This window comes from Malania oleifera, chromosome 8, assembly GCF_029873635.1.
Source record: "Malania oleifera isolate guangnan ecotype guangnan chromosome 8, ASM2987363v1, whole genome shotgun sequence".
NCBI classification, from domain to species: Eukaryota; Viridiplantae; Streptophyta; class Magnoliopsida; order Santalales; family Ximeniaceae; genus Malania; species Malania oleifera.
The window spans coordinates 41,807,559-41,879,647 of record NC_080424.1 but is presented as its reverse complement, the minus strand read 5'-3'; the positions used below and the strand labels follow the sequence as shown (position 1 = coordinate 41,879,647).

At 37.2% G+C, this 72,089-nt stretch overlaps 1 protein-coding gene across 1 annotated transcript; it reads right to left on the bottom strand.

Annotated features, from left to right (window-relative positions):
* Positions 1 to 36,483: 36,483 nt before the first annotated feature.
* On the bottom strand, positions 36,484 to 37,298 carry LOC131162534 (uncharacterized). Its single transcript, XM_058119131.1, has 2 exons — positions 37,018 to 37,298; positions 36,484 to 36,918 (listed from the first exon to the last, which is right to left on the bottom strand). Exons 1-2 carry the CDS (start codon positions 37,159 to 37,161, stop codon positions 36,757 to 36,759), a joined length of 306 nt encoding a protein of 101 aa, XP_057975114.1. The 5' UTR covers positions 37,162 to 37,298; the 3' UTR covers positions 36,484 to 36,756.
* Between the last annotated feature and the right edge of the window lie 34,791 nt (positions 37,299 to 72,089).

Here is a 72,089-nt window from a genome sequence, read left to right as displayed (position 1 = left end):
TTCGTGTTCTAAAAATGAATCATATAATGCTTTGACAAAAAGGGTGGATGAACTTACAAATGCATTAGCCAAGTTCAACCCAAGGAAAAAAAATTTTAGATAAACTTTTGGCAACACAAAGTTATTGTTTTGATAAAACCGGAATAGGCTATAAGCATGGCCAAGGTCAAAAGTTTTATAAAAACTATTTTGCTAAAGGTTCATATGAGCATAGCCCTCTTATAACATATTATAATTATTAAGCCAAAGGACACTATGCAAATGATTGCTCTTTGAATAAAAATTTGCTTATAGGACCATATGTTGCCTAAAAATTATAAATTCAATGGAAAGTGCAATATTGCTACCATTTGGGTTCCAAAAGGAACATATGCTAACATTATAGGACCCAAGAAAGTGTGGGTACCAAAGAACAGAATGCAAGTACATTGTCTTAAGAGCACCAAGAAGAGAGTAACAAGTGGTTTTTGGATAGTGGATGCTCAAGACACATTGCAGGCGACTACAAAATATTTTACTAAATCAACAAGATAAATGGAGGGCATGTAACCTTCGAAGACAATACCAATGGAAACATTATAGGCATTAGAGAAGTTGGTATTTCTAACACTCTCTTTATATATAATATCTTATATGTTGATGGTTCGAAGAAAAATTTACTTAGCATCAGTCAATTTTGTTATAAAGGTTATAAAGTCAATTTTCAAAACAATGCTTGTAAAGTTTTTGATCAAAACAATAATTTAGTTTTTGTTTCTCTTAGATATGATAATGTTTATAGCGTTGATTTTGATGACTTAATTGGTCAAAATGTTAAGTGCTTGAGGACCTTGCATGAGGTGTTGACTTTATGAGTACCTGTTTTGATTATGACAAATCCATAGTATCCCACTTGTGCATCTAGTGCGTGAACAAATCTCTTATTAGAAGGCACGTAGAGATGAGGTACGATCAGAGTCATGAGGAGCTAGAAGTTCACTTCAACTAGCATATGGCATGGCAATTAGGAGAGCAAAAAGAGGATGAAGGCATTTTCTATGTTGTATTGTAATTGCATTTAATTTTGGGTATGTAATACAATGCATCACATGCATGATGGAATGAATGCTCAAACAAAGACCATATATTGACTTTAGGATCCAAAAACTTTAATGTTAAAGCACCCCGGTCGACCGACCCATGCATGTTCAAAATGCCTCAGTCGATCGGCCTCATTATTTGGCAATTTTATATTGCCCGGTTGACTGGCCCTTTTAAACACGTGAACACCTCAGCCAACCGTTCTTGTTTCTTAGCATGATTTCTTAAAGCTCACTCGACCGGCCTTTGTGCTTTAAAATTGGCTAGTTGACTGGCACTGTTCACTCGGCAGACCAGCCGTAAGCCCGGCCAACTGAACTTACGTAAGTTTGGAAATTGCATTGGCCAGCCAACCAACATCTTTCTCAGCCAACCTAACACTCAAATAAAATTCAAAAATTAACAAAGGACAGCTGATCGGTGCTCGTGCCAGCTGACTGAACCTCTCGGGTTTTTAAAATTTTTCAACACTAATCCGGTTTAATTTTTAATTAAACAAATTTCAAAATTCCTTCTATGTCCCTAATGGTAAAAAATCCTAGAAAATCTATAAATAGCCCATTTTTAAGCATAATTAGCAATCTTGATTAACAAAAATTCTCTCTAAATTTTTTGTGCTTTTATTGCTTATACTTTTTCATATTCAAAGCATATTATACTCTCTCTTTCATTTTTCTTGCAGAAATAATTCTTAGAAGAGAGCATTATTTTCATCCTCTTCTTTTGTAAACTCATTGCAATTGGAAGAGTGATTGATATTCATTCTTGTGGATTATTCATTACATCTCTCTAAAGCTTATACTCTCTCATTCATTTGGTTTTACATATATATTTTGAGAGTAAGCTTTGAGTTCTTCCCATAATATGTTGTTGATAAATATTTGATTGGGAAAACTCTTTATTGCTTATGAGTCTTTGTGCATTTTCATTTGAAGACTCAAAGGTTCATTTTGCGCTTATTGCTAAAAATCTTTTGTGAGCTAGTATCCAACATCTCCTACACTTCATTTTAAAATTATTTTTGGAGATATTATTTTGGACTGTAGATCTTTGAAGAGTTCGTAATATAAACTTCTTTTAAATCAAAGATCATTATCTCTCACATTTTTTTTTTTCATAAATATTCCTTTGAGAGATATTTCACATAGACTCTATTGAGCATAAATTCTTATCATACAAAAGTGCATTGAGGTACATTGTTGTACATATCTGCTTAGTATAAAAGCACTTTAATTGTACACAAAATTTATTTACTGTTGTAATCCAGGTGTGGCCTAAGGAGGTGTTGATCCAGCCTATAAGGATCGGTTGTATTGGTTGTGGCTCCGCCCTACAATTGAGTTGGGGAGTTTCCGCCCTATAAAGAGAGTATATACGACGTTGCTCCACCTGTTTAAGTAAGCATTAGTGGAGTCCTCAGGTTGGTTAGCTTGAGGCGGGGATGTAGGCACAGTTGCCGAACCTCGATAACACATCCTGTGTTGCTCTTACTTTATTCTCTTTTAATTCTTGTGCTTGCTTGCTTATATTTATCTGCTAGATTTATTGCATTAATATTTAGATACATATTTGTTATTTTTTAGGAAATACTATAACTGTTTTATCTGCTTAGCTTATCTGAACTTGGAATTGTTTATAAAAGATCCTAGGTTGAGTTATATTGATAGTGGATAGAAATATAGAACACACTTGACCTAAAATTTTTTATATCTCCAATTCACCCCCCTCTTGGAATTACACCAACTCCATCAATTGGTATCAAGGCAAGTTTGCACAGACTTAAACTTTTTTGTAAAAGATCGCAATGACTCATACTGGTGTAGCTCCTTTTGGTGAGGGACAGTCTTCCACACATCCTCCAATCTTCATTGGTGTTAACTACACCTTCTGGAAACAAAGGATGTATATTTTTCTTCAAAATATTGATTGGAAGGTGTGGAGGGTTGTTTCCAAGGGAGATTTTGTCCCAATGAAAATCGTAGAGGGTAAGAAAGAACCTAAAACAGAAGATGAATATACTGATGATGATATAAAGGGAGTTAATGTAAATGCTACTGCAATGAATGCCCTATAATGTGTTCTAGATATCAATGGATTTAATAGGGTTATGACATGTACATCTTTGAAAGAAATATGAGATAAACTAGAGGTTATGTATGAAGGCATTAGAGATGTTAGGGATAGTCACATCGACGTGTTAACTAGTGAATATAAGGCATTTAAAATGAATTCTAGTGAATCCATACAAAGCATGTACACTCGATTCACACATATCACCAACTCTTTGCATGCACTTGGTAAGACTTACCCAACATATGAAATGATTAGGAAAATACTTAGGGGTCTACTGCCAATCTGGGAGGAAAAAGCCATTGCCATAGTTAAGGGGAGAAACCTAAAGGCAATGATGCTAGATGAGCTTATTGGATTGCTTATCACATATGAAATGACAGTAAATGAGTGGTTGAGCGAGCACAACTAAGCAAAGAAGGTGATTGCTCTAAAAGTATCTATTAGTAGCTCTTGTGAAGATAGTGATGAGGAGTTAGAAGAGGATATGGCACTGCTGAACAAGAAGTTCAGCAAGTTCTTTAAGGAAAATGGGAAACCATCCAGAAAGTTCAGGAACTCAAAATATGAAAAGGGAGAGTTGAGCAGGAAAAAAGAAAAATCAAATCCTCTCAAATGCTACAATTGTAACAAAGTTGGCCATATTAGACCATAATGCCCACTGCCAAAAAAGAATTTGAAAAAGAAGAAAAGAGCAATGAAAGCTGGCACGTCTTGGGATAAGAAGTGTACCAGCAGCTCAAAGACTGAAACCAGCAACACTGAGGTTGCAAACTTATGTTTAATGGCACACAGTGACCATGAGGTACATTCTTCATGCTCTTTATCGTCTTATTAATCTAGTGATAATTTTGATGTTGATGGTATGCCTACACATAAAGAACTGCAACTTGAATATATTCATGTTCATAAATTGCTTGATAAAATGACTAAGAAAAATGATGATTTGAAAATCAAATGTAAAGATTTGTCAAATGCCTTTGAAAAGGCAAAGAAATCTTGTTCCTTTTTATTGAAAAAAAAAAAGATTTGAAAATTGCCAGTCTAGAGAAGAAATTGGAGGATAACTCCAAAATAATTTATAAATTCACAGAGGGCCAAAACAACTTTGAAAAACTCCTTAGGGTCCAAAGAAATTCTTTAGAAAAAGAAGGCCTTGGATTTAATCGAAAGGAAAATAGGAGACAGAAAAATCTTTATATGAGATATTTTGTAAAAGAATCAAGATCATTTATTCCATCTAAAAACTCCTATAGGCCTACTGTAACTACCCCAAAAATAGTTATACTTGATTAGGGTACTGATCGTAAAAAAAAAATTAAATTAAATTAAATTAAATAATTAAATAATATATATATATATAAAGGTAGACTTCCTCAGGAAGTCTTCCATTTCAATTTCATTCACACCCCATACCCCAGAATGAAATTTACTCTCTTTCTCTTCAACTCACTTTCTCTCTCTTCGATTTTTCGGAAAAACGTGCGCCAATTGAAGAACGGAAAATATCATTGACTTCCAAATTTAGCCACCAATATTTTAACCGGAGTGGATTCATCATTTGGGCATTGTAGACACCACTCCTGGGATAAGGTAAGAAGAATAAATTTTATCAAGCATATTTTAAAATATTCCTGATTAAATCTGAATATATGAATTTAATAATATTTATGTAATTTAAATATATGCCTGGGTTTGGGGATATTTTGGAATTAGATTAAACTACGGGGATTTGATCGTATTGATGTTTTTAAATATGTTAGAAATTAAACTTAAATTTGGGAAGTGGATCATACCCGCGTTTTTAGAATTTAACTGGTTAACGGGAGCGTGTGAGCATAAGGATGTTAAGATAGTAATTATTTAGGAATTTAACTGATTAAGTTAAAATATATGGTTACAGGGTTTTGTGTGAACGCCGCAGGCATTGTTTTAGGATCTCTGCAGGCATTTCTTCAGGAAACAGGTGTGGGAAATAGGTTATGTTAGGAATTTTTAGAAATATTATATAAATATTTTTCTGATTATATATGCATGTGGAAAATGATATTTTAGCAAAATCAATATTTTTTTGTAGAGATAAAATGTTATAATTTATTAGATAAAATTTGTGTGGCATGAGGATAATTTTTATGGCTTGGTTGTATATGATGATTTTACTAGTGATGATATGATGACTATAATGCCGAGTATGCTATATTGATTTATATTGGAATTGTAAATGACAGTGTTATACCAAGATGTGTTTTAACTGGTTGTGGATTTATACTGAACCTGAGAATAATGGTTTTATACGAGATGTGATTTAACTAGCTGTTTACAGATTTATGAAAATATATCGTTGGTGGGATATAAGGAGTTCGTTATATTGTTGGATATGAAAATGACAATATAACATTGGCAGGATATGAAGAGTTTATTATATCATCTAATTTTATGAATTTTATGGAAATCGTAATATAATGTTGGCAAGATATGAAGAGTTCGTTATACTGTTGGTTATGAATTTGCAATATAACGTTGGTAGGTAATGAGGAGTTCGTTATATTGTTTGTTATATATATACCAATATAATGTTGGTAGGATATGAGGAGTTCGTTATATTGATATTATATAACACTATGTAAATAGCAATTTATATATATGAATTAAGAACCTTCGTGGACTATTGATGTATAGAGCACGGTACCGTAGCTACATAATTAAAGGAGTGAGTGCAACCACACTGATCTGGTATGGTAGTGTTGGTGATTGACAGTCGATTGGGTCTACAGAGAGATGTTGACCCGCCTAGGTTCGGACTAGTTGCGGTAGGCCAATCATACTACAGACATATATTGAAGTTGACTTAGCCTGGTGGTGGCCAGCCTTGGTTAAGTCTAGCCTTCAGGCCGCACAACCCTGCCATGGAGGGAAGCACGACTTTAGTTAGGAAAACCCTACAGGGGAAGTTCTTTATGAATATATGTTGGTTTATTTACATGGAGGCATTTTATTGAAATTGAACATGTTTTGAGAAAAGTAAGTGTTATTAATATATATATGCGTGAGTATAGTTTTATACATTTTATCAGTTAAAATTTATGATTAAATGGAGGTGTTTTATTATATTAAAACTTATATTGCCACACTGACAATAATTTATTACTTCTTACTAAGAAGTGTCTCACTCCATCATGATCTAATATTTTTCAAATGTTATAAGGAGTATAACAGAAATTAGAGTGTGCAGTGGAAGCGTGGGTGAGACAGAAGGTTTTATTTAGAGTTGTTATCAATTTAATTATGTTGTAATGAGTTTAGAATCTTAAGGATGTTAATTGTTCCATATGAGAATATTGTTTTTATAAGGTGACAGTTTTGTACTCTGATAATTTTGCAATTCAGGTCTTCCGCTCGCTGTCCTTATCAGCGAGTATTATAATATGAAATAGTTAGGTTATTACAAGTGATATAAGAGAAATTAAACAAAATTTTACTGGACGTTACACCTACAACGTGTTTCAAATGTAAAAGAAAAAGCCATATACAATTTGATTGTCCATTTAAGAACAATGATGTTAAAATTAAGAAGGTTTGGAGAGTTAAGGGAGATTCAGGTGATTACATGCCTAAATTGCATAATTATGTGTTTAAATTCATGCATTAAGGATTATATTTTTAATTAAATGTCTAATTATGCTCAATATTTTAACATTACATTCTATTTATAATATTTGAGTTTTATTGAATAATTTATGAATTTTTGGTATTTTATTATTGTAGGGCAACTATTGAACGATAAAACTCATATTACTTCATAATTTTGGCATAATTCTCCCATCCAAGCTTCGATCGAGGTGACTCAAATGCTGTAGAAAGCCGAGAAAGTGGTCTACAACTTTTGTGTTTTGAGCTTTGAGATCTACGGGCTTTAAGAAGGTCAAAATCCTTCTTGTGCACTGGGAAACAAAAAAAAGGAAGAAACAAGAAAAGAAAATAAAAAAATAAATATATATATATATAATTTGATTTGACCCGACCATGCAGTCGAGTCATCGTTGTGTTCAAAGTGGGATTTTAAATATTTTTTTTCCTTCTTCTCTTTAACCCAACCTCACTCTCTCTCTTCTCTTCTCCCTTCTCTTGGACTCTCGCTCCCTCTTCACTCTCCCTCTCTTCTCTTTTCTCTTTCAATCTCTTTTAACTCGCCTCTCTTCCTTTCTCTCTTCCCTTTCCTTTCTTCTCTCCCTCTTAGCTTCAACTCTCCTCTCCCTTCTCTCCATCTCAGACTCACTCTCCCTCTCTACTCTTCGATCTCTCTCTCTGTCTCTCTCTCTCTCTCCCTCTTTCTCTCTCTTTTGGAACTTTTTTTTTTTTTTTTTTTCTGCCACAACTCTTTCTTCTTCCTGATGTCAACCCGTAGCTGTCCCTTGCTGGTGCTGTCAACTCGTAGCTACTGGAGTTGCTGTGCTGCCTTCCCAAATTCGAGAGCCTGTCCTAGAAGCCACCTTTGTTGCCAACCTAAGGACCTGAGTGCTGTAGCTGCTATGTGTTGCCCTCCAAGGCCAACCCGAAGCCTCACTACAGAAGCCGCTGCTGTAGTTCCTACTGTGTGTTGCTGCTGCTAGCCCACGAACCCAAGGCAGCTGCTTTATCACTTACAGGCCAACTCTCTCTCTCTCTCTCTCTCTCTCTCTCTCTCTCTCTTAACGAGTTAATTGAATATTGTTATTTTTCATAGGAATTCACTTAAAGTTTGAAACTTTTAATTATTTGTTGGGATATTATTATTTAAGTCAATTTTTTTTTCTTTCTTTTCTTATATAATATTATCATTAGAATTAATTTTTGCTTGAATTATTTTTTTTATCGTTAAAGTTCAGTTTGACCTCTTAAAAAAAAGAAAAAAAAAATCTTCTTTAAGAATTTAATTTTGTTGGGTTCTATTTAATTTAAGTCCAGTTTAATTAAAGTCTAAATTTTTATCATGTTTTCATTTATTGTTTAACTTGTTAAAGAGTTAACTTTGCGTTCTTGATTGCGTTAAAAATTAGTTTTTGTTTGATTGAGTTTTTTTTTTTTTATTAATTGCATGCTTAAATTAAGTAGTGAAATTATTGTCTTTAGTCTTTTGTCCGAAATTCAACGTGGGATTTAATTCTTGCTTGGCTGATTAAACATAGGATTGTTTCTCATTGTTAATTTAGTTGTTAATTTAGTGCGTGTGATTACGCGCTTAAATTGCGTAATTAGATGCTTTAATTCATGCATTGCAAATGATATTTTGTATTTAAATGAATAATTACTCTCAATATTCTAACATTGTGTTCTATTTATAAAATTTGGGTTTTATTGAGTAATGTATGAAATTTTGGTGTTTTTTATTGCAGAGCAACTGTTGGAAGCTAAAAAAAACCGATAGTACTTTGTAATCTGTGCGTAACTCTCTCATCCAACCTTTGATTCAGATGATTCAAGATGCCGTAGAAAGATAAGAAAACAATCTACAATTTTTGTGTTTTGTGTTTTGCAAAATACTGGCAGCATCAAGGCCGAAATCAGACATGAAGTTAGCATACGCCGTTTTATGGATTTTTTTCGACAATTCTTCGTAATCTTGGCGTAACTTTCTCATACAAGCTCCGATTGAGATGATTCAAAATTTTTGAAAAATTTGAAAAAGAGCTCTACATCTTTTATGTTTTAAGCTTTGAGAGTTACGAGCTGTAAGAGGGTCGAAAGTGGGTTTGAAAGAGGAGGGCAGTTCATGTACCTTTGAAAAAAAAAAGAAAATCAAAAAATCAAAAAATGAGATGTGACCCAGCCATGCAGCCGGGTCATCTTATAAGGGCAGTGTGCGCTAGGTACATACAAAGGAAAGACAAAAGAATGGAAAGAAAAAAAGAAAGGAAAGAAAAGCAAAGAAAGAAAGGACAAAAGGAAAGGATGGAAAAGTCAACAAGGGAGGGTTTCCTTGGGAGAGTGCTGTGTGCAAGAAGGGAGGGGGAGAGAGCAGCGTGCGCTGGGGGGCTAGAGTGAGAGAGGCCACACCATATAAAAAAAAGAAAGGATTTTTCTTGGGGGACACGAAGAAGAAACACAAAAAAAGTTTATGGGAAAAATTATTTTTGGGGAGCTTTCTTGTGGTTTTCTTTTGGGGGTGCTGCGAAGATACACACACAGCTAGCAAAGGAGAGTTGGAAGCACGCAAAAATACTATCTTTTCATAATCGGAAGGCGGCGAACAACGGCGGTGTTCGGGGTATTCGTGACGCGCGACGGCGGTGCAGCGAGTGTTGATCTTTTTTGTACGCTCCAAATTGAAGAAAATATGGTGAAATCTGTTATGTTGGATTTAATTTTCGGAATGAACTAAATTTTTGAATTCTAGGAAAACGATGTAGCCAGTTTCGAACTATGCTTGCTCTTTGATGCTAATCTGAAATAGTTTTCATTAATGTTTGTTTGAGTTATTCTGTGCCTAATGCTTTTAATTAACTAGCCATTAATTAAATAATTTTAGTCTTGTGATTTGCTACCGAAAGGGGGGATTATAGGATAGATCTTGGATAATTCAGCGTAGGTAAATATAGAGATCGAAAGACTTATATGAACCGACGTAGCATAAAAAATCGAGGGTCTTACTGCGTTCTTGCGTTATTAATTTGCATACTCTTATGTTAAATAATAAACAAGAATAGGTTCCGATTCACTATCGAAAGAGGCTTTTGGAAAAATTGGCGATTTGCTAATAAACAGAGAAAACGAAGTTAAATTAGCTAAATGAGTAAAGCATAGTGAGAAACTAGGTGAAATCGATTTCCTAGAAGTTTTCACCATCATCAACTTGACACGCGGTATCCAATTTTAAATTCTCCTGAATAGTTTATTTAAAGAAGTTTTGTTTAAATTTTGCAGTCTAAAATTATTAATTTTTTTAAATAAAATCAAGGTTAGTAAAATTTCGGTACTTGGTAAAATTAAGACATCAATCCCTGAGGACGATACTCTACACATCATTATATTATAAAACTATGATACTGTGCACTTGCAGTTTGCACCGGTCAGCGTGTTAGGATTCATAATTTAAATTTCACATTTTTTTTAATTCGTCAAAAAGAAAATCTCAAACATTCCAGAAAACCCAAATCTGAACTGTGTTAAGTAACCTTTTTGTTTCTTATTTTCTATTGGAATTACGTAAAATTTGGAATTAGACTGCATTCCCTGAGGAGATGATCTGACCTTTGGGTTAAGTATTACACGACTGAACTCCTATACTTGGGATAGTTTCTGAGCTACTCATTTTTTGAGTGAGTCAAGTTTTTGGCGCCGTTGCCGGCGAATGCTAGATTTAGTTTTAAATTAGTGTTTTTCCCTTTATTTTGATTTTCTTCATGAAAAAAAAAGAGTTTTGAAATAATAATAATAATAATAAATAAAATAAAATATGGCTGCACCTGCACCACACACGTTTATGGATTTTTTGCAGCCTACATGTACCACCGCACCATCTTACATTACTTTACCTAATGACGCACTTAATTTCATGATGCAACGTAAGAGGACGTCATTGATATCTCAGTTCTATGGAACGGAATCCAAGTGTCCTTATCGACACCTGACAGAGTTTGAGTTGATTTGCAATATTTTTTTCCCTCGTGCTAGAACTGATGAATTTACTAAACTTCGTTTATTTCTTGCCTATTTGGAGGATAGGGCGAAGATGTGGTCTAATTCTTTGAGACCTGACTCTATCTCTGATTGTGTTGATATGGAGTGTGAATTTCTGCATAAGTTTTGTCCCTTATAGAGAACTCAACTTTTGCAAGAACATATCATTCAGTTTATGCAAAAGGGTGACGAGACTTTTCAGACTTGTTGGGAGAGGTTCAAGGATTTGATAAGTATTTGTCCACATCACGGGTTTGAATCATGGGGGTTAGTTAATTATTTCTATACATCTCTTACTCCTGATTGAAAACAATTTTTCCAAATTATGTGTAATGGAGAACTTTTCATCAAGGAACCGGATCAAGCATTATCATTCTTTGATTACTTAGTTGAAAGTGTCCGAAAATGGAATACACGATACGATCAGGCACCCATGGCAGTACAACCTATCAGCATAATTAGTGGTGGAGGTAAATATGAGCCAACATATTATCTAGATGCTCTTCCACCTTAGTATCAGCCACAATAGATCTCTCAGAGTTATGCACCTTCAGGATTTCAATCTAATGCAACACCTACTCCACCGGAGAAGTCTCTTGAGGATGCTCTTCAGCAGTTCATACAGATTCAAGTCACAACTAACAATTAGTACACTCAAGTTAAAAATAAATTGCGGGACACCATTAATGAGATTGGCACACAGTTGAATATATTATAAAAAAGGAAATTTTTGGTAGAACCTCAGCCTAATCCTAAAAAATACTAGCACCAACAGCAACAAATACATAATACTTCTCTTGAGATAGTGGAGGCTGTTATTACTTCGAGAAGTGGGAAAGAAGTTTCCCAACTTGAGATGCTTATCGACAGACAACCAGTTGTTCCGGTGTTAGCTTTATTGTGATCCCAAGAGGGGGGGGGGGGTGAATTGGATCTTTTAAAGTTAATCCCCTAGTTCAGTATCCTAACAGCAGTATATTCACAATCCTATGGTCAATATAGTGCAGGTAAAGTAAATCAATTACAATATGTACCAGAAATTAAATAATGCAATTTAATTAACTACGCATGCACCAGAAAGCAGTAAAGAGAAGTGACATGCAGAAATGTTATCGAGGTTCAGAAAATTGCTTACATCCCCACCTTGGCTAACAAGCATAAGGATTACCACTATAATACTCACTTAAACGGGTGAAGCGGTACCTAAACAAATCAAGTCAATTAGCACAGGGCTGACCTCAACCTTTACAACCAATCCTTACCGGGTTGGATTACCACCCCCTCAGGCCACGCCTGGAAACACAACAGTATGTTCACAATAATGAAATTGGTACAATGATTATACTTTCATGTAAAGTAGATATGTACCCGATATACACAATCATATACACCACCAAATGATGTAATGAAGTAAGCTCAATGTGGTCTTAGATGTCTACTCTCAAATATTTATTTGAGCGTTGCAATTAGTGCGTGAGAGTGCAAATGATATGATCTTTGTATGACACAATATATTTAATCACAATGCTCAAACAAAGATACTTGCCACACTTCAGATATCTCAACAAATGATTTTTCTCAATATATAAGTCTCAAAAGATGTATAGATTTTGTTTGCAAAAGGATTTGATCTTTGTGTTCAAAAGATAATATTACTCCAGGAATATTACAACAAAGATCTTTAGAATATAAACAAATTTCTCTCTAAGAAACTTTCTCAAAATGAAACACACGAGATATTTGAAGATGATTTGAAAATATTTTTAGCAACCAAAATCGAATGAGAACTTCTTAAGATATTGCAATGATAGTGCAATACTCAAAAGCTCAAGTGAAGTTTTCTTAGAAAAGACTTATTAATAAAGTCTCTTAAGAAAACTTGAGGTCTTGCTCTCAAACAAAATGCTATCAATCAATCACAAATTAGAAAGAGCAAACCTATAGGACAAGAACACTCAATTCACACTTACAAATGAATCTTTGGCAATATGGCAAGGTAAGTATGAGTGTAGGATACTTGGTAGTAAGAGAGAATGATTTTGGAATTCAGAGAAATATCACTGATCAAGTTTGCTAATCTTCTGCTAATTATTCCAAATGAGAGGGTATATATAGACTTCCCCTTGATTATAGTTGTCCAGGACAAATAGAGAATTATTATAAAATTTTTAATACAATTTAACCAGATTAACCCGTTTAAATATTTTTAACCACGGTAAAAATAATAGGGCAACCCAAGAGCACTGGTCGACCGAAGGCAGGTTCGGTTGACTGAGCTGTGCAAGTTCGGTCGACCGGGTAAGAAATGAACTATAAGTTCAAATGACTGGTCAACCAAGTTTTAAAGGTGATTTTCCTTTTTAGCGCAGTTCAGTTGACCAAGAGCTTTTGAATTGAGTAGTTCGATCGACTGGAGCGTTGAGTTCTCACACGTGGGAACTTGGTCGACTAGGGCATTGGCTTACATTTTCGGCTCGGTCGACCGTAAGGTCAAATAGTTGACTCTGAGGGAGTTTGGTTGACCGAGCGACAATGAATTGGCATGTCACAGTCGACCGGGCAGTGGTCAAATAGTTGACCTGATCTCGGTTCGGTCGACTAGGTGGTATTGTACTTGTGCAGTATGGTCGACCAAACATGTAACTTAAGTGCATTTCGGTTCTGTTTAATCATGAGATCATGTACCCTTTCCTCAAAACCATATATATATATATATATATATATATATATATATATATATATCATTTCTAGGTATTTTTCATTTGAGCTTACCTATCATACGTGATGCATATAATTATTACAGTCCAAGAACCTATTTACTATTACAGACCTATGATGAATAATGAATTTAAGTACAACATAAATAAGATCTTCAGGGCTTTCAACTTCTATTCCTTGTGCCATCATTTTGTCCTGCCAACTGTATACCTACACATATCCTTAAACACCCATAAAATACAACAAGTATTTGTCATTATCAAAACTGGGTGTGACCAATAAAGTCAACACCCGACACCTGAAGTTACGACTGAGACATATGAAGTCAAAGAAAAATCAAAGGAAGCAAGTCTAGAACTGAAGAAGTCAGTTAACGAGGAGGCTGAGACTAATAAAGAGTACCAACCTATGGAACCTTATCCCCAGCGATTGGCAGTTATGGAACCATCACTCCCTTTTGAAGTAAATGTTAAGGAGTGCAATGCTGAAGCAAATCCCCGAAGTGGTAAGGTGATGGGTATACCCGATAAAGAGGGTGAGTAGACTGGTGAGAATTTAACTTTCAAGGAACCAGGTAAAATTTTTAATGTCGATGCTTCTAAAGAACCAAAGGTAACTACTCTGACAATTTTGCATCAAAGACCGATTCTTAAAGAAGTGACTTTCTTGGAAAATATATTGAATAAAGATTCTTTCTTGTTAAAACAAGGAAGGCAGTCTGCGTATGTTTTGTCTGGTACCTTAGAACGTATTGATTTATTTGAGGCTAACTTTTGTGCAGGTAACAAGACTGACTCATTGTGGCGATTCAAATTTGGAGACTCTCCAATTTAATTTATAGACCTGCACCTACCAGATGAAATTCCTCCAGAGCCTCCGCCAGACAGACAGTGATGTTTTAATTTCATTTCTTTTCATTTTGTTTTACCTTACTTTATTTTTAGTTTATTTTTAGGTATTTTTCTACAGTTTCAATTTTTCTTTTCCCTTACTTCTCCACCTAGGTACGTTCTACTTCCCTCGTGCACATCTTTTCTATTTCCCCTATGCTTTCACATTGAGGACAATGTTCCACTTTAGTTTGAGGAGGGGGGGGGGGGTGATAATTTGCATGTGACACTGTGCATGTCCACTTGCTGAGTTTTGTATTAATTAAAATTTTAAAAAAAGAAAAAAAAAGGAGTATTGAGAATAGATGATTACACTATGATTAACACTGAAATATACCCTTCACATACTTGCATATAACTTAGGAGTTACACACTTAAATTGTATAGTGGATTATTTATATATAGTTTTTCTTTATGTAGCTAATTTAGGAATTGTAACTCTATGTAGGTTGACTAGTAGTTTATTCATGTTAATCTGACTATATAAACTCCCGTATTTACATGGTATCTTATGAGGTTAAAAACACAACATTCATGTGACTTGTAGCACTTACGGTTCCTTGTGAGCACTGAGAGAGCGCCCGTGGTGACTTTGACACATTGTGAGGTACTATTGAGCCATTTATCGTTCTTTTGAGTTTTTGACGTCAGCTCAGAGTTTATGAAACTCAACCTTTCTTTTTATTTATTTATTTATTTTTTTATTTTCTAGATATTCTTTGTACACTATTTTCAGTTTTTGACTTTCTAGCCTAGAAGTGACATCTAGTGGGGAAATAGAAACCTAGGTCTTGTAACCTACTCAAGATGTGAAGGCTGAGCCACCCCTAGAGATAGACTCAGTTCATGCACTACTGTTCGAGCTTAATTCACATGGGTGGTATGAAGATAACAAAAGAAATTTAATGATTGTCCTAATTGACTATGAAAAGGGAGAAATTGAAGAATGAGTAGAAGAAAGAAAACTAAAAATGCACAAGAATGAAGTGAAAGATTAATACCTGTTCCACACAACTACAATAAAAAGTCAAGGACACGACATATGTTCTCCACATATGATGACTCTTCAACCGTCTAATGCCTTAGATGTATTCACGTTTGGTTTGTGAATAAGTTGATCTAGGGTGGTCTTGGTTGGATATGAAGATATTAGGGTGAAGGACCCGACACCTCACAAATAGGTTGGATCCTTTTCAGACTAATCCATTCCATTCATTTAGCGTCCGTTCCTGACAATATGTGGGATGTTTGATCGCGACACTCCTCCTCACATATGATGAGTGAACCCATCCTTTTTGAGTGATTTTGAGGGTATACCAGCTAGGTTGAGTCAAAACGACCGTTCCTGTAGGTGTCCATATCATGCCCCGAACCCCGAAATGGGGCCTAAGGGTGAAAATGTAAACCAACCAGTACCTGTATCATACAAAACATCCAGAGATATAGTATAAAGGATGAAGGTCCAACCCCGTGGGGTTCCCAGCCACCCTATATACATCCAAAACAGAACATACGGTTACTTACCCAAGCGCTAACCGCAGTACACCGGCCACTACGCTCCCTACACCAAGATGCTAGTTCCGATTACTCGAAGGACCTGTAAAAATGTACGTATAGTAGGGGTGAGACACCTTTCAGTAAGGAAGAACACAGGTTATATCGGTGTGTGGCATTGAAGTGTTATCATGATGCAACATACACACATTTAAATGCAGTCCAGTACTAATTTTACATAGTGCATACATGCACACACGCATATGCATGCCCACGATCTACCTAGTGTCATCACACCCCTCAGCCCGAAACCGGTCCATGACAATCCGGCGTTGGCCCGTAGCCAACCCGCGAAGCACAGCGCCACCGGCATATGGCTAGTCCCAGACTCCTATGGCATCGTACCGTCGCTAACTGGTGGATCCACAACCTTCTGTGATTAGCCGGTATAGGCTCACGCCCTCAGATATAGAGCTAGATACTCTTGCCAACGTGGTAGGCGATAAATACACGCCTTCGGATATAGAGCCGGACACTCTCAGTACCTGGAACAAATTCGGAACCCCTTTCCTACTAGGAATTTAACCAATCACACACATATGCATGTTCATATAACCAAACAAACCACACCCATTTGGTAATCTGAAATCATTGTTTTCCAAACATATACAGTTTAAAACAAGTCAAGACACGACCATCCCTATAACATAGTATAAATCAACATATACGTCCGATTTTCAACAAAACTAGGGATGCAGCTTGTCGCTCCCTTTTTCCCAAAACTGTAATCATGAAAAACCCATAGTTTTCCCCGTTAGATCCCCATAAATGAGCAACCAAAACACACACAGGACTGTGAACCACAGTTCTACCGAGTTTGATTTCAAAAATAACCGATATAAACATAATTCTCCTTACCTTTCCCCAAATAGCAAATCCCAAACTCTAAGGTCCCTAAACAGTGAACCGAGTTCCAAAACCTACAATCGACAGTACAGAATATACTCACAAGACTGTTTCCTACAAAACTACCGGATCAGAACTGAAAACCGAGCCTTATCTCGCTTTTACGCCAAACCCCGAAAATCTCCAAAACGGGATTCCGAACCGTTGAACTTGTAGGGAATCCTTCCACGATCCTTGTGGTAACTTTAGATTTACAATTCTTGCAACGTACGACGAAGAAATCTAGAGAGATAGAGAGTATGGAGAGTTCTAGAGAGAGAGAGAGAGAGAAGATATTTGAGTTTCTTGATGGTTAAGCAATGAAAAGTGATATTTATAGCCCTTTGTCTCGGGTGAACTCATCGACGAGATGGTGTCCTTGTCGACGAGGCAATAGAGTCTTCTCATCGATGAGACGGTGGATTCGTCGACGAATCCTGATATCTCTAGTTTCCCAAAACTTCTCGGCTTCTCCTTATCGACGAACCTCTAAACTTCGTTGACGAGAGATGCATGGCCTTCATCAAAGAACTCTGGCTTCGTCGACGAAGCCTGTTCAAATACCAATTTTTACCCCGCTCTTATTTATTTAAACCCATTTATCACGATTTGAGTTCTTACATCCTCCCCTCTTTACAAAATTTTGTCCTCAAAATTTGCCATCTCTCATTCGCAAGCTCACACATACAACTAAACACGTATACACAATTCTAGGAAGAAAACTGGCGAGTACTACAACGCAGCCCCATTATACACATACATACATACCCTCACTTATGGCGGAGGAATATCGTGGTTACATATACAACAGTCTTAGGAGTTCACAATACACACACTCCCGACGACTAACCACCTATCCCAACCCAAAGTAGGATAACGTACAAGTGCTCAAAGCAATTGTGGATACTTTCGGCGTATTTCCGTTTCCAATTCCCAAGAAGCTTCCTTAACCTCGTGGTTCCGCCATAATACTTTCACTAATGATATTTCCTTGGTACGAAACTTCTGAACTTTACGGTCCAGAACCTGAACAGGTATCTCCTTATACGCTAAAGTATCCCCAATTTCCAACTCATCATAGCTAATAACATGTGATGGATCCAACATGTACCTTCTCAACATGGATACGTGGAACATATCGTGAACCCTCGAGAGTGCTGGGGGTAGTACAATCCTATAGGCTACTGGACCTACTCGCTCAAGAACCTCGAATGGTCCGATATACCTCGGGCTCAGCTTGTCCTTTCTCCCAAATCTCATCACCCCTTTCATCGGAGCAATACGCAGAAATTCCTTACCCCCACCTCAAACTCTAATTCACGACGGCGAACATCTGCGTAACTCTTTTGTTGGCTCTGAGCTGATCTAATCCTCTCCCGGATCAAACCCACCTTCTGAGATGCTGCTGCACAGTTCGGGTCCTAACACCTGACGTTCACCAACCTTATCCCAACACAAAGGAGATTGACACCTCTGACCATACAAAGCCTCGAACAGTGCCATACCGATACTAACCTGGAAGCTATTATTATAAGCAAACTCCACTAGTGGCATAAACTGTATCCAGCTACCATCAAAATCTAACACACAAGCTCGCAACATATCTTCCAAGATCTGTATCGTCCTCTCCGACTGTCCATCCGTCTGGGGATGGAACGCTGTACTGAAAGTAAGCTTCATCCCCAATGCCTCTTGCAAGCTCATCTAGAATCAAGAACTAAACCTCGGATCCCAATCCAAAACAATGGACACCGGTACTTCTTGCATTCTCACAATTTCATGCACATACATATCTGCTAGCCTATTCAGAGCATAGCCAACTTTCATCGGTATAAAATGAGCAAATTTCATCAATCTATCCATGATCACCTAGATAGCATTCTGCCCATGAAGTGCTGGTGGCAATTCGGTCACATAATTTATGGAAATATGCTCCCATTTCCACACTGAAAAAAGCAAGGGTTGCAACGGCCCTGCCGGCCTCTGATGTTCAGCTTTCACTTGCTATCACGTCAGACACTGCTTCACGAACTGAGCAATCTGCCTCTTCATACCAAACCACCAGAAGGTCTCGCGCAAGTCCCAATACATCTTTGTACTACCCGGATGTACCGTATACAAAGAACAATGCGCTTCCTCCAAAATTGTCCTTCTGATCTTATCATCATTCGGAACACATAATTTGGTCCCAAACCTTAGCACACCTATGTCAGAGATGTTAAACTCTGTAGTTAGTCCCTGCTGTACCTTTTCCACAACCTCTGCCAACTCTGTATCACTAGCCTGCATGGCTTTTATACGCTTAAACAAGGTTGGCTGGACTACCAAGCTTGCAATGAAAGCTTGATGATCACCAGATACCAACTCTATACTCGAGCTCTCCAAATCCTATCTGATGTGACACTGAGTTACAACCGTAGATACACTTCGTAGGTCCTGACTTTCGACTCAACGCATCAGCCACCACATTAGCCTTCCCCAAGTGGTAACTGATCGTGCAATCATAGTACTTAATCAACTCGAGCCACCGTCTCTACCTCATATTCAACTCCTTCTACGTGAAGAAATACCTGAGGCTCTTATGATCAGTGAAGATCTCACACTGCACGCCATAGAAATAGTGTCGCCAGATCTTCAGTGCATATACAATAGCAACCAATTCCAGATCGTGCATAGGATAATTCTTCTCGTAATCTTTCAATTGCCAAGAAGCATATGCTACTACCTTACCCTGCTGCATAAGCACACATCCCACACCTTTCAGAGACGCGTTGCTATAGATCATAAACCCACCATCCCCCGAAGGAATAGTCAATACGGGAGCAGTAACTAACCGGTGCTTCAACTCCTGAAAGCATTGCTGGCAATCACTGGTCCACTCAAATTTCACCCCTTTCTTGGTCAGTTGTGTTAGAGGTCCAGACAATTTAAAGAAACCCTCTACGAACCTATGATAATAACTCGCTAGTCCCAAAAAACTTTGAACCTCCTACACATTCTTCTGCCTCACCCAGTCGACCACAACTTTGATCTTGCTAGGATCAACTGATATACCATCATCAATAACCACATGGCCTAAGAATGCAATCTGACTCAACCAGAATTCACACTTCTTCACTTTAGCATACAACTTCTTCTCCCGCAGAATCTATAATACTAACCTCAGATGGTTTTCATGCTCTTCCGAACTCCTCGAGTATATCAGAATATCATTAATAAATACCACTACGAATTGGTCTAGGTACTCATGGAAAACCCTGTTCATTAGATCCATGAACACCGTCGGAGCATTCGTCAACCCAAAAGCCATTACTAAGAACTCATAGTGGTCATATTTGGTTCGAAAAGCTGTCTTCGCTACATCCTCAGCTCAAACCCTCCCCTGATGATAATCTGACTGAAAGTCGATCTTCGAAAAGACCTGCATCCCCTGCAATTGGTCAAAAAGATTATCTATTCGAGGTAAAGGATAGCGATTCTTCACAGTTACCTTGTTAATCTCACGGTAATCAATGCACATTAGCATCGACCTGTCCTTCTTCTTCACAAACAGCACTGGGGCTCCCTAGGGTGAAACACTAGGTCGAATGAAACCCCTGTCCAGTAATTCCCGCAGCTGCTCCTTTAACTCTTGAAGTCCTGCTGGAGCCATTCAGTACGGAGCTTTGGAGATCGACGCTTTACCAGGCAATAACTCTATAGCAAACTCCACCTCTCGATCTGGAGGTAAACCGGGTAAATCATCTGGAAACACATTTGGGAACTCGCTGACGACCTGAATATCCTTGAGTCTCAACTCATCTCGCGGCGGTTCCTCCACATAAGCTAGGTACCCATGACATTCGTCCAAGAGTAGCCTCCTTGCTTGTAATGCCGATAGAATCTGTGGCGTTGAACGCACACACGATCCCACGAATTCATATTCCTGCTCCCTAGGAGGTCTGAACACTACTACCTTCTTACGACAGTCGATCATAGCATAACTGGAGAACAACCAATTCATCCCCAGAATGATATCGAACCCTGACATGTCGTATATCGCAAGGTTCGCCGGTAGCAGCTTCCCTTGAATTATGACTGGGCAGTCTTCCAACATCTTCCTATAGAATGATACACTCCGGCCTAATAACAGATAACACCTTGTTCATGTCTTGGGTCTCAACCCCACACCATCCCCCAAAATTCACAGATATAAACGAATGGGTTGCACCTAAATGAAACAAAACAGAAGCTTTATTTGAAAACAATAATAAGGTACCTGTCACCACGTTTCCTGCATGTTCAGCATCCGCTGGAGTAATAAAATATACTCTGGCCAGAGCTGTATTCATCTGAACGGTTCGCCGAAGTATCTGGTTGCTCCCTCGGTTCACACTAGATGCAGGCACATCTCGCTTTGGTGCACGACAATCACAAAACATGTGACTTGGCTGGCCACAGTTGTAATAATTACCCTCGAAAGAGTGGCACTCACCCTCGGGCCGTCTGTGGCATCTGGTACAACATCCACTAATTTGGCTCCCCTAAGACTCCTAGCACTTGGTATTCTGACAGTAACCCGAGCCCTTGTTTCTCTTCTTCCACGATCCATGACGAGATCCTGACTGAGAACCAGAAGGTACTGTCCTCTTCCTCGATTCCTGATCCACCTCGTCCTCTCGGATAGCGGTCTCAATCACTGTGGCTTTGTCCACCAACACCAAGAACTTGCAGATCTGAAGCATACCCACTAGTCCGTGAATATCCTTCCTCAAGCCCTTCTTGAACCTCTGAGTGTTCTCATACTCACTTGAGATCAAACACGGCGCAAACTGGGACAACTCTATGTACCGAGCCACATACCCCTGCACCGTCATACTCCCTTGAGTCAGAGCAGAAAACTTATCCGCCTTCGCATCACGTACAGAAGCTGGGAAGTATCTATCAAAGAATACCTCCTTGAAATGGCTCCATGACATCTCCTCAGGGCCGCCTCTCTGCTTCTCCATCAGATTCACTATAGTCCACCATCGACCCGCCTCCCTAGATAGCTGGAAGGTAGCATAGAGGACTCGCTGCCTATCCATGCAGTGCAGGACCTCCAAGATCCTCTAAGTCTTTTCCACCCACTCCTCTGTTATCGTTGGGTTAGTTCCAATAGAGAACATCAGAGGATGCATGCGTGAGAGCGCTCGTGTCTCCTCACACTCCTCCTGATCTCCTGTAACACCTGCCTCGTCAAACCTCGAGGCACAGAAGGAGACTCATCACTCGAAATCTCCTCGGAGCCACTTCTCGAGTCATTATCCTTTGGCTCCATTCTGCAACACAATAGGAATCTATCAGTACCCCTACAACACATACAGTTAACACAATGATCTACACTAATCGTGTTAACTACTCCCTGCCAGGTCCAAGTCTAGCGTATCACCCTGACACGAAAATCATCAATGATCTGCCTTGCTTTTACTAGAATCGTCATCCCAGGAAAACACAGAATAACATAAAAAAATCCCGGTTTGGCAACCGAACAAACCTCAACCAACTCTACCCATATCCAACATCCTATACTCTGGTATGTATTCATAGCTATGCCTAACCAAGTCTACAGGACCTAACAATTTGGTTAGCTCTAATACCAAGTTGTCATGCCCCGAACCCCGAAATGGGACCCAAGGGTGAAAATGTAAACCAACTAGTACCTGTATCATACAAGACATCTAGAGATACAGTATAAAGGATGAGGGTTCGACCTCGTGGGGTTCCCAGGCACCCTATACACATCCAAACATAACAGAACATACGTAGCGGAATAAGGTCTTACTACATACATATAGGACCATACCAGAGTCTATACAAATGCAAAAATAGGCTCTCAAACAACGTACAACTAGGTGCCCAACACATCCCAAAAAGGCAACCCACCCAAAACACAGTCCTAGCACTTACCCAAGTACTAACCGCAGTACATCGGTCACTACGCTCCCTACACTAGGACGCTGGTTCTAGTTAATTGAAGGACCTATAAAAATGTACGTACAGTAGGGGTGAGACACCTCTTAGTAAGGAAGAACACAGGTTATATCGGTGTGTGGCATTTGAGTGTTATCATGATGCAACATACACGCATTTAAATGTAGTCCAGTACCAATTTTACATAGTGCATACACACACACACACGCATATGCACGCCCACGATCTACCCGGTGTCGTCACACCCCTTCGGCCAGAAGCTGGTCCGTGACAATTCGGCGTTGGCCTGCAGCCAACCCGCGAAGCACGGCGCCACCGACACATGGCTAGTTCTAGACTCCTATGGCATCGTACCGGTGCTAATTAGTGGATCCACACCCTTCGGTGATCAGCCGGTATAGGCTCACACCCTCATATATAGAGCCGGACACTCTTGCCTACATGGTAGGCGATAAACACACGCCTTCATATATAGAGCCGGACACTCTCAGTACCTGAAAAAAATTCGAAACCCCGTTCCTACTAGGAATTTAACCAATCACACACACATGCATGTTCATATAACCAAACAAACTGTAGACACCCCATTTTTTCCCAGGCCCAATATAACAAAATTTTTATTATTATTGATATTACCATTATTTTTATTATTTTATTATTATTACTATTATTACTATTATCACTATTTATTACTTCATTATTATTATTATTATTATTATTATTATTATTATTATTATTATTATTATTATTATTATCTTTAACTGTAAATATAATTATTATTATTACTATTTTACTATGATTATTTTCATTATTATTCTTATTATTACCACCATTATTATTATTATTATTACTATTATTATTATTTTATTATTATTATTAGTATTATTTTTAGTATTTTCATTATCATTATTGTTATTATTATTATTTTATTATTGTTACTTTATTATTAGTATTTTCATTATTTTTATCATTCTTATTATTACCTTACTTTGATTATTTTTGCTATTTCCATTAGATAATTATTATTACATTATTATTATTATTATTATTATTATTATTATTATTATTATTATTATTATTATTATTATTATTATTATGATTCCCATATATTTAAGGTATAAAGAAGAAAAATAAAGAAAAAGGAAAAGAAAAGAAGAATTTTTAGGGTTGAAATTTTAATAAATTAGGGCGCAGCACAGCCAAAAAAAGGGGAGGCAGCGCACAGTTCTTTTTTTTTTTTTTTTCATTCTCGTTCTCCCCAAGTAGCCTCCTGCTGCTCCGCACCAGCTTCCGCACAGCCCACGAGCCACAGCAAACATCTCCGGCTAGTCACAGACCACACAACCCCAGGCCATCCACCCATCCGTCCAGCCACCACAGGTGGCCGCCTCTGCAACTCGCCGTAACCCCCTGATCCAAGCCACCGCCATCTCCAGCAGCCACCAGGAGGACTCTCCAATCAACCACCAGGGAGACCTCCAGTTTCAGGCTATTCCAGCTACTCCGGCGACACCCTATCCTCTCCTCCTTTCTCTTTTCTCTTCTCTTATCTTCTTTCTCCCCTCCTTTATTCTTTAATTCCCTTCTTCTTTTTCTCCGTTCAGGTTGTCTCGCAGCACCGACCAGTCCGACGTCTCCTCATCCCCAGCTCCGACCATCTTTCACAGTGGAACTCCAGTAGTCCGGCCACAACCCCGCAGGAGCAGCAACCCAGTAGCTCCCTCATCCTCCTCGCCGTCATAGTAGTCGCCGCTTCCCACCGTCCTCCATCGCTGCCAGCAGCAGCAACCCCCTGTGAGTCTCCCTGCTCTCTGCACACACTCACACACACATCAAGCCGCACAAACACACACACTCCCACACACAGCAAGCACACACTTGCACATATTCATTGGTATTTTATTTCTTGTATATACTTACTGTGTTGTATTAAATTATTGTGGTAGGTTTTATTTGTTTTGTTTTAATATTTAAGGTTTAAATTTGTGTTATATTTGTGTATGAATAAAATGAATAATACTTGTAAGATTTTCAATGGTTGTATATATTAAATAATTAATAATGTTCTTGTAGGATTTTGAATGTCATAATATTTGTTTTTATAGTTAATATTCATATTTATATTTTTGTTATATTATTATTGTAAAGTTTTTATTATAGAAATTTGTTTAAAGTTCAGATTTTTACGGCATATATAATATTGTTGTAAGATTTCTAATGTTTGTTTAGTTGATATTCATGCTTGTGTTCTGAATGCACATGTTGTTTAATGGTGATTGTTATTATTGTAAAATTGTTATGGTTAAAACTTATTATTTAATATTCAATTTTAAATTTTTGTTGTATCTATTGTAAATGTTAAATGATGTATTATCAAGGTAGGGTTTTTACATATTTAGTAGTAAGGTAATATTACATATTTAGTAAATTAGGATCTTAAGCTTGGTGTTTTATTGATATTATATGTAAATTAATAATTTTAGTTATATGTATATCACATATTAGCATATTGGTAAATATTACATATTTAGCATTTTTGTATTTTTTTTAATATTACATATTTAGTGATTTAGGGTTTAATGGATATTATATATTTAGTAAATTAGTATTTTAATCACATGTTTAGCATCAATTATTTTTTAGTATATTAATATAGTTAGTATTAATTATTAGTATCTTAGTATTTTTAGTATTAACTATTTTTAGTATATTAATATGTTTAGTATTAATCATTATTAGAATCTTACTATATTTAGTATTAACTATTTTTAGTATATTAATATATTTAGTATCTTAATATATTGAGTATTAATTATTCTTAGTATATTAATATATATAGAGCTACCTATTTCTAGTTTCTGAATATATTTAACATTAACTATCTTTAATATATTAATAAACTTAGTATCTTAACATATGTAGTATCAACTATTTTTAGTATATTAATATATCTAGTATTATTATTCATTTTTAAATGTTTAGTATTACGTATATTTAGTATATTAATATTTCATTACTTACTATAGTGTTTTTCAGTATATATATGGAGTCATGTATTCTATTATTAATATTTTTTTTAGTATTTTAGCATTACTTATTAGAGTATTAATATTTATCATTATTTTTATCGTGATTATTATTTTTGTTTATATCATATATTGTGTTATTTTTACTATATATATTTGTATTAATTTAATATTTTTTATTTTTATTATTTATTTTCTTAACTTTACGATTTTTTTATCCCTATGATTTTTTATGCTAGGGTATGAGCTTTTGGGCTTCACGTACCCTTAGTTCTGAGGGAATATATATAGTACATATATTTTTGTATTATTTATTTACTTATTTATTTATTTATTCACGTTGCACGTGTATTAATAAATTTACTAGAGGAGTAATTTTAAAGACTTTTTAGATTAACTTAGAGATAATTCTAAATTAATTAGATATCGTTCGTAAGAACGGGCACGTAGGGGGTGCTCGTACCTTCCTCTCGCGTAATCGAACTCCCGACCCCAACTTTGGTAACGTAGACCCATTCTACCCCTAACGGGGTAGTAATCATGTCTTCTAACCACACTAAAAGGTTAGTAACGACTCCGACATTTCCTATTTTTTCTTGAAAATTAAAATTGATTTTTATTTCGCCACCCGGGGCACACGTGCTCCGGGACGTCGCGACACAAACCACACCCATTTGGTAATCTAAAATCATGGTTTTCCAAACATATACAGTTTAAAACAAGTCAAGGCACAACCATCCTTATAACACAGTATAAATCAACATATACATTTGGTTTTCAACAAAACCAGGGATGCAAACCGTCGCCCCCTTTTTCTCACAACTATAATCATGGAAAACCTATAGTTTTCCTCGTTAGATTCTTACAAATGAGTAGCCAAAACACACACAGGACCATGAACCACAGTTCTACCGAGTCCGATTTCAAAAATAACCGATATAAACACAATTTCCCTTACCTTTCTCCAAATAGCAAATCCTGAACTCTAAGGTCCCTAAACAGTGAATCGAGTTCCAAAACCTACAATCAACAATATAGAATATACTCACAAGACAATTTCCTACAAAACTATCGAATCGGAATTGAAAATCGAGCCTTACCTCGATTTTACTCCAAAACCCGAAAAAATCTCCGAAACGGGATTTCGATCCATAGAACTTATAGGGAATCCTTCCACGATCCTCGTGGTAACCTTAGATTTACGATTCTTGCAACGTACGACGAAGAAATCTAGAGAGATAGAGAGTAGGGAGAGTTCTAGAGAGAGAAAGAGAGAAGATATTTGAGTTTCTTAATGGTTAAGCAATGAAAAATGATATTTATAGCCCTTTGACTCGGGCGAACTCATGGACGAGATGGTGTCCTCGTCGACGAGGCTATATAGTCTTCTCATCGACACGACGGTGGATTCATTGACAAATCATGATATCACTGGTTTCCCGAAACTCCTCGGCTTCTCCTCGTCGATGAGCCTTTGAACTTCATCGACAAGAGATGCATGGCCTTCGTCGACGAACTCTGGCTTCGTCGACGAAGCCTGTTCAAATACCAATTTTTACTCCTCTCTTATTTATTTAAACCCATTTATCACGATTCGGGTTCTTACAGTCCATGGATATCGGGGGTGTAATGAGTTATACAAATTACACATATCTTGAGATCTCACATATTTTTACTCGGATTTATATGACTACATTAACTCTGAATTGTATTGCTGGTTAACTATATGTGAGTATCCTATTCTTAATGGCTATATAATGATGAAACTTGCATGAATGACTCGCTTCGAAATTGTGTGAATTGTGTACGAGCTTGTGTGTAATCTGGTGATATTCATGTATGTGAAATTGTATATTCATGTTGCATGTACATTTATTTAATATTCATTGGAATTGGAGTTTATGGGTGTCTCCTTAGAAACTTTCACGAGACAACAACTCGTCCACTAGGATCGACCTAGGGGTTTAAAGCCTTGTTATATTTGGTAAATGCAACCGTGTTTCCCGCGAAAGAGAAGGAAGATAGGATTTGGTAGTTTTCTTAGTTTTTTTTTTTTTTTTATTTGCTAGGGACTAGCAAAAATGTAGTTGCGGGGGGGGGGGGGGGGGGTGTGATTACGTGCCTAAATTACGTAATTAGGTATTTAAATTCATGCATTAAGGATTATATTCAATATTTTAACATTACATTCTATTTATAATATTTGAGTTTTATTGAATAATTTATGAAATTTTGGTATTTTATTATTGTAGGGCAACTATTGGATGTTAAAGCCGACATTACTTCATAATTTGGTAATAATTCTCCCATCCAAACTCTAATCAAGGTGACTCAAAATGCTGTGGAAAGTCGAGAAAGTGGTTTACAACTTTTGTGTTTTGAGCTTTTAGATTTACGGGCTTTAGGAAGGTCAAAATCCTTCTTGTGCACTGGGAAACAAAAAAAAAGAAGAAGAAGGAAGAAACAAGAAAAGAAAAGAAAAGAAAAAATATATATAGACTTGATTTGACCCAGCCATGCAGTCGGGTCATCCTTGTGCGCTGGGTAGGGATCTTCAAAGTGGGACTTAAAATTTTTTTTTTCCTTCTTCTCTTTCACCCAGCCTCACTCTCCCTCTTCTCTTCTCCCTTGTCTTGGTTTCTCGCCCCCTCTTCACTCTCCCTCTCTTCTCTTTTCTCTTTCAATCTCTATTAACTCTCCTCTCTTCCTTTCTCTCTTCACTCTCCTTTCTTCTTTCCCTCTCGGCTTCAACTCTCCTCTCCCTTCTCTTCATCTCAGACTCACTCTCCCTCTCTACTCTTTGATGTCTCCCTCTCTTTCTCTTTTCTTTTCCTCTCTCTCTCTCTCGAAACTTTTTTTTTTTCTGCCACAACTCTTTCTTCTTCCTGATGTCAATTCGTAGCTGTTCCTTGTTGGTGCTATCACCCGTAGCTACTAGAGTTTCTGTGTTGCCCTCCCAAATCCGAGAGCCTCTCCTGGAAGCCACCTCTGCTGCCAATCGGAGGACCCGAGTGCTGTAGCTGCTGTGTGCTGCCCTCCAAGGCCAACCCGAAGCCTCATTGCAGAAGCTGCTACTATAGTTTCTATTGTGTGTCGCTGTTGCTAGCCCACGAACCCGAGGCAGCTGCTCTTTAACTTACGGGCTAGCTTGCTCTCTCTCTCTCTCTCTCTCTCTCTCTCTCTCTTTTATTCTTTATTTTAACTAGTTAATTGAATATTGTTATTTTTCATTGGAATCCACTTAAAGTTTTAAACTTTTAAATATTTGTTGAGATATTATTATTTAAGTTAATTTATTTTCTTTCTTTTCTTATTTAATATTATCATTAGAATTAATTTTTTCTTGGGTTAATTTTTTTGTCGTTAAAGTTCAGTTTGACCTCTTTAAAAAAAAGAAAAAAAAATGTTCTTTAAGAATTTAATTTTGTTGGGTTCTATTTAATTTAAGTCCAGTTTAATTAAAGTCTGAATTTTTATCGTGTTTTCATTTATTATTTAAATTGTTAAAGAGTTAAGTTTGCGTTCTTGATTGCGTTAAAAATTAGTTTTTGTTTGAGTTTGTGTTCGATTGAGATTTTTTTTTAATTGCATGCTTAAATTAAGTAGTGAAGTTATCGTCTTTAGTCTTTTGTCCGAAATTCAACGTGGGATTTAATTCTTGCTTGACTGATTAAAAGTAGGATTGTTTCTCATTGTTAATTTAGTTGTTAATTTAGTGTGTGTTAGGATTCATAATTTAAATTTCACATTTTTTTTAATTTGTCAAAAGAAAATCTAAAACATTCTAGAAAACCTGAATCTGAACTGTGTTCAGTAACCCTTTTGTTTCTTATTTTTTGTTGGAATTACGCAAAATTTGGAATTAGACTGCAATCCTCAAGAAGACGATCTGACCTTTGAGCTAAGTATTACACAGGAGTTGGTGGAGCTTCCAGATGGGAAGAGGGCGGTAGGATGCAAATGGGTATATAGGAAGAATAAAACAATTTTAGAAAAGGAAGGAGAGAAGTTCAAAACATGGTTAGTAGCAAAGGGGTACTTGCAGAAAAAGGGAATAGATTATGATGAAATATTTTCAACTGTGGTCCGACACACTTCCATTAGGGTAGTGTTGGGGTTTGTAGTTCATTACGATTTGCATTTGGAACAAATGGATGTGAAAACGACATTTCTCTATGCTGACTTGGAGGAACAAAATTTTATGGTACAGCTGGAGGGTTTCAGTGACCCCGAAAAGAGCATCTAGTTCACAAGTTGAAGAAGTCTCTTTACGGGCTGAAATAATCTCCAAGGCAATGGTATAAAGATTTGATTCCTATTGGATAGGCTATAGAAGATGCGAGTATGACTGCTGCGTGTATGTGAAGAAGCTTGATGATGGTTCCCTTATTTTCTTATTGATATATGTTGATGACATGTTAATAGCTGCGAAGGATTTAACTGAGGTAAATCAGTTAAAGGGTCTGTTACATAAAGAGTTTGACATGAAGGATTGTGGTCCAGCCAAGAAGATACTTGGGTTGAAGATTCTTTGGGACATAACTGCAAAGAGGTTATAGTTATCTTAGGGCATTTATGTGGAGAAGGTGTTGGACAGGTTCAGCATGGCTGATGCTAAACTGGTATGTACACCTTTAGCAAGTCACTTTAAATTATCTACTATTGAATGCCCAAGTATAGATGATGATATTAGGGACATGTCAAAGGTCCGCTATACTAGTATTGTGGGGAGTTTAATGTATGTCATGATGTGTACTAGACCAGACTTAGCACATGTAGTGAGTGGGGTGAGTAAGTTTCTCTTTAATTTGGGTAGACAACACTAGGAAGCCGTCAAGTGGATTTTCGTATACTTACGAGATTCTCCTAGTTATGGCATCATATTCGGCAGGCAACAGAATAGTTCATCAATTGTGAGGTTTGTTGATGCTGATTATGCAGGGGATATGGATGATAGAAGGTCTACAATAGGTTATATTTTTACCCTTACCATTGTGGGAGAGCATATATATTGGAGGTCCATGGTATAATCTTTGGTGGCATTGTCTACAACTGAATCTAAATATATGGCAGTTGCCGAAGTTACAAAAGAAGTCTTATGGCTAACCAGTTTGGTCAATGAGCTTGGTACATACCAAGAGGGAGTTGTGCTACATTATGACAATCAGAGTGCCATTTACTTGGCAAAGAATCTAGTTTACCATGCTAGAACTAGGCATATAGATGTAAGATTTCACAGGGTTTAGGAACTGATTACTTCAGGTGAATTTGTATTAGAGAAGGTTCACACATCTGAAAACGCAGTAGACATCTTGACAAAAACGGTTACTATTGATAAGTTCAAGAATTGCTTGGACTTGCTTCATATCTCCAAGTGCTAGAAGGGAGACAGACCCAACCTAACGTTCTAAGGTCAAGGTGGAGCATCGAGCTATGTTTTTTGAATTCTCTTAAAAGGCAGAAATTTGCCAAGGTGGAGATTATTGTGTTTTGGTGGCTCATTTCTTCAAGTGGCTGACATACACAAGGGGGAAAACATAATTAATATCAGCATACTGGGAAAAACCATTGATGGATTTCTTGAAATCGTCGACGATTTGACAAATTTCTAGAATTACTACTCTCGGTATTTTATAGAGTCTACATATTTCCTTAAACTGTCGACGGATTTATTTTGGGCAACGAGGATGAATTCAAAATTTGAATATGAATGTTAAGTTGTTTGGGTGTTTTGAGAGAAGAAGATCATTGAGTATTGTTTTGTATTGTCTTCTTTGACATTTACATAGTGAAAGCCTTTGCCAATTGCTCCCGTGGATGTAGGCATTGCAGAACCACGTAAATCTTGGTTGTTGTTGTTTTTACTTTCAGATATACTGTATGTGTGTGTTCGATATACATTCTTCACTTATTGTTGCGTTTAATTCCGCTGTGCAAATACTACTTCATTCCCAACAAATCCTATGAAGAAAAATATAAAGTTTAGGAAATATTTGTGGCAATGATTACAAATATAAATATTGTCCATAATATTGAAGGGTGGTGGGTAGACTTAGATACTAATAGGCATGTATGCTATAATAAAACTTTATTCAAAGTGCATACTCCTTTTAAGGAACCCAACAAACCATTATGCTTGATAATTCATATACCACCCAAGTCCTTGGTAGTAGTGAGGTTGAATTGAAGTTTACATCTTGAAGGGTATTAAGTATTAAAGTATGCATGTGTATTATACTCCTTCCATGAGAAAGATTTAGTGTTTGGTTTTCTTCTTAATAAGGCTAAGTTTTAAACAAACCATTGAATTTGACCAATATATAAATATTAAGAATGTGATATTTGCGGGCAAATGTTATGTTTGTGATGAGATTTTTAAATTAAGTGTTGAGAATGACAATAATGCATCCTCAAGTTCTGTGTCTTTTTTTTTTTTTTTTATTATAATTTTTAGCATGCTTGTTTATGTTATGTTAATAGTAGATATGTAGAAATCATGGGTGATTTGGAATTAATTTTGATGTTGGAAAGGATTTTGAAAAATTTGAATCATTTCATTTAGCTAAAATTAAAAAAGGGATTTATAAAAGTGTTGAAAGAAACACCGAATTATTAGACTTAATTCACACTAATTTGTGTGAATTTGAAGGAATTTTAACTCATGGAGAAAATAGATATTTTATCACTTTATACATTTTTTATTTGTTGAAAAGTAAAAGTGATGATTTTGAAAATTTTAAAACTTTCCTCCTTGATGTTAAAAATCGATTCAGTAGCAAAATTTAAAAAATTAAAAGTGATAGAGGTCGAAAATATGAATATTTAGTCTTCAATTCATTTGCACAATCCTTGAGAATAATCTGTAAAATTACTCCAGCTTATTCACCCGCTTCTAATGACATAGTTGAAAGGAAAAACTAGAACTTCGATAAATTTGACTAATATTATGTTGATATAATCAATTGCACTTCCTAATCTTTGGGAAGGAGCAGTTTTAATTGCTTTCACGTTTTGAATAGAGTGCCACAGAAAAAGACAAAAGTAGCACCTTTTAAACATTTAAGAGAGCATAAACCTAATTTAAGTTACCTTAAAGTTTGGGGTTGTTTAGCCTTTGTAAGGCTACCCTAAAAGGCCTAAATTAGTTTCTAAGATTCTACTTGTGTTTTTCTTAAATATGTTACTAGCACTTTAGCCTATATATTTTTAGACATTGAAAATAATGTAATTTTTGAATCAAATGATGCAATTTTTCATGAAGAGAAATTTCCTTTTAAACCTAAAAATTGTGGGGGCCAAAATTTTAGAGTTAGTGTTGCTTTAGAAGCTAACTACTCCTAGTTTAAAGAGTAAAGAGATTTTGAGATTGAACCTGGAAGGAGTAAAAGAGTTAGAATTGAAAAGGATTTTGGTCTTAACTATTTTATTTATATCTTAAAGGAAAGTAAAATTACCTTACAAGACGCATTATCATCACCTGATGCAATTTTTTGGAAAGAGACTGAATGATAAGATGGAATCGTTGATTATAATAAAACATAGAAAGTTGCAAATTTATCATTAGGTTGTAAAATCATAGGATGCGAATGGGTCCTTAAAAAAAACTCAAACTGGATGGGTCAATTGACAAGCATAAAGCTTGTCTTGTAGCCAAAGGCTTTAACAAAAAAGAAGACCTTGATGTTTTTTATACATTTTCTCTAGTTAATAGGAGTACATCCATTACACTAATAATTGTGATTATTGCAATTTAGAATTTATAAATTCATCAAATGGATGTAAAAATTATTATTATTTTATATAGGAATGTAGATGAAATTTATATGGACCAACTTGAAGGTTTTATAGAACTTGGCCAAGAAAACGAAGTGTGTAAGTTAAATAAATCACTTACTGTCTTAGAACAAGCTCCAAAATAGTTGCATTAACATTTTAATTTCTACATGACTGAGAATGGATATAAAACTAATGAGTCTGACAAGTATATCTACGATAAATAATGGGAAAACTCACATGTTATTATTAGCCTCTCTGTGGATTACTTGTTAATTTTTGGTTCAAATTTTCATGTTATAAATAAAATAAAATAAAATGCTTAAAAAATTTTGAGATGAAATATTTAAGTGATATTAATATTATTTTAGGCATGAAAATTACAAGATCATGCGATGATAAATTTCTTGATTAGTTGCATTACATTGAGAAAATTTTTGAATAAATATGACTAATAAGTGTAAGCATGTCTCTACTCTTTTTGATTCAAATAATCACTTATTCCCAATTAAAACAAAAAAAAGATTATTAATCAAAAGGAAAAAATATAGTAGCATTATCGATAGTCTTAGGTATGCAACTGATTTAATTATACCTAATATTTTATATGCAGTATAAGTACTTAGTAGATTTAATAGCAAGTCAAAAAGAGTACTTTGAAATGCCTTTGCGCGTATAATGAAATATTTAGCTGGTACCAAAGGTTATGACTTGTTTTTTACTAAGTATTCTGTAGTATTTTGAAGTTTTGTAATTCCAATTAGAATACTTTCTCAAGTGATTCTCTCTCTACCACTGGTTATATTTTTTACTTTAGGTGGCAGTGCTATTTGTTGGAAATTTAAAGTACTAACAATAATTGCTAACTTAACTATGGGAGTTGAGCTAATATTTTAGCATCAGCTAGTGAGAAAGCAAGTTGATTAAAAGATATGTTATATAAAATTCTATTTTTGAAAAAGCTAATATCACCTATCATAATTAATTGTGATGTCACAGTTGCAATTGACATAGTGAATAACCGTTATTATAACGGTAAATTTAGACCTATAAGAAGGAAACATAGTATAGTGAGATCATATTTAAGTAGTGATATCATTAATGTGAATTATGTAAGATCTTCTAAGAATCTTTAATATTCATTAACTAAGGCTTTAGCAAGAAAAAAAGGTCAGAAATACATCAAGGGGGATAGGGTTGAAATCCATAAAATCATGAACCATGTGTAAGAATACCCAACCTAAGGACTAGAGATCCTGTAATTGGGTTCAATATGAAGAACAAATCATATTGTGGTCCTAAGAAATGCACTATTAGTTTAAACTCATCCCTATAATATAAGTGCATTTATCTTATAATGAGAAAGGTCTTATGAGTGTGGTGTTAGAGTTACAGGAGCACTCTTGATAGGTTTCATCTATGTGAACTTGAGAGTGGAACCACTCTCAGTGAGAATTGGGTTTATTCTCAAATATACTAATGAAATTGGGATTAGCACAAGGTTGGCGTTGGTTGTTAAAGCCCATGTCAATATTTAGATCATTATGTGTAATAATATTTTATTTCTCTTAAGGAGTCATAGTTCAAGTCCGAGGCTACAACTGACTCTAGAGTAAAGATTTTACTAAGTGAAGGTTCAAAGCAAAGCATACATTTATTATGCATAATTATCTTTCTTTGGTTGTTACACTCTCTACATGCATAATGTATACATAATATTAAAGTGAGGGGGAAATTGTTAGTTTATTTTAATATCTTGATACTATCAAAATTTATTTATCATTTTTGGAAGGACATGTACCTATGCCTATAGATAGACCCTAAAGCACTGGCTCTACCATGCTCTTTACCATAATTCTCTTCACATCATTCATATCATACTATCCTATTATTGAGTCTAAAGAGTTTGACAACCTAAGAAAAGTGTTCTTTATGAAGTTTTGGACTCTTCCTTTTTGCAAAATTAGAGAGGGTCATATGATTCAAATTTGGTTGTTGTATCCTAGGCGAGACAGGTCAAAAAGAATTTTGCTGCACTGGTTTGTGGAGTAAGACAAAAATTACGGGGGGCTTGAATCTCTCTTTAAAGAGATCAAAATATACATGCCTCAACCTAATTGTGAGTTGTGTTTGTGTTTGATCTATGTTTAAGTTTATTGTTATATTTGTACTAATTCCTAAAACGAAGTTTTAGTTGAATAAGTATAGTCTATTAAGCGTAAATCTATCTTCTTAAATGAATCCATTAATGAGCATAATCCGAGCCTAATAAACAAGTACAAATCAAGCTACACACAAGTCGAAACAAATCAAATTTATTCATGTTCACGACTATTTATTAAACAAACCTCAAAATAAAGCTTGAGAATCACACATTTATATAATAAACAAACTTGAACAACTCCTACCAAGCCAAACTCATGAGCGGCAAGGTTCGTTTGCACTTTGTACCTAGTTTTAGTTGTCTTTTTCACCACAAAAGAAAACCCATGTTTGTTCAATCATCCTAATTGTCCAAATATAATTGTATATGATTCACTCCTATCCAAATGAGTATTAACATTAAATAAAAAAAAAATATCTTTTTTATTTAGAAGTTTGAAATTTGAAATTTGAAATTTGAAATATTGATTATTCAAATTCACAAAAATCCTAATTTGAGATTAACATTCTAATTTTTTATAAAAGAATGTGATGCTTTTTTTTTTTTACTATTTTTTATTTTCTTAGCACTAGAAAGTAAATTTTAAAATATTATTATTAAAATTATCATAACAAAGATTTGTCAAAAAATATGAACCTCTTCTAAAATTTTAAAAAACTCTTAAAATTTCAAAAATATTACAATTTTTCTAAAATATATTTACAAAAATTAAAACTTCCCACAAAAGATTTCTCTCTTACAAAATATAAAGGTAATGCCCTAATTACATACACAATCATATTTGCAATTTAACAGAAGAAGATTCGAGAGAAAGAAGAGAAAAGATCAACAGAACAAATCTCGACTGAACACAAATTGCACACTGAAGCAAAACTAGTTTCCGAACTTATTGTACAAATCAAATTCTAAGGCCGCGAACGTCAGCTAACGATGTAATGGAACAAAAAGCAAAACGCAGATCGATCATCGGCAGAAATGAGATTTCAGATCAATGGAATTCAAGTACGAGCATCAAGCAAAAAGTCCAAAGTGAGAGCAGCACCACGATCAGAAGAAGTACCTCCATCAGGCCGCAAAGCCTGACGCGCCTGCTCCTCATACGCTCCCTTGCCAATTCTATCTTCAGATCCGACATTGCTCTCATCAGCATCTGCCTCTCCCGAAACAAAAAATGAAAACAGCGTGAGAATTTGATCGATGTGCGTCCGTGCTGAGAGAGAGAGAGAGAGAGAGATAGAATAATTCTCACCTCATCTGCGCCATCGCTGGTGGATCTCTGGCGGCGATCAGCGATTGATGCCAGAGATGAAAGCAGAATTGCAGCTTTCGCACATCGAATGACAATCTTCAATTTCTGAGCTTCTTCTTTGGTTTCCGTTTCTGGTTCCTCCATACTTTTTCGTCCCCCGATTTCAAAACCGCTGCTGTCACTGATCCGCAGATGAACTTTTGGCGCGCAGTATCCCTTCGTTTACAAAACCGGTTCTCTAGATGTGCTCCTTTTTGGGGGCGGGGTAGTTTGGGTAAAAAACGGTTTTGGCAAGTAACCGTGAGGTTGATATATAATTTTAAGTTTTCTTTACCCGTTTATCCTTTTTAAAAAAAATATTAAATAATACCCAACCCTAAGAAATATTAAATAGAATAACTCTGATGTAATCTCATTACTTAGAATAACGAGATTTAAACAAATCTCGTTACTCCAAGTAGTAAGATTTAAAGGGGTCAGACACTTGGGTGTTGACGCGTGTCAAAGCAAATCTCGCTAGACGAAAAAACGAGATTTACCCAGGGAATGGAATAGCCGTTCACTGTCTTACGTGTGGCAAATCTCACTAGCTATTCAAGTAGGCCTTTCTCCTTCTCTTCACTAGCGAACAAACCTTGCAAAGAGCAGGCTTTTGGCAGGAGGAGGACGGTAGAGGCTAGCACGTTGCCGTTGGTGGAGCAGGTGACCGTTGGCGTTTGAGTTCGATCGAGTAATGTATAAAACTCGTACAAATGAGGTATGCTTTTCTTACCCAAAATCCCAAGTATTTTCATTGATTATTCAAATTTACTTGAAGCATTTCTCTATTCAAGATTTAGAGTTTCCTAATTTGGTTTTGATTTCTTATTTGGAAGCTACATTCGGAACCCCATTGAGGTAAGACCTTTATTTTATTTTTTTATTTTATTATATTACAAAAAAAAAAAAGAAAAAAACCTAGTGCTACTGTCTGCATGCTGTGTTTATATATATATATATATACCTAAAAAATCACACTATAACATTTGTGTGCATTTGCATATCTTTAATAATTCAATTTTACACCTCTTAATGTATCAAGAAATATTTATAATTTAAGGAATGTTTTTACAATAAATTTATAATTGTATGTTTAGTTATTAAATATTTAATTCTTCTGTCATTATAATTTCACAAATAATTTTAGTTATTATGCTATGAAATCACATTTGGTAAAAAAATTTATACTTACAAATCATAGATTATTTGTTATTTGTGATGGGTTATTTGATTCAAATCACATTTGGTACACACACACACACACACACACACACATTTTCAACGATAATATACTTTGATAAATTCAGTGATGTTGTATTACTTGTGTAATGTAGGTTTTATAACTCAATTTAATTTATATTGCATTGTGTTGTGTAATGTATATAACAATTATTAAATATTGATTACCTAAACTTAATAATGAGAAAAAAAATAATAATTAAGTGGTGAAGATAATATAGTTTTATAAATGCTAATAAAAAAAATTTTAGAAATAAAAGCATAAATATGCTTATGATACTGTTGTCAAATTATGAAATGATGTTAAGTTGATCAACCACAAAGATATTTGAATGAACATAACACATGAAGAATTAGTAATGCAATAATTGTGAAAAAAAAAATGAATACGTACATGAAGTAGTGTGCAAGTAAAGAAATAAAAATTATACTAAAAATAACTGTTTATAATGTAGAAAATCAGCCAATAAATACAAATAGATAAAATAAATATGTTGAATGAGTGCATGTGTAAGTGTAACATTGTGATGCAATTAAGTAATAATATTCAATGAAATGTAAAAATGTTATAAATAATATGAAGAACTATGCAATTTAATAAACAAATGTGAATGATTAATATATGATAATAAAAATAACATAAAATTAAATATCTGAACATTGTACTTGTGATAAAATGTAAATGAAGAAATTGAGATGCAATTGACGCTCAATATGATGTTAATTTATCAGTAATATGACCTGAAAAAATATTACAAAAAAAATGTATTGAATTAAAATTAATTGTGTATATACAGTGAAAATATATATTTCAAAAATGAGAATAACATTATAATTAGCATATACAAAATGAATAAATGTAAAAAATAAGAAAAAAACGTAAGATTAATATAATCGTAAATGGGTATATTAATTGTAAATTTGTAAAAAATGCATAAGAAAAACACTATATATTAAGTAATATTAAAAATAAATTAAATAAATAATTTTTAAAATAATGCATAAAGTAAAAATTAAAAATGACTTACAAATTTAACGTTCTAACAACAATTTTGAAATAATGTTTTAACAAAATTTAATACACATAATAGTGTTAAGTTATCAAACATTAAAAAAAAAAAAAAGTGTAATGTATATAATGTAACTTTATCTAAACATGTAAATTTAACATTGTTTATTGATACAAATGTGGATTAGCAACAAAATGTAGTGATGCTATATAACTTTTTTTTTTTTGTCACTTACTAGTTTATTGTAATTTGATTTGTAAATCGGGGTGACAGTTTGATCTAAATATCTCCTGCATGGCTGATGCAGTGATGTGAATTGCATGCTGGTAGATATTATAGGTTCTTGCATGCTCAGACTCAATTATTATATTGCTTGCAAACGTTTCAGGGATATGGTAAAAATTGAAAAATGTTCAAATTATAGACGACATGCTGCCAAAATTTAGGCAGAACTTTTCCCAAAAAAGTAACCATGTAATAAGATGAAAATAATTAAATGCATGCAAAAATGTTTTTGAAATGATGAGTGAAACATATAGGTAAGATTGCATGCTCATAAACATATAGGAACATATTTTCATACTCATTATCGATTTCAATATCATAGCAGATACCCATAACCTGGCGTTGGAAGCTTAACCTCTGATTTAACGAAGTTATGGCTGTCACTGGCAAAACCATTGCATAATCATTTGTATATTTTCATACTCATTATCGGTTTCAATATCATAGTGAATACCCGAAATTTTGGTAGAATTTTTCCTAGAAAAGTTCCCATGTACTAAGATGAAAACAATTAAATACATGAAAAAATGTTTTTGAAATTAATTGTTGATTACTATAAGTAACGCATATCACTTCTACATACAATTTTTTTTTATGTATGTGATACCCCGTGGAAGAAGATTTAAAAAGGATTTGATATTACTACCCATATCAACAAGGTGTACCTTTCTTTTCGAGAGCATTCCTATAAGAACTCTACGGTTAAGCGTGCTGGGCTCGGAGTAATCTTGGAATGGGTGACCTTTTGGGAAGTTTTCTCAGGAAGTGTGTGAGTGAGGACAAAACACAGTGAAAAGGACATGTGTTGGCCTATAGGGTTAGTCATTAGTCTAATAAGGCCTGCCCCCTATTGTCTGGTCTAGGTGGAGGAGGAGAGACACAGTGCTCCCTAGAAAACCTATGTTGGGGCATTACAAAATGGTATCAGAGAAATTACCCAATCGGAAGTGTAATGAGATTCACATCGCCTAGGTTTGGAAATGTGGCTTCGCAATGAGGACGTTGCGTTCTATAAGTGGGGGAGAATGTGATACCCCATGGAAGAAAGGCTTAAAAACGATTTGATGTTACTACCCATATCAACAAGATGCACTTTTCTTTTCGAGAGCCTTCCTATAAGAACTCTACGGTTAAGCATGCTTGGCTTGGAGTAATCTTGGGATGGGTGACCTTTTAGGAAGTTGTCTTAGGAAGTGTGTGAGTGAGGACAAAACACACTGAAAAGGACATATGTTGGTTTGTGGGGCTAGTCATTAGTCTGATAAGGCCCGCCCCTATTGTCTGGTCTAGGTGGATGAGGGGAGACGTGGTGTTCCTTGGCAGACCCAAGTTGGTGTGTTACAGCGTAGGCCTTTTTTTCTTTCTCGAGTGCCGATCCAAATGGCAGGAAGCCTAAACAGTGCTCTGGTGACGGTATTGTTGTATATAGGGGGACATTATAACCAGAGTAGATGGTGTTAGTTATAGTACTCCGCTAGTTTGACCAATTCGAATTGGCCATAGGTGTAAATTAAATAAATTGTATACAAAGATATATAAATATTTGCATATTGATCCAGATCAATATGCATTGTTGGTGACCGCAAGATACCCTTTGCAAGGGTTGAATAATACAGTCTTCTACGAGGTTGTTCCCATATCTAATGATTATGGTCTGTGCATTGTGTTGTATGCACACTGTGTAGGTTTGACATATTTAACTGTGCAATTATATGTCAAAACCATTTCTTAAATGGGTGTAACTGCGGCTAGGCAGCCAGAGGCGCCTGCTGAGCATTTGGATGAAATGGAGGAAGACACCCAACAAACACGTCATATCAATATGAGTGCGGAGGTTGGCGGTATGCCTATTGTGGATTTGAACAAATATTTGGGATCATTGTTCGAGCTGCCGATGTACGAAACACCTGTTCCTGACATGTATCGTCGGGGAGGTTGCGAAGAAGTCTCGACAGAGGGTCCAGGATCGTTGTTCGCCATTGTGAATGATGCACTAGACGAGGGAATGAACATTATGAACGATGCTAATATTCAAGATGAAGACACGTACAAGCAGGAAACGGGTGAAGGGTTAAATGAGTTCCCCGATGATGCGAACCCACCCCCCTGTGAAATGGATGATGCCACGTTTGACGCCCAGTTCACGGACGAGCTTCCGATGTACAGTCATATTGACGTAGATGCTGCAGATTTAACTGTGGTGGATGAGCTTCCTATATGCATGACTCATTGAGATGAATCCTCTGAGATAAGTAGGGGGATGCTCTTCGGGTCGAAGGATCAGTTGATCGCGGTAGTGCAAATGTATCATGCTCGAATCCACCTTGACTTCCACATTGTTTGATCTACCCCAGAGTTATGTGTTGCTAGGTGTAAGGAGCATGATTGCGGATGGAGATTGCGTGCAATGTATCGAATGAAACACTGATTCTTCGAAATCACCCAATATGGTGGTCCGCAAACGTGTCTGAACGAACTTCTCTCACATGACCACAACCAAATCATTTCATCCCTCATTGCTAAGGAGATAGTGAATATGATAAGGGGAGATGCGTTGATGTCGATCGCCACATTGAAAGATTTAATAGATCGTCACTTCGGCTATTCGATCTCGTACAAGACGATTTGTTTGGGCAAACAAAAGGTAATTGCCTAAGTATTCGGCAATTGGGAGAAGTCGTACCAAACGTTGCCGAAGTGGATGGAAGTGATGTGTGCGTACAATTCTTGGATTATAGTCATGTGGAGGTGGACTCCTGTTCTAGGAAGCGAGAACACCGAAACCTTTGTATTCGTATTTTGATCCTTTGCAGCATCTATTCTAGGTTTTCATCACTGCCCTCCCGTCATATGTGTGGACGGGACATACTTGTGCGGTAAGTACAAGGGCAAACTCCTAATTGCGACGTGCCTAGATGCAAATAGACAAATATTTTCTCTTGCATTTTCTATTGTCCAAGAGGAAAGCCTGGACACATGGAATTGGTTTTTGTGTTGTCTTTGTTCCATTATCGATAAAGGCGACATTTGCCTTATATCATATCGGCATCTAGGAATTCTCGCTGCTATGCAGTGCAATCCTGATTGGCAACCACCACGTGTCCACCACCGATTTTGCCTTTGACAGGTGGTTAGCAACTTTAATACAAAAGTACGGAGTGTCAATCTTAAGCGTATGACTAAGCGAGTGGGAAGAGAGCATTATGTGAGAAAATTTGACTTGTGGATGGAGAGGATGTTCAATAAGGGTGAGGAATTAGCGAAGTCATTTTTCGATCAGATCCCTCCTCATATGGGGACTCAGTGCCACGAAGGTGGAAGAAGATATGGGAACATGACCACTAATCTTGTGGAATGTTTCAACGCCTTACTAAAAGGTGCTTGTAGCCTTCCAATAATGACCCTTGTGCAACTAACATTTTATTGCATTGTACATTATTTCAATAGCCGATGAGAGGCTGCTCGTAACGCAATATCTGGAGGGAATGCATTCACTCCACATATATTGCTAGCAATGGAAAGAAGGAAACTGAAGGCGACCGGACATCGAGTCACGACCTTCAATTGGTCAGGCAAACACGGATTGGGCTGCAGAGCACGCAATGTACATGACTATATGGCTACATCGGCGAGAGTACATCATACAGGAGGTGGAGATGGATGGTCCGGTGGGTCCGAAGGACCCATATTATAAGTGGTATAGGTCCATCACATGATGTTTCGTGGATAGGACTGCGGCGGCCTACATGAGCCTGGTAAAAATTACTCTAATGCACACGTAATTTTTTACCATCTACATTATGATGTCAATGTGGTAACCAATTTTTTTTGTATGCCGCAAGCTAGCGTACTACACTAGGTCGACGTACTCACTTCCATGCCCGATGTCCAGATTTTAGCGAGAGCAGGTTTGGACATTGTCCACGGGGACGGGTGACAAATCCCTATACCACGACGGACCCCGGTACCACGAGGAGGTCAACTAGCTCCAATATGAGGAGGTTGAGTAGCTTTCTCCAGTTGTCTGTCGAGTCCGGCATCCTTGCCACCCATTGTACAGGAGGGGTTTGTGTTCGGCCCGTCTGTACCATATGCCCCAACGACAACCGTTGATATTGCAGGCTCGTCTAGTAGATAGGTGGACGCCTCGTATGACACTGTCGCGACCCCGTCGATGTCATACCTGCTAGATGACCCTCTCGATGCGGAGGAGGTGGATGCACCCGCTTTGCCACCTCGGACTCCTCCAGAGACTTCATACGAGTTAGCTCTTTGTCAGCTTCACATGGATGTAGATGATGCAGTACCGATTGGTGGAGATTACAGACATGGAGCACATTAGCGTGCTCGAACGCCAGACGCGGAGGAGCAGCCAGGAGAGGGCGACGCAGACGGCAGCCACCTCAACACTGGAGATGACCTCCGTACGAGTAGGAGATCATTGTCATATTATTTCACTTGTACAACATGTATTTATTCATTCTTTCATTTGTACATCATGTATTTGTTCATTATTTTATTTGTATAGATCATTGTATTATTTAAAGTGGAAAGTATCTATTATATTTTTTTTTTCGTTTTTCAATTGTAAAGAGCATCGTTGTATTATTAATCTATAATTAAAAATATTTATTCATTTTCCACAGGATGTATATGTGAATGAAATTTGGTTATGAACTGTGGATAAATGTTTTCTTTGAACAGGTGCATGGATGGATATGCTCAATTTTAAAGGGGGTAGTAATTTGATAGGTTGAGGCGGCCGATTTGACTAGGGAGATTTAAGTTGACTTATCCTACCAGACCAATCAGTGTTTAATCTCGCCTACGGGCTGCACGACCCTGTCATGAGGGGTCAAATCATGACTTACAGTTAACCATCTAGGGAAGTTTTCACACTTAAGTATATATATAGATTTACAAAAAATAGCAAATATACCTCCAGATACTAAAACTATGATTATATGGAAAGTTCAGTAACAGTTGAATTTTAAGCTACATAGGTGTGAGTTTTATTATATATTATGTTTCATGTTATCTCAGTTTCAGTTGATTAAAAATATATTGTTTATGTAAACTCAGTTGTCACACTGGTAATAATATATTTCGTCTTACTGAGAGTTGTCTCATCCCAATAAATTAACACATTTCAGGTGATTCAGCTAGACGAGTAGATCAGACTTGAAGATAGAAGGGACGTTTGTACTGCCCTGTCTGAAGGGTAAGTGTTTTTTAGGGATGTATTTATTAGTAGTTTCTAGAAGATCTGGTGGAGGATTTTTGGGAAGATGTTTATGTATATATGTTTTGGGAGAATACTGAATTCTGGTATTATAATTATGGTTATATGATTTTATATTTTCCCCTGCATAGGTGTCTAATCTTATGAATAGGAATTTCTCGGATCGGGATGTTATAGTAGATTTTATCAAGGATATCAGATTAACATAGTTTTACAGCATTTATATATATGAAAAAAAGAAAGGTATGAATTTTTGGGATGTTACAAAATGACATGGATCTTCCTGAGTTTTTTAAAATCCTAGGAACCTCCCTAAGATTTGGAGAAAGATGCAAACCTCTCAAGAGGTTTAAAAAACTCCATAAATCTCCACCGAGATTTAGGGAAAAGAAATAGACCTCTCCTATATTTGGAGGGGGGGGGGGGGGTGTGAAAAAAAAAAGACAAGTCATGTGAAGACTATAGTTGTCCAAAAAATTAAATGTCAGAGGAGTTTTCTGAGATTTTTGAACCTCAAGGGAGGTCCTTGTCTTTTTGTCAAATTTCAGGAAAGGTCAGTGTCTTTTGCCCCAAAAAAATATTCTCTCTTAAGCAACTGCAAAGTCATGAATCACCCCTTAAAAATTGGTACATTGCAGCAAAAACAGAACTGCACCAAAATCTTTACAGTCTCCGTCCTACAATTCTACGAACTTCAATAAAACTCTTCCTCCTCTGCCATCAACAAACACACGAAAAAACTTTGAAATGCAATCCCCTTCCCTAACCTACTTCAACCTGTTTTTTCGTCCCCAATTAGGATCCCGAACAAAAAGCCACTGGCTTGAAACTCTCCACCCCTTCATTCCTAACCAAGCAATCAATATTTTTCCAAACATTACTTTTCTCAAATTTTATTAACATTTGCTTCCCAACAGCAAAACATTACTTTTCTGTCTCCTACATGCTGCTTATTCAAGACTGACTTAATATTCCTCAGTTTCTCAGAAACACAATTGTGTTTGTGTACGTGTGTAAAGCTATATATATATATATATATAAAGAATTTTATGTATTGAACCTCATAAGTCATGTTGTCAGGATCAACGTTATATTGCCAAACAACCTACACTCAATCATTGAAAATGAAAGACGCATTATCAAAAACCTTTGCAGTTTGCAACCTGCCTTCATAAAATATAAGAATGCATCAATCTAGAGAGGGAGAAAAAAACAATTACTATCTAGGATGTTCAAAATGTGATTGCCCATGAAAAGAAAGAACATCTGCCGATTTTAAGTGTAGATATTTGATAACAAAGAAGGGAGGAGGGGCTTAATTTAAATATAGAATTTTGAGACTGCCGAAAAAGGAGAAAAAAAAAAAAAACAAGCCAGAAAGTCTGCAAACTATTTTGCAGGTGGTGGTTCAGATATGAAGCACCTCCACATTCGATAACTATCAATAATAGACACTTCTATCTTATTTGATGAATTTTCATAATTATAAAGAAAGAATAACCACAATGTAGCTGTTTCAAATAGGAAATCTTAATAAGCTAGATTACATTCACAATGAAAGAAATGATCCTGAGAATTTTGGGATGAGAACGAGCATGAAGAATATACATTTATGTTGGATAATTTTTGAACATGCAGTGTTCTATAAATGATTTATTTTTTATATGTGTAGGCAAGTGGTTATGTGTATATTTTAGTAACCATCATATATCTATCATTTTGTTTCCTACCTGCGTCCTGTATCCGTGCCCATACTTGATGGATTGCATGAAAAATCACGAGCTAGTGTGCAAAGATTCAGAAAGCACATTGAAAATTATGTTTCACTGTGACCATTATTTCCTTGGTGCCTAACACCTAAGGCCATTGAACTAAAATTGTGCAAATGAGTTTATGAAATTGTGCAAGACACTTCAAATGTGAGAGACACAATAAACTGCATATAGGAAGCTTTAGCTAGAAGGTTCAAGTTTACACATTAAACTTTCAAACTTTTATTTCTCACAGTTCCAAATCCGAAAAAAGGGGGAGGTATATAACAGTGAATGACACTGTATATCCTTGAGACTGGCAGATTCTACGGATACTTCAATTGACAGTTTGCTCATTCAAGAAAATTGCAAGTGGTTTTAATTAGGGGGATAATTTGGTTGATAGTTTGCTCATTCAATAAAATTCCAAGTAACAACAAGCAAAAACAACAATATGCGAACTATTTGCAAACAAAATTAATAACAATATGCCAAACTAAAAGCTAAAAACCCGTTTTACAAGAAAATTAGGGGAAATTGTATTACTGGAGAGCCGGAGATGCATGACAATGTCATAATTATTTCAAATTATTTCAATCCAGTGGCTCCTGCATAGAATCCCTCCCAACATGAACCTAGGATGCGCAACTTAAGACATTAACCTAAGACTATACTTACTGAGACAAAAAGGCCAGAAAAGTAATCATGGTGTAAAAACTGAATACTCTCTCTGATTTTATTGAATGAATCAAGAATTGAACAAAATACTACAATCATACTTGACTGAATACATACCAGCTATTTATATACAAGAGCTGGTAAAATAAAATAGAAAACTAAAACAGATTCCCACTCTTTTGGAGGGAAAAATAGTTACAAGTTTATTTTACAGCTACTCATGGTTACAAGAATTATATCACAGCCTCATCTCCTCAAGCCACGTGTTAGCAAAAACTTCATCACTGATATTCTGTTCTTGGATTATATTCTTGCCCTTCACTGCACTGATATCTCCAGCATTAGTTTTTAACTTGTCAAATTTAACACCCCCCCTTCAAGAGCAAAGCTCTTGCTGCTGGATCATCCATGATATACTCTGGATATTCAATTTAATGAGTAAAAATATTAATCAATCCCAACTTCTTAACCATCCCAACATAGTTGTCTACACCAAGCGCTTTAGTAAAAATATCTGCTAATTGATTCTTGGATGCAACATGAAAGGTCTTGATTGTACCATCTTAAACTCTGTTTCTAATAATGTGACAATTTGTTTCTATGTGCTTTGATCTCTCATGAAACACTGGATTTGCAGCAATGTGCAATGTTGCCTGGTTATCACAGTAAAGCAAAACTGATTTCTCATGCTTCACTTGCAAATCTTTTAATAAAAATAAAATCCAAGTTACTTCACGAGTGGTGCTTGCCATGGATCTATATTTAGCTTCAGCTGAAGATCTTGACACCATTGATTATTTCTTTGATCTCCATGATATCAAGGCATTTCCAAGAAAAAAACAATATCCAGTAAGTGATCTTCTTGTATCTAGACATCCTGCCCAATCAGCATCACAATATGCTTTTAATTGTAAATCTGAATCACTAGGGAAAAAAATCCCATGTCCAGGTACTCTTGTTGTAGCTTGCATATGAGGAACTCTTGGCTTGGCTAAAAATTGACTTAGCCTGCTCACGACATATATGATATCAGGTCTGCTGAGTGTCAAATACATCAATTTACCTATGAGCCTTCTATTATACTTGCTTGAATCTGATAGAAGTCCACCACTGTCCTTTGATAGCTTCAATTGTTGTTCCATTGGAGATTTGGCAGGCTTACAACCCATCATGCCTGTTTCCTTTAAAATTTCTAAAGCAGACTTTCTTTGGTTTAAGCTTACTCCCTTCTTGCTTCTAGCAATTTCAAGTCATAAGAAGAACTTAAGTGAGCCAAGATCCTTAATTCCAAATTTAGCATCCAAAATAGATTTCAAAGTTGCTACACAAGTGGCATCATTTCCTAGGATGACCATATCATCCACATAGACCAATAAAGCTGTAAACAAAGAACCTTTAGCATGAATAAAGAGAGAATTATCAGCAGTAGACTGCACAAAACCAAGTTGCTGAATAGTTTTTGATAGTTTCATATACCATTGCCTTGAAGCTTGTCTGAAACCATAAAGAGATTTAAGTAGCTTACAAACAACAAGAGGAGTTGAATGTGAGGAAGAAGAAGCAACTGAAGTCCCCCAACCCCTTGCTGTGAAAACCAGAAGGCAATGACATGTACACTTCTTCATCTAAATCCCCATGTAAAAATGCATTATTAATGTCTAATTGGTGAATAAGCCAACATCTAATAGCTGCCAAAGCAAGAAGAAATCGAACAGTGACTGTCTTAGCAACAGGAGAGAATGTCTCAAGAAAATCAATGTCTTCCCTTTGTGTGTACCCCTTAGCCACAAGTCTTGCCTTATATCTGTCCATTGTTCCATCAACATTCAATTTAATTTTATACACCCACTTACACCCAATAGGAGTTTTACCAGGAGGTAAAGTGGTCAACTCCCAAGTATGATTATGTTTAAAAGCTTGAATTTCTTTGTCCATTGCAACTCTCCAGAGAGGATCTTGACAGCTTGAAAGAATGATTGTGGCTCTTGAGGTGATGTGCTGACTGCCAACAAATATGACTGATAACAAGGCTCCAGGTGTGAATAAATGAGCCCATCAGCCACATCATAAGGTGCACCAGAAGGATGAGAAATAGCATGAGTAGTAGCACAAGCATAATCCTGTAAGTAAATTGGTTTAGTGGATTGCCGAGATGATCTTCTAAGAGGTGCTGATGGTAACTCATGAGATGATGGAGAAGCAGATTCAGATGTGACTGAAGTAGGAACTGTAGGAAATGAATCTGAGTGGAGAGGAGAAACCTAACTGGAATAGGATCATGAACAAAATCTGAACAAGCAATAAACTCATCTTGTATATTAAGAGTAGTGACAAAAAATCCATTACCTGAGCTGGAAGATGCAAGACCATAAACTTCAGGAATTGAAGTAAATGGGTTTGAAATTGGGGCTTTACCAGCAACAAAAGGAAATATGTGTTCATGAAAATCCACATTTCTAGATATGAAAACTGCATTTGTACATAAGTCTAAAAACTTGTAACCTTTTATGCCAAAAGGATAACCTAGAAAGACACACCTTCTTGCTCTTGCTGCAAATTTGGATCTATTATGTGCAAGAGTAGATGCATAACAAAGATAGCCAAAATTTCTTAAATGATCATAGGAAGGAAGACTGCCATAAAGAATCTCATAAGGGGTTTTGTGAGAAAGAGGTGTACTAGGAATTCTATTAATCAAATATACAGCAGTTAACGCAGTTAACACACAATGTCCCCAAAGATGTAAAGGTAAATGGGAATGAAACATGAGTGACCTTGCTACATTTAAAATATGTTGATGTTTCCTTTCTACAATTGCATTTTGCTGAGGGGTTTCAACACAACTTAAATGATATAAAATTCCCTTTTTAGCAAAAAAATCACTCATGCTGAATTTAGTTCCATGATCAGTTCTAATGAATTTTACTTTCCTAGAAAATTGAGTTTCAACCATAGTACAAAATTGTTCTAATATGGATTGAGTTGTGATTTGTGTTTCAACAAATAAACCCATGTACACCTAGAGCAATCATCCACTATAGTGAGAAAATATCTACAAGAGTCAATGGTAGATACAGAAAATGGACCCCACAAATCTCAATGGATCAAATCATAACAACTCTTGGAAATATGTAAACTTTCATTAAATGGTAATCTTTTCTGTTTGGAAAAAGGACAAACATCACAAAAGAAATCTTCATTTGAATCACCAATCTGTACATTATTTGACTTGAGTAAATTCCGCTTAGCATTTGATGGATGCCCTAACCTCAAATGCCATATATGTGGCTGAATTTTATTAGTAGAAGAAACAGTTGAAATAGAAGAAGAGACTGACTTGCTATCTTCTAGCAGGTATAGACCATTGCTCTCTTTACCCAGACCAAGTGTGCTCCAATGAGTAAGGTCTTGGATGAAACACAAGTTACCAAAGAAAATAAGGCAACACTGAATAGATTTAGCAAGTTGACTAACTGGTATGAGATTAAAACTGAACGATGGAACACAAAGAACATTATATAAGGTGAGGTTTTCATTAATTTTAACAGTCCCAACATGTGTGACTAAGGCTACCTCACCATTTGGCAAATTCACATGAGAATTCAATGTAGCAATTATGGTGCTGAAACAAGACATAGAATGTACCATATGGCCAGTAGCACCTATGTCTAGAACCCACTTAGCAGATTCAAAACAAGTTTTATAACCAGTTTGGCTGAAAAAATGGAATGAGTTAAATTTGGATTGAAAGGAAGATTAGAAACAATACCAGACATGGTTTCAAGGTAATTGTTAGGAGTTTGACGATAAGATGTAATGGCTGACGCATCAGAAGTAGCAGTAACACCAGCAGATGAACACATATCAGTAGCTCCAGAAACCAAACTAGTCAATCCATTACCAGTACTCACATTGGCTGCAAGATGATTTTTACCAGAGTTACATCCAGCATTGAGGAATGTCAATAATTTCTCACACTGAGCTTTAGAAATAGGACATTGAATCGAAACATTCTCAAGTGCTGTTCCAGAATTGCACATAACCTGATTAGCACTTGGTCTTCCTTTAGGTTTATATCCTGGTGGATAACCATGTAATTTGTAACATTTATCAATCATATGTCCAAGCATATTGCAGTGAGTGCATAAAAGTATCTCCCTTTTATTATTTCCTTTGTTCCAAGTAGAATTACCAGAGTTACTTCCCTTCGAATTTGCATACATTGCCACTGAATCAGGCTTTGCAGTGTAAAATCCTTCATGTACTACATTCTTGTGAGACTCTTCTTGAAGAACCAAGGCATAAATCTTGCTAATCGAAGGAAAAAGCTCCTGCATCAGAATTTGAGTCCTTATATTCTCAAAATTCTCATTCAAATCCATTAAAAATCTCATAGCATAAGTCTTGTCATGAGAAACATTTAAAGCTTTGATGGCTCCACATGTAAACTCCGGTAATGGCTCTAAATTTAGCAGCTGATCCCATAGTTTCTTGAATCTTGTATAATACTCAGTAACTGTCATCTAGTTTTGAGAAATAGCAGAAATCTCCTTCTGAAGATTGTAGATCTTGGGACCACTACCCTGCGAAAAAAGTTTTTGCAATTCAAGCCACATTTCTCTGGCAGTTTGACAGTACATTATGCTACTCGAGACATCAACATGCATGGAATTGATCATCCATGAAATCACCATTGTGTTGCAGCTTAACCAATCTTCATAAAGAGGAGATTCTGGACTTGGCTAAGCAATTTTGCCATTAATGAAACCTATCCTCCTCTTTGCAGTGAGAGCTAATATCATAGCCCTTGACCAAGAGTGATAATTCTTCATTCCAAGTAGTGGTTGTGTAACCAAGATATTAATAGGATTTTCATTTGAATTGAGAAAATATAGATTTGGAGAATTAGTCTCAGTGGTCGGTGGAGTAAGACGATTTGTTTGATCATTTGATTCGTAGGATGCCATGAATGATGCTCCAGAACTTGATTGAAAATTCAAGCAGAAAATGAAAAGAAATTGGCTAGGAAATCATTGATTCTAAGCTAGCCCAAGCTCTAAACCGAAGCTCTGATACCATGTAAAAAACTGAATACTCTCTCTGATTTTATTGAATGAATCAAGAATTGAACAAAATACTACAATTATACTTGACTGAATACATACCAGCTATTTATATACAAGAGCTGGTAAAATAAAATAGAAAATAAAAATAGATTCCCACTCTTTTGGATATTTTACAGCTACTCATGGTTACAAGAATTATATCACAGCCTCATCTCCTCAAGTCACGTGTTAGCAAAAACTCCATCACTGATATTCTATTCTTGGATTATATTCTTGCCCTTCAAAATCTCCCGCATTAGTTTTTAACTTGTCAAATTTAACACATGGAGAGCACAAATATATCATTAGAAGTTCTATGAAAAATAAGAATGCTTATACAGAACAATAAGTTAATAACTATAATTAGGATGTCGCTAAAAATGAAAGATGGTGTTTGGTTGGGAAAATGGGATCTCCAAGAATGAAGGAGGGCTGTCAGTTCAATCAATACCATGGCATCCATGAAAACAATGCTCTCAACAGTAGCTCTTCAACAAAACCAGACAAGATTATTTTTATAAAAGCCCAAAACTCATCTGAAAATATCTCCTCTAATATATCAGCTTTTTAAGTAATTTGCTGAAAAAACATGGAATAAATTAAGGGCATCTTGTGGAAAACAGCTTCAATTTTTTTTTTATTTTTTTAGTTTTTATTAAGGGTTCTTTTCACTTGTTAGAGAACTAGAAAACAAGTTGGCATTTTTGTAATTTTTTGGAAACCTGAAATGAAAAAGGTAAAAAAAAATATTCACAAGTGAACATGCCCTAAATGATGCAAACCGTCACTCCACTTAGTTTTTACAATATTTCTAAATCTGATGCTCAGAAAAATTTATAAGCCAAATGGTTTGGATTCTTTTAAACACATTAACTCTGACTTGAACAATCTTCTACTTAGAGACTCTTGATAACAGGTCAACATTCAAACAACACATCCATCTCCAGTTGTGAAGAAATCATATAAATAAACGCCCAGGCAAGTACCCAGAGCACTTTGTTCTTGACGCTTCACTTAGTCATTTGCTGAGGTATCACCAGAATTGGTGTTAATGCAACATTAAATCCGAATAGGCATGGGATCTTAATAAAACCTGAAGTTCGAGAAATGCATCAATCTTAGCGTCCTGCCGTTGTAGCTCATAATCAATGTCGTCATCAGTAAGAGCGAGGATAGGTTAGTCACCAGTTGAAGCCAGAAGGCTATTGTCTAGGGAAAGCCCCAACCCAGTTGAGACTGCTTGCACTCCCAGAAAATCAATGAATGATATCTGGGAAGTATTCTCCCAAAACTCCCGTTCCTGCAACTTTCTCCTTTTCGGCTCCTAATAGCAGCTATTCAATTGACAATCACCGCTCCCGTCGCCAACTGGTGGAATGTAAGTCATTTATTACAATGAGGAATATATGGATGATGATGGGACTGATCTAGGTTGTCGGTAGGGCTGGAATGCGCGAGAGGGGGCGAAATTTGACTGCCTATTGTGCTTAAATTTCTGAAAGAAAGGAAAAAGAAAAAGGATTCGGATTGAATATTGGGGTTTTCAAAGTAATAATTTAGCTTTATTTTTTGGATTACGTACCGGATTTCTACGTGTCCATTTTACGATCCACGTGACTAATCCCGCGCCCCTTGAAGCCGACCCCATAACTCCAAAGGGAAGTAAATTTTAGGAATCCAGGGGCGGAAACGAACCCGAGAAGGTTTGAACACTTGACCTCGTGAGAGGCACTCCTGCAGCCCGCACTACCACCTGAACCACACCCTGGAGGTAATAATTTAGCTTTTGCTTTTATCTGAAAGGATTGGGTTGCTGTTGATTGTGCGGCCAGAGCTGGTAGTGAAGCGGAGACATGGCCACCGGAGGTGGTGATTGGCGCAAAACTGTAGAAATGTGATGAGAAGAGTATGTTCTTAGGGATCGGTGACTTACTATATTAATCTTGACTTTATTTAGAAAAAAAATTAAAATTTTTATAAGTACAAATTAAAATAAAATCGCTTTAAAGAAACTATTCAAAGGAAAATAAAACTATTTGTCAAGTATCAAATTAATGAAAAAAAAAACTTTTAAGCAAAAAAAAGAAATACCATCAGCAAAACAAGACCAACTGCAAAATTGACTGAACTTTTCAAGGTTGAGACTTAACATTCAATAATCATTCTTAACATGTTATATGAAACACCTGCACAGAAAATATAATCTAAGATTGAAATATAAAATTCAACAACCAATCAAACATGTTCTGAAATACCTGCATAGAAAATATAATCTAGGGTTCCTGAGAATTCTGGCCTGAAGTTAGTGAAAAGGTGATCTTTAATTTGGGGATCCATCTTCTTCTTTTGTTGTTCCTCAACTCTCCCCGATTGAAGCAAGAAAAATATGCACTCATCTGGAAAAGAACCCTTCCCAATCAGAGAAATGCAAAAATTAAGAAGCTTCTAAAACTGGGTTAATCCAAGCAACCAAGATTTTCAAGAGGCATGCCAAGTAACCATGCAATGAAATTCTTAAATATCGAATTCGACTGAAAATTCGGTGGAAATTTCAATGTTATCACCAGTTTGGGTTTTGATTTTAAAAAGGGTAAAACCCAAAGACACTTTGATTTCTGGAAAGGGCACTGCACTCTTTAAGTTTCTGAAACTACCAAAAAAAAAACCGACATTACAATATATTGACAAAAAGTAACCTTCCATCTGTCAACAATTAGTCAATGTTAAAACATGGTTGTATCATTAATAAAATTACTTTTTGTCCTTTCATTCAATTTTACAAAATATATATTCCATTCCCTTCATAAATTAAGGTCCAACCGTCCAAGTACAATCATGAATATTCACTAAAATATTAAAAAAGTATTACTCGTAAAATAACCTGACTCTATTGCTGCCTAAGATTTTTCATTTTTCATTTTTAATAGGTGGAAGCTACCTAAGATGCCATAGGAATATCTGGTAACATCGATTCCCATCTAGAGGCCCTCCCTGCAGTGAGGGCAGATACACTTCTATAATACACGGATCTATAAGAGAACATTGTGGCATTCAAGGACAAGCCCAGAGTTTCCAATTTTGGCAACAATCAGTTGAGCCTGGACCTGGAAGTGAACCTACCATGCAGGTCGGTGAAGAAGAACCATGCTGATCAGGAAGCTTTCCATTGAAAAAAGCAGATACCATATGATTTTGCCAACAATTCCACTTCAACAACTACTGCTTTACTTATGAATTAGGTGGAGCAAGAATAGTTCAGGCTGTAGCGCCAAAGGTTCATCGCCATCGTGGCTGTCAACTGAAGGAGATCAAGAAGACGTGTGCTTTGAGTGTCACATGCTGGTTATGATGTGCAAGTCTTGCCCCAACTGCACAAACTCCTTTTTTTCTCTATGCACAGAAAGAAGAGTTTGTAAATCCTGCTCAAAGTCAATAGGATCTTTCTTAGTTACTTCACTCGGAAGAAATTGAAATAATTGTTACTGCTTCTGTTGAAATCCTGAGTATCCTTGAGAATATTGAGTAAATTAGGAAAGTGGGTAAATGTAGAAGATTATATATTATTCTGTAGGGAGATTGTTTCCTTGTTTAGAATGTTTGATTGTATTATATATTGTAAGATTAGGATGAACGTGATTCAAAATTCAAGAAATAAAGAAATTTCATTCTATTTTCATGGTATCAGAGTTAGAGTTTCTAAACCTTAGTTAGCAATGGCCGACGGCACTGTCAACAATAGAGGGTTGTGCTCCTTTGAAACTTTCAATGGTGACTCTGAAGCCACCTCCATCGTGGGTCTCTCAAATCGGGTCCAATGGTGGCATCATGCAACTTCGAGAACTCCAATCGTAGCTGGCGAACAAAACCTGCGTCGATTGCTCACAAAAGAACCCGCAATGGGTGTCGGTATGGTACGACGTCTTCATGTGTCTCAAGTGCTCTAGCAATCACCGCGACCTAGTTGTTCACATCAGCTTCGCTCGATTGGTGGCAATGGACTCCTGGTCGGAGATCCATCTTAAGAAGATGGAGGACGGCAGCAACGAGTAGTTTAACGTCTTCTACATGCGCTGTGGCGACCATTTCGTGGATGACCTCCTGAACTTCTCGTCTGGCATAGGCAATGACGACAACGATGATGACAAAACTAAAGCAATTCTACCTTCTTCTATTTCTATCTTAACCAAGCTAGACCTCAATGATTGTAGTTGTTTGTTCGCTGAAGTTGCAGAAGAAGAACTGGAATGGCTATCGAACAAAGATGCCTTCTCAAAGCAACGGAGCCCGGTGTCGGTTCTTGAAACGGGCAACATGTAACTGTACTTCCAGGATGCATTGATACTTTCACAGGAAGGTAATGGAGATAAGAAAGTTGAAGCAAAGTGAGGTGGTGGCGACAAAGTCTCTGGATATGTCCCCACAGGATAAAGCGACAATAATTGCAAACGATGCTGCAGCTAAAAATTATGGAGGGGAGCCTTTTATTGATGGAAAAATGTTGAGGGAAGGCCTACCTAGTTCGGTGGATCAGACCTCATTTAGTTATTGTACAAGTTCGTCTTCCACAAGCATTTTTTAGGGTTCTTTAGCCCAAAGAGGTAATTTTTTGCAAGCCATGAATATAACCTCTAAATCCAAAACTCCTTGGATTATTGATTCTGGTGCTTCTCACCACATGATCGATGCCTATCATCTTTTCGCATCATATTCACCTTGTGCTAGAAATTTGAAAGTTAAAATTGTAGACGGATCACTCTCGTCTATCGCAGGCAAAGGGACTATCCGACTCTCTGACTCCATCACACTAGAGTCCGTTCTTCATGTTCCTAATTTATCCTGTAACTTACTATCCATTAGCTAGTTAACTAAAAACTCCAATTGTTTTGCTAAATTTCTTCCCTCTCATTGTGTTTTTTAGACCTATCATCGGGGAAGACGATTGGCAATACTAAGGAGTATGAGGGACTCTACTACTTTGAAGAGGCTAATGTGAGTGAACAATGTAAAATTGCTATTTTTGATTCTGCATCTGTTTCTAGTGATAGTGAAATTTTGTTATGGCATTCTAGGATGGGTCATCCAAATTTTCAATATCTAAGACGTTTTCCCTTCCATTTTTATAAATAAAACGTTTTCTGAATTGCAGTGTGAGATTCGTGAACTTGCAAAACATTAGTGTAATTCATTTCCTAAATCCACATACAAACCATTCAAACCCTTTACTATTATTCACAATGATTTTTGGTGGCCCGTATGCTCTCTTAATTGCACTCACACGAGATGATTTGTTACTTTTATTGATGATCATACTCGTATTTGTTGCATTTACTTGTTGAAATATAAAACTGAAGTTTGTTCCATTTTTGGTAGTTTCCACTCCATGATTCAAAGACAATTCCAAACTCACATTCAAATTCTACGTACTGATAATGGTACGGAATATTTTAATGATATATTGGGACATTATCTTCAAGAAAATGGAATTGTTAATCAAAGTTCCTATGTGGATTGTCACATCCCGAACCCGGAAATGGGACCCAGGGATAAAAATGTAACCTAACCTGCCCCTGTATCCAACAAAATATCCAAAGATATAGTACAAAGGATGAGGGTGTGACCCCGTGGGGTTCCCAGGCACCCTATACACATCCAAACATAACAAAATATATGTAGCGAAAAAAAGGTCTTTCTATACAAGCATGGTACCATACCAGAGTCTATACAAGAGCAGAAACAAGACTCTATCATACAAAGTACAACCGGGTGCCCAACATGTCTCAAAACAGCAACCCACAAAACACAAGTCCTAGAACTTACCCAAGCGCTACCCGCAGTACACCAGCCACTACGCTCCCGACACAAGGACCCTAGTTTCGATTACTCGAAGGACCTGAAAAAATATGTACGTACAACAGGGGTGAGACACCTCTTAGTAAGGAAGAATGCAGGTTATATCGGTGTGTGGCATTTGAGTGTTATCATGATGCAACATACACGTAGTTAAATGCAGTTCCAGTACTAATTTCACAACAGTGCATACACGCACACACATATGATCAGCAATCCCGGTGTCATCACACCCTTCGGCCCGAAGCAGGCCCGTGACATACGGCATTGGCCCGTAGCCAACCTGCGAACACGGAGCCACCGGCACATGGCTAGTCCTAGACTCCCATGGCATCATACTGGTGCTAAACTGGTGGATCCACACCCTTCGGTGATCAGCTGGGATAAACTCACGCCCTCGAATATAGAACCAGACACTCTCAGTATGTGGAACAAATTCGGAACCACGTTCCTACTCGCATTTCAACCAAACACCACATAAACATGCATGTTCATATAACTAAACAAATCACACCGATTTGTTAATCTAAAATCATGGTTTTCCAAACATATACAGTTTAAACAAGTCAAGGCATGGTCATCCCTATAACACAGTATAAATAAACATATACATTCGGTTTTCAACAAAACCAGTCGCTTCCCTTTTCCCAAAATCGTAATCATGAAAAACTCATAGTTTTTCCCTTTAGATCCCCCCAAATGAGTAGTCAAAACACACACAAGACCATGGACCACAGTTCCACTGAGTTCGATTTAAAAAATAACGATATAAACACAATTCCCCTTACCTTTCCCCCAAATGACAAATCCTGAACTCTAAGGCCCCTAAACAGCAAACCGAGTTCCAAAACCTACAAATCCTAGTACAAAAGATACTCACAAGACTATTCTCTACAAAACTACCAAATCAGAATTGAAAACCGAGCCTTACCTCGATTTTACCCAAAACCCAAAAATGGTTGAACTGAAAATATGATCCATAGAACTTGTAGAGAATCCTTCCACGATCCTCGTGGTAGCCTCAGATTAACGATTCTTGGGACGAACGACGAAGAAATCTAGAGAGAGAGAGAGAGAGTAGGTAGAGTTTCTAGAGAGATAGAAAGAGAAAGTGAGATTTCTTAGTTGAGAAGTAATGAAAAAGATATTTATAGCTCCTTTAACCCGGCCACCCTCATCGACGAATGTCGTCCTAGTCGACAAGGCCATATAGTCAGCTCGTTGATGAGACGATGGATTCGTCGATGAATCCTGATATTACCAGTTTCCTGAAATCTCTCAGCTTCTCCTCGTCGACGAGCCTCTGAATTTCGTTGACGAGACATACATGGACTTCATCGACGAACCCTAGCTTCATCGACGAAGCCTACTAAATTTCAAATTTGCCCCTCTCTTATTTTAATTAAACCCACCTATCCTGGTTTTGGTTCTTACAGTCTCCCCTCCTTACAAAAATTTCGTCCTCGAAATTTGCATCTCTCATTCACAAACTTATACATACAACTGAACACATACATACATACATACCCTCACTTATGGTGAAGGAATACCATGGTTACAAACACAACCATCTCAGGAGTTCACAATATACACACTCCCAACGATTAACGACCTATCCCAACCCAAAGTAGGGTGTCGTATACATACTCAAAACAACTGCGGATACTTTCGGCATATTTTCGTTTCCAGTTCCCAAAAAGCTTCCTCAATCTCGTGGTTTCGCCACAATACCTTCACCAACGGTATTTCTTTAGTACGAAACTTTTGAACTTTATGGTCCAGAACCTGAACAGGTATCTCCTCATACGCTAAAGTATCCCCAATTTCCAACTCATCATAACTAATAACATGTGATGGATCCAGCACGTATCTCCTCAACATGGACACGTGAAACACATTGTGGACCCTCGAGAGTGCTGGGGGTAGTGCAATCCTGTAGGCTACCGGACCCACTCACTTAAGAACTTCGAATGGTCTAATGTACCTTGGGCTCAGCTTGCCCTTCTTCCCAAATCTCATCACCCCTTTCATTGGAGCGACTCTCAGAAATACCTTACCCCTCGACCTCGAATTTTAAGTCATGACGACTAACATCTGCGTAACTCTTCTGCCGACTCTAAGTTGATTTAATCCTTCCCCGGATCAAATTCACATTCTCAGACGTTTGCTGCATAAGTTCAGGTCCTAACACTTGACGTTCACCAACCTCATCCCAATACAAAGAAGATCGACACCTCAGACCATACAAAGCCTCGAATGGTGCCATCGTGATACTAGCCTGGAAGTTGTTATTATAAGAGAACTCCACTAGTGGCATAAACTATATCCAGCTACCACCAAAGTCTAACACACAAGCTTGCAACATATCTTCTAAGATTTGTATCGTTCTCTCCGACTGTCCATAAGTCTAGGGGTGGAACGCTGTACTGAAATTAAGTTTCGTCCCAGTGCCTCCTACAAACTCGTCCAAAATCGAGAAGTAAATCTCGGATCTCATTTTGATACAATGGACACTGATACTCCGTGCATTCTGACTATCTTATGCACGTACAACTCCGTTAGCCTACTTAAAGGGTAGCTAACGTTTACTGGTATGAAATGAGCAGATTTCGTCAACCTGTCCATGATTACCCAGATAGCATTCTGCCCGTGAAGTGCTGGCGGTAATCCGGTCACAAAATCTATGGAAATATGCTCCCATTTCTACACCAGAATAGGCAAAGGCTGCAATGGCCCTGCCGGCCTCTGATGTTCAGCTTTCACCTGCTAACATGTCAGAAACTGCTCCATGAACTGAGCAATCCGCCTCTTTATACCAGACCACCAGAAGGTTTCGCACAAGTCCCGATACATTTTTTGTACTACTAGGATGTATCGTATATAAAGAATGATGCGCCTCCTCTAGAATCGTCCTTCTGATCTCGTCATCGTTCGGAACACATAGCCTGGTCCCAAACCTCAGTACCCCTCTTTCAGAGATGTTAAACTCTGTAGTTAGTCCTTGCTGTACCTTTTCCACAACATCTGTTAACTCCGTATCACTAGCCCGCGCGGCCTTTATACGCTCAAGCAAAGTCGGTTGGACCACCAAACTAGCAAAGAAAGCATGATGATCCCTAGACACCAACTCAATACCCAAGCTCTCCAAATCCTGTCTGATGTGATGCTGAGCTACAGCTGCAGATACAGCCATAGGTTCCGACTTCTGACTTAACGCATCAGCCACCATATTAGCTTTCCCCGGGTGATAACTGATGGTGCAATTGTAGTCTTTAATCAACTCAAGTCACCGTCTCTGCCTCATATTCAACTCCTTCTGCGTGAAGAAATACTTAAGGCTCTTATGATCAGTGAAGATCTCACACTGCACACTATATAAATAGTGTCGTTAGATCTTCAGTGCATATACAACAGCAGCCAACTCCAGATCATACGTAGGGTAATTCTTCTCATATTCCTTCAGTTGCTGAGAAGCATACGCTACTACTTTACCCTGTTGCATAAGCACACACCCCAGACCTTTCAAAGACGCATCTCTATAGATCACAAAACTGCCATCCCCCGAAGGAATGGTTAAAACTAGAGCAGTAAATAGCCGGTGCTTTAACTCTTGAAAACAATGCTCGCAATCACTAGTCCACTCAAACTTCACCCCCATCCTGATCAATCGAGTCAGAGGCTCATACAGTTTAGAAAAACCTTCCACGAACTGACGATAATAACCCACTAGTCCTAGAAAACTCCAAACCTCCTCACATTCTTCGGTTTGACCTAGACCTAGTCGACCACCACTTTGATCTTGCTAGGATCAACTGATATACCGTCACCAGTCACCACATAGCCTAAGAATGCAATCCGACTCAACCAAAATTCACACTTCTTCAGTTTAGCATACAGTTTCTTCTCCCTCAAAATCTGTAATACTAACCTCAGATGACTCTCATGCTCTTCCAAACTCCTTGAGTATACCAGAATATCGTCAATGAATACCACTATGAACCGATCCAGGTACTCATGGAAGACCCTGTTCATCAGATCCATGAACACCGCCGGTGCATTCGTCAAACCAAAAGGCATGGCCAAAAACTCGTAGTGGCCATATCTGGTTCGGAAAGCAGTCTTCCCCACATCCTCATATCTAACCCTCACCTGATGATATCCTGACTGCAAGTCAATTTTTGAAAAGACCCGCATTGTCACACCCCGAACCAGCAGATGGGTCCCAGGTGCGAGAACAGTAACCTAACCTCTCTCTGTATCAAATCAAACATACATGATATAATACAATAAGAGGGTCCGAGCCCATGAGGTACACAGATGTCCTATACACATATACATATGCATCTATACTCATCAGTTATGTAGTGGAAAATGCTTAATCTATCTATATAACATACCATACTAGAGTCTGTACAAAGCTAGGATATACGAACCCATACAATACTAAGGTATACAATCCAATAAATACTGTACACACTCCGAGTGTCTACAAAATCCATTACGACAACCCGGTCACAAAATTTTGTACCTAATCAGGTACTAACAGCAGCTAATGACGCCCCTGCTTCCGATTGCTAGGATGCTAAATACGGTTACCCGATGGACCTGAAAACATTGTAAGTACATTCGGGGTGAGACACCTTTCAGTAAGGAAGAAAGAAGGTTATATTAGTGTGTGGCATACCACTATTATTTTACGCAAAACATAACACTATACAATACGATACAGTTCGAAACATTTCCATATAGATCCATACAGTTCTAGTATTTTCATAAATTCATTCCAGTACATACGATACCCAAAACATACGGTCAGTGTCGTCACACTAATATGCAACTATGCTATGAAACCCGAAGCTTCACAGCGATTACATTGCCAATACGATGTAGCTCACACTAGTACGCAACTACTCCATGAATCTGAAGTTTCACAGCGATTACATTGCCAACACACAACTACTCCATGAAACCCAAAACTTCACAGTGATTACATTGCCAAGACATCGTAGCTCACACCCCTCGATGACCAGCCGAGATACATAGTGATATTTCACACCCTCGGATATAAAGCCGGATACTCTCGCCCACGGTTTTCACACCGGTATATGGTGCAGCATACGGTAATTAGCCGCCATATAGCTGTTTCGGCGTACGGTAATTAGCCGCCATTAGCCGATTTCACAAAACTTGGAATCATTTTGGAGCTCACACTCCTATACATATCAACGTACGATAATTAGCCGCCACATAGTTGTTTCGTAAAATACCTGCAACAATTACATACAACCACACATACCACACTTATTTGGTTTACGAAAAATTATATCGTTTTCCAATTCAAGTATACAGTTTATACAAATATGGATAACAGTTATCTTAATAATATAGTTAAAAAAAAACAAACGGTTTTCCAAACAAAGTAGAGATGGTACCTGAAATCCCCAAATTTTCCAAAAAATAGTAACCCAAAAATCTTGTATTTTACCTAATAGATTTCTCCAAATAAGTTACCAAAACATATATACGATCGTAGTCTATAAGCTTACCGATCCTGATTTTGAAAAGAAACTAATATAAACTGAATCCCTTTACCTCAACCCGAATTCCAACTATAAACTCTACGGTCCCCAAAACTACGAACCAAAAACCCAAAACCTACAAGTCACAGTACAATACATGCTTACAATTCGTACTACTACACATATTTTGAATCAGAAATAAAAACCGAGCCTTACCTCGATTTTAGCTCGAAACCCGAAATCACTTGAAATGAAATTCCGATCCTTTAGAAACGTAGAGAATCCTTTCCTGATCCTCGCACTAACGTCTGACTTACAAATTAGACGATGAACGGCGAAGAAATCAAGAGAGAGAGAGAGCTTCTAGTTCTAGAGAGAGAGGGAGAGAAAATCAAGCTAACTTAGTGTGGAAATTTATAGCCCTTTGACTCGGGTGAATTTATTGACAAATTGGCGTCCTCGTTAACGAGTCTGCCATTGCCTTCGTCGACGAGACGATGGCCTCGTCGACAAACCGAGGTTCCAAATTTTTCCCAAAATCCCTCAGGACCTCCTCGTCGATGAGACACTGAATATCGTCACCAAGAATAGAAGGGACTTTGTCGACGAACTCTGGCTTCGTCAATGAAGCTTGCCCAAATTACCACTTTATCCTTCTTTGAAATATTAAATCCATTTACCACGGTTCGAGTTCTTACACGCGTCCCTTGCAACTGGTCAAAAAGATCATCGATACGAGGTAAAGGATAGCGATTCTTCACAATCACCTTGTTAATCTCATGGTAATCAATGCACATCCGCATTGACCCATCCTTCTTCTTGACAAACAGTACTAGAGCTCCCCAGGGCGAAACACTAGGTCGAATGAATCCTCTGTCTAGTAATTCCTACAACTGCTCCTTTAACTTTCAAAGTTCTGCTGGAGCCATCCGGTACGGAGCTTTAGAGATTGGCGCCTTATCAGGCAGTAATTCTATTGCAAACTCCACCTCACGATCCAGAGGTAAACCGGATAAATCATTTGGAAACACATCTGGGAACTCACTGACTACCCGAATGTCCTTGAGTCTCAACTCATCTCGCGGCGATTCCTTCACACAAGCTAGGTACCCCTGACACTCATCCAATAGTAACCTCCTCACCTGTAATGCCAATAGAATCTGTGGTGTCGAATGCACACATGATCCTATAAACTTGTACTCCTGCTCCCTAGGAGGTCCGAACACTACTACCTTCCTATGACAGTCGATTACAACATAACTGGAGAACAACCAATCCATCCCTAGAATGACATTGGACCCTGACATGTCGTATACTACAAGATTCGCTGGTAGCAACTTCCCTTAAATTACCACTGGGTAGTCTTCCAATATCTTTCTACAGAATGATATACTCCCAGATGGTGTAGTAACAGATAACATCTCGTTTATGACTTGGGTCTTAACCCCACACCGTCCAACAAAACTCACAGATATAAACGATTGGGTTGCACCAGAATTAAACAAAATAGAAGCTTTATTTGAAAGCAATAATAAGGTACCTGTCACTACGTTTCCCGCATGCTCAGCGTCCACTGGAGTAAGATAGTATACTTTAGCCAGAGCTGTATTCGCCTGAATGGTTCCCCACGGTATCTGATTGCTTCCTCGGTTCATATTGCATGCAGGCATGTCTCGCTTCGGTGTATGAAAATCATGAAACATGTGACCTAACTGGCCACAGTTGTAGCAGTTACCCCCAAATGACCGGCACTCACCCTTGTGCCATTTGTGGCATCTAGTACAACGACCACTAGTCTGCCCCCCCTGAGAACCCTGACGCTCGGTATTCTAATGATAACTCGGGCCCCTGTTTCTCTTCTTCCATGATCCCTGACGAGATCCTGACTGAGAACCAGAAGGTACTGTCCTTTTCCTTGATTCCTGATCCACCTCATCCTCTTGGATACCGGTCTTAATTACCGTGGCTTCATCCACCAAAACTGAGAACTCGCAGATCTGAAGCATACCCACCAATCTGTGGATATCTTTCCTCAAGCCCTTCTCGAATCTCCGAGTCTTCTCATACTCGGTCGAGATCAAACATGGCCCAAATTGAGATAGCTCTATATACCAAGCCGCATACCCCTGCGTCGTCATACTTCCCTAAGTCAGAGCAGAAAACTCATCCACCTTTGCATCACGTACTAAAGTCAGGAAGTAACTATCAAAGAACACCTCCTTAAAACGGCTCCACAACATCTCCTTAAGACCACCCCTCTGCTTCTCTAGCAGATTCACTATAGTCCACCATCGACCCGCCTCCCCAGATAGCTGGAAGGTAGCATAGAGGACTCGCTACCTATCCATGCAGTCCAGGACCTCCAAGATCCTCTTAGTCTTTTCCACCCAGTCCTCTGCTATTGTTGGGTCATGTCCCCAAGAGAACGTCAGAGGATGCATGCGTGTAAACCTCTCAATGGTGCACCCCGCAGCAATAGGAGAGCATTTGAGTCTCCTCATACTCCGCCCGATCTCTCGCAAAACTTGCCTCGTCAAACCCCAAGGCACTGACTAAGACTCTTCGCAGGCAGTCTCCTTAGAACTACTCCCCAAGTTATTATCCTTGGGCTCCATTTTGAAACACAATAGGAATCTATCAGTATCCCTACAACACATACAGTTAACACAATTATCTATCCCCAATCATGTTAACTACTCTCTGCCAGGTTCAGGTCTGCCCTACCACACTGATACGAAAGTCATCAATGGTCTGCCCTACTTTTACTGGAATCGTCTTTCCAGGAAAAACATGGAATACTATCAAAAAATCCCGGTCTAGCAATAGAACAACCCTCAACCAACACTACCCACATCCAACACCCTATACTCTAGTATGTACTCATAGCTAAGCCTAACCAAGTCTACAAGACCTAACAACCTGGTTAGCTCTGATACCAAGCTGTCACACCCCGAACCTGGAAATGGGACCCAAGGGTGAAAATGTAACCTAACCTGTCCCTGTATCCAATAAAACATTTTAAAGATACAGTACAAAGGATGAGGGTCCGACCCCGTGGGGTTCCCAGGCACCTTATACACATCCAAACATAACAAAATATACGCAGCGGAAAAAGGTTTCTCCATACAAGCATGGTACCATACCAGAGTCTATACAAGAGCAAAAATAAGGCTCTATTATACAATGTACAACTGGGTGCCCAACATGTCTCAAAACGGAAACCCACAAAACACAAGTCCTGACACTTACCCAAGTGCTACCCGCAGTACATCGGCCACTACACTCCCGACACAAGGACGCTAGTTCCGCTTACTTGAAGGATTTGAAAAAATATATACGTATAGTAGAGGTGAGACACCTCTTAGTAAGGAAGAATGCAAGTTATATCGGTGTGTGACATTTGAGTGTTATCATGATGCAACATACAAGCAGTTAAATGCAGTACTAATTTCACAATAGTGCATACACGCACACACACATGATCAGAAATCCTGGTGTCGTCACACCCTTCGGCCCGAAGCCGACCTGTGACATACGGCGTTGGCCCGTAGCCAACCCATGAACACGGCACCACCGGCACATAGCTAGTCCTAGACTCCCATGGCATCGTACCGACGCTAAATTGGTGGATCCACACCCTTAGGTGATCAGCCGGGATAGGCTCACGCTCTCGGATATAGAGTCGAACACTCTGCCAACCTATGGCCAGTGATTTCATACGCCCTTGGATATAGAGTCGGACACTCTCAGTACTTGGAACAAATTCAAAACCACGTTCCTACTCGTATTTTAACCAAACACAACATAAACATGCATGCTCATATAACTAAACAAACCACACCCATTTGGTACTCTAAAATCATTTCCAAACATATACAGTTTAAACAAGTCAAGGCACGACCATCCCTATAACACAGTATAAATCAACATATACATTCGGTTTTCAACAAAACCAATCGCCCCCTTTTTCTCAAAACTGTAATCATGAAAAACCCATAGTTTTCCCTGTTAGATCCCCCCAAATGAGTAGTTGAAACATACACAGGATCGTGGACCCACGAACATGGCGCCATCTACATAGACTCCCATGGCATCGTATCGGCGCTAAACTGGTGGATCCATACCCTTCGGTGATCAGCCGGGATAGGCTCACGCCCTCGGATATAGAGTCGGACACTCTGCCAACCTATGGCCAACAATTTCATACGCCTTTGGATATAGAGTCAGACACTCTCAGTACCTAGAACAAATTCAGAACCACGTTCCTACTCGCATTTCAACCAAACACAACATAAACATGCATGCTCATATAACTAAACAAACCACACCCATTTGGTAGTTTAAAATCATGATTTTCCAAATATACACGGTTTAAACAAGTCAAGGCACGACCATCCCTATAACACAGTATAAATCAACATATACATTCGATTTTCAACAAAACCAATCGCCCCCTTTTTCCCAAAATTATAATCATGAAAAACCCATAGTTTTCCTTGTTAGATCCCCCTAAATGAGTAGTCGAAACATACACAAGACCGTGGACCACAATTCGACCGACTCCGATTTCAAAAATAACCAATATAAACATAATTCCCCTTACCTTTCCCCCAAATGATAAATCTTGAACTCTAAGGCCCCTAAACAGTGAACCGAGTTCCAAAACCTACAAATCCCAGTACAGAAGATACTCACAAGACTATTCTCTACAAAACTACCAGATCAGAATTGAAAATCGAGCCTTACCTCGATTTTACGCCAAAACCCAAAAATGGCCGAACAAAAAATCTGATCCGTAGAACTTGTAGAGAATCCTTCTATGATCCTCGTGGTAACCTCAGATTAATGATTCTCACTACGAACGGCGAAGAAATCTAGAGAGAGAGAGTAGGAAGAGTTTCTAGAGAGATAGAGAGAAAGTGAGATTTCTTAGCTGAGAAGTAATGAAAAAGATATTTATAGCTCCTTTAACCCGACTGCCCTCGTCGATGAATGGCATCCTCAATGACGAGGCCATATAGTTAGATCGTCGACGAGACGATGGATTCATCGACGAATCCTGATATTACCGATTTCTCAAAATCTCTTAGTTTCTCCTCGTCGACGAGCCTCTGAATTTTGACGAGACGTACATGGACTTTGTCGACAAAACCTAGCTTCGTCGACGAAGCCTGCAAAATTCCCCATTTTCCCCTTCCTTATTTAATTAAACCCACCTATCACGATTCGGGTTCTTACATGGATACCCCTTAACAAAATGGGATTGCTAAATGTAGAAATAGGCATATTCTTAAAGTAGCTCAGGCATTGATGTTCACTACAAATATGAAAAAATATTTTTAGGGCGATGCAATTTTAATAGCTACATATCTCATTAATCGAACACCTAGTCAAGTTCTTTCTTTTGCAACTCCTCTCCAGAAACTCCAAAAATGGTTTCCCAATGCTCGACTACACTCCAATCTCTCTCTGAAAATCTTTGAATGTACCGCATTGGTTCATGTTCATGCTCATAATCGGGATAAATTGGAACCTTATGCAATTAAGTGTGTTTTTATTGGTTATTCTCCTACTTAGAAAGGCTACAAATGTTATGATCTTATCATGAAAAAGTTGTTTGTTGGCCTTGAAGTCACATTCTTTGAAACCACTCCTTACTTCCCAAAGCCCTCTCTTCAGGGGGAGAAATAAAGTGAAGATCAGTTATTTGATTTCTCTGTTGATGAATCTATGCCATACACTGAGTCTACCATTGCATCATTTTTTGACCTGTCATGCACAAAAGATCACTCAACCTCAGGAGGAGATGTAGAAAAGAAAAATAATATAGAAATACTTGTTTACTCAAGAAAGTCGAACACAAAGAATAAGGAGAATCTCATGCTCGAGGCACCAAGAGCGTTGAAACCGGTGATAGCTTCGAGTAACTATGAGTTCATGCCCAATCTCAATCAGGTAATAGATGGTCATGAGCTCTCTTCTGATAAGCCTGTACATGATGACATCAATTTACCCATTATAGTAAAAAAACAAATCAGGTCATGTACTCAATATCCCTGGTCTAAATACATATCTTATAAAAGCTTGTCTACAGGATATCGTGTTTTTACCTCTAACCTTGATAGGATGAAAACTCTAAATAATATTCAGGAAGCCCTAGAAATTCCTGAATGGAGGGAGGCTCTCATGGAGGAAATGTGGGCCTTAGAGAAAAATGGAACTTGGGACGTTATGAATTTGCCGAGAGGGAAGAGGCCAGTTAATTGTAAATGGGTCTTCATAGTGAAATATAAAGCTGATGGGATAGTTAAACGATATAAAGCCAGACTCGTTTCAAAAGAATTTACACAGACTTATGGCATTGACTACACAGAGATATTTGCACCAATCTCAAACTTGATTACAGTTCAGGTTCTCTTGTCCTTGGCAGCTAACTTAGATTGATCACTACAACAACTTAACATTAAGAATGCATTTCTAAATGGCGAGTTAGAAGAAGAAGTCTACATGACGATACCACCGGGTTTCAATAAGAAAGTTGAAGAAAACAAAGTATGTAAACTCAAGAAGTCCTTGTATGGACTTAACCAATTTCGCAGAGCATGGTTCGACAGATTTTTAAAAGTAATAAAGAACCAAGGATATCAACAAGGGAAATCAGATCACACTATATTCTTCCAATAGTCCGAAAGCGGTAAGAGAATAATTTTGATAGTGTATGTTGATGATATAATCCAAATTGGGGAGGATACAGTAGAGATGGAAAGATTAAAGAAAGTATTAGCTATTGAGTTTGAAGTTAAATACTTGGGACAAACATGGTATTTCTTGGGAATGGAAGTTGCTAGATCAAAAAAGGGTATCAGTGTCTCTCAGTGAAAGTATATCACGGATCTCCTAACCGAAACTAGCATGCTTGGATGCAAACCTAGTGAAACCCTGATTGAAGCAGTAAAGAGGGTTAAAGACTATGATACCAGTTGAAAAGGAGAGGTATTAGAGATTGGTTGGTAAGCTAATCTACCTATCACATACCAGACCCGATATTGCATATGCGGTAAGTGTGGTAAGCCAACACATGTATTCACCAAAAAAGACTCACCTAAATGCTATGTACAAGATCCTCAAGCACCTAAAGGGATCTCTTGGAAAAGAATTCTTCTTCAAGAAATGTGAAAGCAATGAAGTAGAAATTTTTACAGATGCAGATTGGGCAAGATCAGTAGAAGATAGAAGGTCTGCCATCGGATATTGTACCATTGTATGGGGAAATTTGGTAACTTGGAGAAGTAAAAAACAGAATGTAGTGGCTCATAGTAGTGCTAAAGCAAAATTCAAGGCAGTTGCACAAGGAAAATGTGAAGGAATGTGGTAACAAAAACTCTTGGAAGAGCTACAGATTCCGGTGAAATTTCCTATCAAACTTTATTGTGACAACAAAGCGGCCATCAGTATCTCTCCCAATCCAGTTCAACATGACATGGCTAAACATGTGGAAGTGGACTGACATTACTATAAGAAAACTGATTTTTAGTGACGGAAGTAAAAGAACTGTCACTAATAGTACACTTTTAGTGATGAAATTCAATTCGTCACTAATACTTTCATCACTAAAACCCAATTTCTATGTGCAGACCATTGCGGGAAGCCACTTTTTGTGTGTAAACTATCTCGGAAATATATTAGCGACAATTCATGGGGTATAAGTGACGATTTCAATGCTTCACTAAAAGTCTCTTATTAGTGACGGTTTATAAACTGTCACTAATAATATATTTATTTAAAAAATATATAAACAATTTTTTTAACTATATTAGTGACGGTTTATGAAAATCGTCACTAATATTGTTTTTATTTAAAAAATATATAAAAATAATATAGTTAAGAAAATTAGTGGTGGTTTGGCAAATTTATCACTAATAATAGGGTATTAGTGACGGTTCAACGATTCGTCACTAATAGTATTTTTATTTCAAAAATAAAAAAGTAATTTAGTTAAGAACATTAGTGATGGTTTGGTAAATTCGTTACTAATAATAGGGTATTTTTATTTAAAAAATATAAAAATAATTTAGTTGAGAATATTAGTGATGATTTGGCAAATTCGTCATTAATAATAGGGTATTAGTGACGGTTCAAGGATTCGTCACTAATAGTCTAGTAGAATTTGCGCCCCTCATGATTTCCCTCTCATTTCTCCCTCCTTTCCCAATTTCCGTTTGCCCCCAATCTCTCGTATCAATCCCCCCTCCTTTTTCTCCTCCCTCGTTTCCTCCTCCCTCCTTTGTTCCTGGCCTGTGCACGTCCTCTCCAGCCATCTGATGAGTGACATAAATTAGAATAAATTATTACTTCCT

Bases quoted from the DNA above. Each gene is read 5' to 3' on its own strand.
- LOC131162534 (XM_058119131.1), bottom strand. From the start codon at position 37,161: ATGGAGGAACCAGAAACGGAAACCAAAGAAGAAGCTCAGAAATTGAAG. The intron at 36,919-37,017 runs GTGAGAATTATT...CGGGAGAGGCAG, and splicing joins CCAGCGATGGCGCAGATGAG to ATGCTGATGAGAGCAATGTC.